The following is a 72089-nucleotide window of genomic DNA, read 5'->3' as shown; positions in this document are numbered from 1 at the left end:
CCTACGAGAGATATGGAATCATCCAGAAGTGCAGTCTGTCCTGCAGAGACGACAATGCCACTGGAAATTTATTGCTCCCAGAGCCCCCTGGCAAGGTGGGTTCTACGAACGTATGATAGGGACTATCAAGAAATGTTTAAGGAAGACCTTGCTCAACCCCCGCAAGCACAAATAGATGAGTACACTGTGAGTCTCAACACAGGCTATATACACAAGCCAACGCGATACACAGTCTTTCCACAAACTGCTTAACCCACAGATAGGATCTCAACATTGCCAGACCTTGGTAAAACCCACGTAGTCCCAGCGTCTCCAGAACCACCTTGTAATATCGATAATCCTTCTTGGTGCTGGAAATCTAATCCTCTGGACATCAGCAATATCCCAAAAAACCGGTGCCAAGAATAATTACTGGTTCGAACGTAACAATACTTCAGGACAAGGGCAAATAGAGGCTTTCCTTCGAGCTCTTGAAGGTGTCATACTGTCTCTTTGAATGTCCTGACCCAAATACCGGCACACACCACGTTAGTCAAGCACCCAGAGGCCGTGACGTCATTCCATCTTAGCCAGTCAGAGCCATTGGCCTCTCGCGCCAAAACTAGGCTCTTCTCCCATTGGTTCCGGCACAAGTCGCTGATTTTAAAGTGGTGACTGGTACCACCCGCTTGTGAGACAATGTCCTGTTGTTTCATAGGGGGTTGGTGCGTTTTGTGGTGAGGCCAACCAACGGTTATGTGAGGAGAGAGGAGAGTCATTGTTTCCACCCATCACTACCATACTACAGCTAAAATTACTCCACTGGTTGGGTCGTATCCTACTCCTGGTAACAGAGTCCTGCATTATCCATTGTAGGTGACCCAGGTGACCCCAAGTCACAACTGTTGACCCCATTGTACTTCTGGCAATATACCAAGTGATTTGATCCCAAACTCGGGCAACTCTGGATTCCAAATAACAGAGTTGCCTCCTGCAAACACCCGTGCTTGCCATGCAATCAATAAGTTTTTGCGCTGAGAGAGCACTCTCTCACACTTGTTCGTGAAGAACTCTTTCAACTCCAAAGAAAATGTTTTGAGAGACGAATGTCGTCTATGCCTTCACATGCTCACTTTGGGAATGACAGCCCCAACGATCTCAGTAAATAGGCTAGACAGTATAACTATGGTGGTGCAATTTAGTATTTTGTGGGCGAGATAGAGTATATTATTCCCCATTATTATCAAGATAAATTTCAATGAACTTAAGTGTAAACTTTCCAGCAGACTTTTCCTATATTTTTTTAAACGGTATGATAAAGACTTGGCATTTTCAGATTTTAGTGTGAGATGAAGCTTGAAATTACAATAATCATAAATGCAAATTTCCTGTAGATTTACAGGAAAGTTTACAATGTAAACTTTCTTCCCGTAGACTTTTCCTGCAAAATTTAAATGATACGACGTAGATATATAATTTCCATAACTTTAAATGTAAACATCCCAGCCCATAGATTTAAATTGAGATCTTAGGGTTTAGACTGAAATAGACTTCCTAGGCCATAAACTTTTAGGTAATTTTCCTGGGCCATAAGCCTTAATGTAAACTTCCTAGGTCATAGACTTGAGTAAAAACGTATTGTGCCATTGACTTAAATGTACATCTTAGGCCATAGACTTTAGTACAAACTTCCTACACTTAATGTACTTAAATGGATTTCCTTGAGCATAGAATGTAAACTCCCTAGGCCATAGATTTCAATGTAACCTTCCTAGGCTATAGACTTTAATGCAAATTCTAGCTCATAGACTTTAATGCCAAGTCTTCCAGTAGACTTAAAATGTAGTCCTCATAGCCTAGGCCATTTATTTAGTCCTATTTAAGCCTAGGCCATAGACTTAAATAGAAGTCCCCACAGAGTTCCCAAGTTTCCTATATGTCACGGACTCGTCACTGCCATCTGCGAATGACCTGGTAGTTCCAGCGCCATCTATGAGTCTGTACCCAAACTCCCCGAGAATGGGACGCCACGTGGACAATGCAATCGGGTGGTGGCTGTCTAATGCCTGCAAATGGCTCAAAATTCCTGCCTTCGTCAGCCAGAGGGATCGCTGTGGATGATCTTTGGTGAGGTGGCGACTAGAGATCAGCACCATCTGTTGTGCTACTGAGCACAATGTCGACGTCCCCAGTGCAAAAGTGGTATTTCTTGATTTCGCCAGTACCTTTAAGTGATGCCGTGTTTGTCCACAGAGGTGACATGGGGCAGCAGTGGTGCTGAGGAGAGGCAGTTTACCTTGGGCAGCCTACGTTCTTCCCCCTTAGTCTAGCCAGATGACTATGTAGGCCACCGCCGCCCATCTGTAGCAGAGTGTGTTATCTGCTAGTGCAGTTGTATTGGAATAGATCGGTGTATCTCGGGACTGGCTAAGGGAAGAAATGCGCGACAGTAAGATGTTGGTGGAGAAGTGCTGCTAACTGGACGTTACAGGCTTCTGCCGGGGGTTCGCCATCCCTGTATTAATTGTGATGTGGCCCCAATCAGCGTGTGGCTGAAGTTCTGGCCGAGAGAGTGGTCGAGGGGGCAAAGGCACCTTATGTTGGAAATAACCAACAGTTTTATACATTTTTGTATTTTATACAACCTTTGTATTAACCACAAGTAGTTACTAAAATCACTAACTTGTAGATTTGATCATTATCATGATTTATTTAGACATATTGCCAGATTCTTCCTAGTCAGAGTGACGACGTGAGGAACGACAGGTAGTAACATGAATTCTCTCCACATTTAGTTGGATTTATAACAGGAGTCCAGTTTATCATTTCCTTTACTAAAAATAGTTACTTACTAATAAGTTTAATTTCGTAGTATACTACTACTTACTGGAACTCCCTTATTTAGTTGATATCAAACATTCTAGAGGAAATTACTTTGATGTAAATGATTTTACTTTAAGGGGCCATGGTACCCGAAAATCCGATGAAAAATGGAATATTTACGAAAAATTACGAAAAATACTACAACGTTTTGGCAACACTGTGGTCCAAACCGTTTAATGATATCTTGAAAAATAACGTAATTAGAGTCAAATTTCCCGCTGCAACTTTCGTGAATCTGGTCTTCGCGGCGTGAGTGCGCCGCGGGGTATTGTATCTTACGTTGTAGATGTCTTATTTTTCGTAATAGCGTTGAAAATAACATGTTATGCATAAAATGAATATAAACTCACTCAATGGCAACAGTATCGTGTGAGAGAGAGGGTGGTGCCACTCAGTGACTGTGTCTCTCTCTTGGAGAGAGGATGTATGCTGACGTGCTTTCACAATATCTCCCAGAACATGCTATTTGTACTGCAATATGACTTACCAAACGAACAAGAGAAAAGCATTGAAAGCTAGATGCACGCGAGCTCTCCATACGAGCTGGCCGCAATGCGTAAATCACGCAGTCACGAGTGACCGCGAGTAGAGTAACTTGTCGCGCGCGCTACGCAACTCCAACTTTTACAACTAGATCTGCCTTCACAGCCTTTATTTATTATTCAATTTACATGAAACTTGCACATTATATGTAGAGTTTATGCCTCTAAAAACACATGTAGTTTTTCTTATCTACGTAGATTTATTGATTTTATAAATAATGATACACTTCATTTTGTTGCATACGTTTTTGGGAAACTTTTAAAAATCTGTATTATTGCACTAAATACATCTGGGATAAAGATCATACTACCAAATCTTTATTTTATAGTAAGGTCATAGCGAGTGTCGTAAAATGATTTTGGTTCACAATTGTGGGCTGTGAAAGCAATTGAACATTGTTGAATTTTTTTTTTTTTTTTTTTTCTCCTTCTCTATTTAGGCTGAGATGCTGAAACTTGGCCTAGGTGCAGCACCTTTCACATGTATCAGGATAATAAATTATGAATACCCTACAACAACTCTCATAATTCCGGGGAGAAACCCCCTTAAATTTTCTCGATTGGCTGCACAACTTTAATAAGTCAATTTATGTTACGAGAAATTCTATTTTATCACAGAAGAATTTAATGTGATATTAATACTCGTCATTACCTCTTCCTTCCTTAGTCAATAGCGATATATACATATACATTTACGCTCGAGATGTCTATAGAGAGCCGCGCATGCGCAATAAGGAAGAGGAGGAAGATAGGAGAGCGTCAGACGACACAAGAGGACGAGAGAGCACGACGTGGACGCCATTGACAGGGTGTAGCAGAGCTACGTTTTGATCCCATTTATTTCGCTCCAACGACCAGTAGAGCGGTGCCACGTTATCTGGCACAATAGCCGTGTCCCAGACTAGCATATGAGCAATTCCAAAGTCAACGCCTTTCAAGCAGCAGCTGGAGGACGAAGAATTGCTCAAGTCTCCACATCAACGGACACGCGGCTCGGCAGCTAGGTTTACCTTTTTGTTATTATGTGGCCACAATTAACATTTAGGCTAGTTGTCGTTAGGCCGTAGAACAAACAAACAAATCCCGTACGTGTCTTGAGTAATTTTACAATCTAAATAGATGATTATTTGCATTATTTCTCTCTAGAAGGAATTTACAGTGCTTGAATATAAATTGCACAGATATTGGCTGAAATTTCTTAGTTATTCTCATGATTTAGGATTTAGCCGGATTTATTTGTAGTTACTTATTATGTAGATGATTTCTACAATGTAATTACCTTTCAGTACCAAGGCGACACCAACCGAGGTGCTAGGCTTCTCACCGTTCCGTGCAACAATTTACCCTATGCAACACGTCGTCGGTGGAGCATAGCAACTGATTACACCTCACTAGATTTACAGCTAAGCTGTCCCTTTTTTTGTCTGTAGCAATAACTCTGTAATTACAGTAGTGATTTCCTAAGGAGATCAATTACACTAACCCATTGATTTACTGATACTGTTCAACATTTCAGTAGTATATTGAGGAGCATTTACCTCCAATTAATATTATAATCAACCTTATTTATTTTCATATTTTATTTACTCTGGTGAAGAACCAGCACCAGAATAATGCTAGGGATGTATTAATCTTTTAGCATGTAACCCCCCAATTTTGTGTAAGTTAATTTGACTCCATTTATATAAGATATACAGTTTCACTAAGATCCATAGGACACTAGTTCTTGGGATCAGTTTTTCCAATGCTTTATTTTGTTTTCCACTTTTTCTCAAAAAGTGGTGGTCCTTCATAGCTATTGAAGTATATATTTAATTATTAGTTATTGGAGTCAGATGGCACTGTCGGTGGGCTGGCCCATGTATAAGATTAAACTCGCCAGGGTTTCCTCAGTACGGTGGAAGAAGGTACTGGGCAGTAGAAGAAACACTGGAATGACAAACTCTGCACGTGAGCACGTTCGATATCCTGAGTGAAAGGATATCCTTGTATGTAGGTGTAGAAATAGCCTATCTGTTCTTTTATATATATTTAAGGTGATGGTGACATTTCAATACATTGGTAAAGGAAACAGTGTTTTGTTCATCCCCCCCCCCCCCACTTTCTTTATTTTGCACTATATAACCACTTTCTTGAAAGCGTACTACCAACTTGGGGACGGATACGACACATAGGTTCCTCCAACAAGAACCCGGTTACTGGTCCTAAGTGGCCGTAACACTATCCAAGATATTCGTCTCTGAGTTTACAATTAGTTTACTAATAGTGGAAACCTCAGTGACCCTACAATAAAGCAGTCTGTCATCCATCACCCGAGCACCACCACTGCCTCCATCGCAAGCTAAGCACTAGTGTTAAGCTGATGCCTCTAGTTTCTCATTTAATTGTTTGTAATTGTTCAGTTTCCACACTGCAATTCACCTGTTAGATGTCTCGAAAGGTATTTAACTTTAGGTATCCTAACCTAGCCTGAACTTGATTGTAGGCAGGTTAAAGAATAATTATTAGCAATTAAAATCGCATTTGCAAACATTCCTCTGGGCGGTGTGTGTTTACGGGGAATAAATCTTGTAAGCACTTTCTCCAGCAGGGCAGCTCGAGGAAGAGAGACAAAGACAGGAAGAGGCAGACAAAGAAAGGGAAAGAGACGGAGGAAGATATGATGCTCAAACTACACTTCAGGACGAAACGAAACGTAGTCGTTTCTTTATTTACTGGTGTTTCGTTTGGTCATTATATCTTCAGCCACGTTATTGTGGCACATCGTTTGCATAGGGAAGCAGAGAGAGATGATGGAGGTAAGAGTGTGAGTAATTATTCCCAGGTGCACCCCATGATAATTCCCTTCCCGCCAAACACACACCGACGTTGGTTCAACGTTCGAAAAAGTTTTAACACCTCCTAACCAGTTATAACAACCAATATAGCAAGTTGTAACAACGTTCTAATATGTTTTAAACACGTTAAGCCAAGATGTAGCAACTTTATTACAAGTTATAAGAAGCGGAAAATAGAGACAGTTTCGGTTTGTGTTTCCAGGGTTATAACTTTTGCATTCCTTCATCTCCCATACAAAAGTATGGGAGATGTATTGTAAAACACTTATATTCGTTGAATAGGAAAAATGCAATGAATGATTCATATTCTAGGTAGGAACTTAAGAAGTGTATATTAGTCTACATAATATACACTACATAATATTAGATAATTAGTAAACATTGGGCTAACTTTCCCTTTCCCTTAAAGATGCATTCATTGTCTCACAATAATTTATTTTTCTAAAGTTTCTCAACTGACTATAGAAAAGGTTTTGCATCTGGTTTTGTCATAACCAAAAACTGGAATAGATATTTAAATCTTTTCGTTCGTTATATTACAGAGGGTTTTTAGTATTGTTATTTGTCACCATATATGAAATCCAATTAGTAACAAGTGTTAATATTTTGTTTGTGAATAATTTTATGCAAATAGCAAAGGACCTGTAATATATTTTATTTTTATGAAGAGTTCTGTAATATTTGTCTCAACTGTTTGATTTCACAGAAACTTCCCTATGTTTATGATATGGCCCAGCCAATAATCATTAGCAGTTGCAAGAAAATCGAGCAGTATCTGCCCTATCTACTTGTGGAACAATCATTGACACAAATTATTGACACCATTTTACTCAAAATTGTCAGTGTGCGTCTTTTAAAATTCAGATTTTTTATATATACTAAGCAATTATAATTTTATTTTTAATTTTAAAATAAAATATAATTTGTTGAGTTACCTTGTGAGGATATGCTTCCTAATGGCACAAATTTTTGCCTGCTCTTATTGTTTATGGTTGCTTGCATGTGTGCTTGCATGGCACAACTTCGTTATTTTTCTTCCACTGAGTGTCAAGTTTGGTCTGAAGAGTCTAAAGAGGTCATCAAGTTTGACCTGGGTCATATAGTCCTGTTGCAATTGAGTAAACAGATGATCGGTATAGGCCTGGTGTACCTTTACACAGGAGGAGTAAGTTTTGGTGGATACTAGTAGTGAAATATGTGACTAGAACCATCCCAAACCTGAGGAGAACCTCAAGGATTGAACTCGGTCATAGTCAAAAGTGGTGTGGGAGTCCGTAGAATAGGACGGGTTGCATCAGGGGGACGTTGTGGGTCACAGAGGGTAAAATGGGGGATGTTGTGGGTCATGTAGGTAAGAGGAGAGGATAAGTATGTGGGCATATGTACATCATCTCAAAGGTTTCTGCGGCTTCCCCAGATGTTTTTGGCGCGTGGCTGACGCGTGGCGTCCGGCCAGGCGTTACTTGAGAGTGTCATGTTGGGTAGGGGTTGGAAGCTAAGTGGTTGGTATGCGGTCATGTAGGGAAGAGTGAGGTAGTAGTGAAATATGTGACTAGAACCATCCCAAACCTGAGGAGAACCTCAAGGATTGAACTCGGTCATAGTCAAAAGTGGTTTGGGAGTCCGTAGAATGGGACGGGTTGCGTCAGGGGGACGTTGTGGGTCACAGGGGTAAACTGTAAGGGATGTTGTGGGTCATGTAGGTAAGAGGAGAGGATAAGTATGTGGGCATATGTACATCATCTCAAAGGTTTCTGGGGCTTCCCCAGATGTTTTTGATGCGTGGTGTCCGGCCAGGCGTTACTTGAGAGTGTCATGTTGGGTAGGGGTTGGAAGCTAAGTGGTTGGTATGCGGTCATGTAGGGAAGAGTGAGAGGAAAACAGACGGGATGCAAAATGCGCGGACGGGATCCCAAAACGTGCGAACATGATCCCAAAACGCACGGACGGGATGCAAAATGCGCGGAAGGGATGCAAAATGCGCGGACGGGATCCCAAAACGTGCGGACGTGATCCCAAAACGCGTGGCCGGGATGCAAAAGGGGAGACCAAAGATTGGGACGGGGTGCGTCAGGGGGGGACGTTGTGGGTCATGTAGGTATAATGTTTGCCATACATGGGCAGGAAGTGTCGAGGAGGGGTGAGAGAGCGAGAGAACAGACTCTCTTAAGATGTGAATGAGAGGAGGAGGTAGCAGTTGGCAGAGATGGTCTGTTTTATGTAACAATGCACGTGTGTGTATAGGTGACAGACCAGGAGGTGTTGGAGCTGCACCAGGGCGGATGTGGTCCATTAACCTTAATCGCTTTCCAAAGTCTACAGAGGGGTGTGGGAGATGTTCACCCCAGCAGGGCTCTCCCACCACTGCAGTTTCGTTAAGGAGGGGTGTTGTTCTTACTTCCGCCAGCAGATCCTCACCTGCCAATATATATATATATATATATATATATATATATATATATATATATATATATATATATATATATATATATATATATATATATATATATATATATATATATATATATATATATATATATATATATATATATATATATATATATATATATATATATATATATTGGCAGGTGAGGATCTGCTGGCGGAAGTAAGAACAACACCCCTCCTTAACGAAACTGCAGTGGTGGGAGAGCCCTGCTGGGGTGAACATCTCCCACACCCCTCTGTAGACTTTGGAAAGCGATTAAGGTTAATGGACCACATCCGCCCTGGTGCAGCTCCAACACCTCCTGGTCTGTCACCTATACACACACGTGCATTGTTACATAAGCCGTTATAGCCGAGAAGCCGTTATTGACTAGGACCTGCCTTACCCTACAGTCAATGACTAGGTAATCCTAGTCAATAACGGCTTCTCCAATGGTTTCGTCGAAGACATCATAAGAAGGAAAGTGAAAAGCCATGCAACCTCTGAAGAGACAACTAACACAACACCTATACCCCCTATTAGACTATTTTACAGGAACTTCTTTTCCACAGCTCATAAAACGGAGGAAAGGGTCCTGAAAGATATTGTTAATAGAAACGTTATCCCTACAGACAAAAATCAGAGGATACAACTGACGATTTACTATAAAACCAGAAAAACGGCCAGCCTACTCATGAGAAACTCTCCAGACACAAAACAGAACGCTTTAAAAGAGACTAACGTCGTCTATGCCTTCAAATGCCCACTTGGGGACTGTAAGCTCCAAAAAACCCAGTATATAGGCAAGACAACAACATCTCTTTCTAGGCGTTTAACGATGCATAAGCAACAGGGCTCCATTAAGGAACATATAATCTCTTCCCACAACCAAACCATCGCCAGAGAAATCCTAGTAAACAACACAGAAATCATCGATAGATACAGCGATAGCAGGCGGCTTGACGTTTGCGAGGCACTACACATCAAGAAGTCAACACCAGCAATCAACAGCCAATTATTGCACAACTATATTCTACCCACCTCAAGACTCCGCTCCAATATAGAAGCATCAAGAAATATGGACCAATAGGCTTTCTACAAACACTTCTATTCAATATCCATTGTTTCGTGTTCTGTCTTGTGCTGATGAAATTAATACCCTATTAATACTCTTGTTCTGTCTTGTGTTGATGAAATTAATACCCTATTAATACCACATTTTGTTCTGTCTTGTGTTAATGCCACATCACCCCTTCCACCTCACTCAAATGTAGATATAAAATCGGAGATACGTAAGTTCTATTCAGTTGTGTATTTGTGAACTAAAGTGTTTGAAAATGTAATAAGTTTTACGAAACGCGCCTGTGTCGCGTCAGACTAGAAATAAAAATGAATTTTTGAGAATTGATTTTTGATTTACCTCCAACAGTGAAGCGTAATGTACGAAAGATTGAGAAAATTCGTGTTAGAATTATTAATCTTACTTTTTCGGTCATATTTAATAATATATGTCTACAGGAAAGACTGCTACCAAAATATACTAATATATATATATAAATATATATATATATATATATATATATATATATATATATATATATATATATATATATATATATATATATATATATATATATATATATATATATATATATATATATATATATATATATATATATATATATATATAAAACCTAGAAGGGGTACCACCTCTGGTGCAAATGTAGGGACCCATAGCCTCAGAGAAGAAAATAAAGAGTACTCAGAGAAGACCTTTTGGATCCTCACTGAACACTTTGATATTTTCTTCTCCTACCACCCCTATTCTTTTGTTAAGTGTGTATATTTATCTAACTTTATTTGAAAATGTCATTACACAAAAAAAGTTACAATATTGATTACATACAGGGTACAAGGCTGCTTGTCATAAGTTGAATAGCTCCTCCAGCTCCTCAGATGGCGGGCAGGAACCATGGATGCAGTGAGCATTTCCTCTCTGGACTGCCACACTAAGGCGCTGAAAAAGAAAACTGGCAGCTCTGGGGTCTCTAGTTGTTTCGATTAGCTTAGACCCCAACTCCTTTAAAAAGCTAGCAGCACTTTTACCCCAGGCACCAAGCGTCTCTGAGGCAATGGGGACAAAATTGTAGTGGTGCTCAAGGTCTCTGTATTTACGTGACTTGGCCGCTTCCCGGTGATTGGCAGCTCCTCCTGCTTGTGTAGCACTGAAGTAAACATAGGTATTGGCTAAAGTTGAAACGCAAGTGTAGTCCCACACCAACTGTCTACCATTCTTCCAGGGGGTTCACCGTAATTCCGTCTGGGCGACCGACAGGCTCATCAGAGTTGCGGGACATTAGGTAACGGGGCTCTCTCTCTGCTGGACAACCGGCTGTGGTAAGGCTTCTCTTAATAATGTCATTAACCTCGCCGTGTCTTGCATGCCATCCTCCGGTCCTTTGGCAAAGAAGGCCATGCCGTCCATATCTGTCGGCCTCTGCCTCGCCGCAAATACACCTGTATTCGGTGTGGATTGGGGCAGCTAGGCGAAGAGCCACGGCAATTCGGAGGGCCTGCGGTGTGAGACGGGTGCCGGTTGCTGACATTGGGGTTGCTAATAGGAAATCACCTGCATGGGGAGCTGCTACAGCTCTAAGTCGGGCAGTGTCATGTGGTGTCGTCACAGCTTCTAGCAAAGTTGCAGCTTCTTGGTCGGCAATGGGGCGATCCCAGCTGGATTGCTTATGGGCTTCAGAAGGCGGTGGTTGGGGTGCTGGTCCTGCGAGAGAGACCCATTTGGTTGTGCAGTCTGTGAAGCTGGGATCATGCACCCCTGCCTGTTGAACTAGGTGCTCAGGTAGGATTTCCTTCACCAGGTTGTCAGACCCCACTGAAGAGGACAGGAATGCTGGTACAGCAATTTGTGTTGCTGTGCGCACACCAAGGCCCCCGAGTCTGACAGGAAGGGAGGCCTGTTTCCACTGTGAGTCGCTGAGGGAAAGATTGAGGGCTTTTTCTAGTGTTGATTTCAGCAAGCTGTCATACTCTTCTAATTTAATATTGTTGAAAGATGGCGAACATCTTAGAAAGTAGGTCAGCCTGGGAAGGGACAAGCATCTGGTGATGAGGTAAAGTGCATCATGAGCATCGATGTCTTCAATCCTCTCGTTCATCCTCTTCAGGTCAGTGATCTTCTTACCAAGGACCACGTCGATGGCATTCCTTCCAAGAGGAGCACCTAGGAGTGTGCTGTCCTCAGGGTTGGTTGTATGAATGTCAGGCAAAACAACCTTTATTTGCTCTATTATGTGCTGGTTGGTGGAGGTTATTTCGCACTTGGAAGGGTTCAGGGTGAGGCCTAGGCTTGCTCCTTGCTCCTGGATTATTCTTATGTCGTCCAAGAGTGAGGCTGGGGAGCCGGCTAGAGTACCATCATCCAAAAACCAAATGTTGAGCTCACTGGACAGGTTATCGGTGACTTCCTTGATAACTAGGCAGAACAGAAAAGGAGCAAGGGGGTCACCTTGTTGGACACCTTGTTGGTCACCTTGTTGGACACCTTGTTGGACACCTTGTAATATATATATATATATATATATATTATTAAATGTGACCGAAAAAGTAAGATTAATAATTCTAACACGAATTTTCTTGATCTTTCGTACGTTTCGTTTTACTGTTGGTGGTAATTCAAAAATCAATTCTCCAAAATTCATTTTTATTTCTAGTCTGACGCGACACTTGAGCGCGTTTCGTAAAACTTATTACATTTTCAAAGACTTTAGTTTACACATACACAACTGAATAGAACTTACACATCTTCGATTTGTTTATATCTACATTTGAGTGAGGTGGATGGGGTGAGGTGGTATTAATAGGGTATTAAATTCCTAAACACAAGACAGAACACGAAACAATGGGTATTGAATGGAAGGGATTGTAGAAAGCCTATTGGTCCATATTTCTTGATGCTTCTATATTGGAACGGAGTCTTGAGGTGGGTAGAATATAGTTGTGCATTAATTGGCTGTTGATTGCTGGTGTTGACTTCTTGATGTGTAGTGCCTCGCAGACGTCAAGCCGCCTGCTATCGCTGTATCTATCGATGATTTCTGTGTTGTTTACTAGAATTTCTCTGGCGATAATTTGGTTGTGGGAAGAGATTATATGTTCCTTAAAGGAGCCCTGTAATTCCTATAATTCCTTATAGGATTATCTGCAAATGAAAACTCACACCCTAGAAGTGACTCGAACCCATACTGCCAGGAGCAACACAGTTTGTGTGTACAGGACACCTTAATCCACTCGACCATCACGACCGGACAATAATGAGGTGATAGCCGAAGCTATTTGAACCACCCCACTATATATATACATATTTATAGAAAGAGAGAGAGAGTTAGTACATATAACACCTAAAGTCACTAATTCACACAGCGTTTCGGGCAAAGTGTGGAGAGAAAAACCTCTGTGACTAAGTATTAACACTAACTGAGATTAACGTATAAATTGTTTTGAAATAAGGAAAAAAGGGGGGTAGGGTGAACATGGCAGAAATCAGCAATTTTACAAGTTGGTCAACAAACAGTATTGTTTGAAAATAGCAAGACATAGGTTGACTTTTAACCCTTGTGGTGCTCAGGGCTAATTAGCATTTGCCACCCACAGGTGCATACCAAAATAAATTTAAAAATTATTTTTTCTTCTTAATCTGTTAATTTGTGGTCTCTCTTCATGGGAAAAATAATAAAAAAATCGTAAGTGGCATATGCTGCCCGCTATAGGGCAGGGAAGTCTGGCAAAAAACAGGCGCTGACTCAGCATGCGTCCCAGATGGTCTGTTGCTCCTACCTGTCAGGCAGGAGTGTCCCACAAAGAGATAATTACCTAATTATTTCAATGTCTCTGATTTTTTATATTTTTTTTGCTGTAATATTATTCAATTGTGTGTAGTGTGATATATTTATATAATAAAATGAGTGAATCATCGCTGTACTCAAAAATATGGTGAGCATATTGTTGATTCAATTATTATGTTCATCAAACAGTGAACAAATACTTTGTCGGTTATTACACTATATACACAGGTTATATATAAGTATCTGCATGTTTTGTTCACCATAACGAACCACTAAGTTGGTATTATGAGTCAAAAAGCAACGAGGAGTGACCGCCATACACCAGCCAGCCACTCGCTGCCACTCACTCCCTCAACACTTCACTCGCCCTCATTCTCCACCCACAATACTGTTTTTGCTTTAATTCACTATATACAAACGTAATATATAAGTATCTATATTCATGTTCACCATAACGAACCACTAAGTTGGCATGCTGAGTGGCAGTGGCAGCCCGCCACTTGCTGCCATCCCTCCTTCCCTCACCTCACCTGACTCCGCACCATTCTCCTCCCACCATACTCTTTTTGTTTTTATATACAGACATTATATAAAAGTATCTGCATGTTTTGTTAACCATAGCGAACAACTAAGCTGGTATAGTGACTCCAGACAGTAAATCGTGGTCACACAGTCAGCAGACAATGCTACCTCCCTACCCACCAAGATTACTCCTACCACTATACCGCTAATTATCACAACAATCCTGCTATTATCAGAATCCTGGTAATTTTTACAGTCAGGGGACTTCTGTAATAATATCAAAGCTAAAAAATAGCATGAACATGTATATTATGGCACTTTTAGGCGATGCTGTGGTCACAAGCTGAACAGCAGTGCTGTGAGCTCATGCTGCATGCGCCAGGCTTGGTGGCTCACTCAATACTGAGGCCCTTACACCCGGGAATTTGGCCCACGATTTAAAACAAAATGGCGTCTGTTTACAAGAGCCCTGATGAAGGTGAGGTGAACCCCGTGTATCCGCAGGCCGTTTAAATCTTGCGTAGTACTCCAATACATCATATGATAGGATACACAATTTATAGCAAGTTGCGCAACCCATCATATGATGTGTTGCACAACATAAGGGTTAAAGGGTAAGGTAGGTTACATGGAGTTTATTAGGTAGTACTTAGTTTTTCTCTTAAACTGGTTGAGAGAGGTACAGCCTTTGACATTATTGGGGAGGTAATTCCTCATTCTGGGTCCTTTGATTTGTAGAAAATTTCTAGTTTGGTTAAGCCACGCTCTTGGAATATCAAATAGGAATTTGATTCTAGTGAGGTGCCCATTGGTTCTGTTACAACCTTTCTGAAACTGTTAAGGTCAGGATTGACATTACAGTTTTGTATCTTAATTATATAGAGTACACATGAGAGGATGTGCAGTGATTTAATATCTATCATGATCAAAGATTTGAGTAAGGGTACCGAGTGCTGTCTGGGGCCAGAGTTAGATATTGTTCTAATAGCAGCTTTATGTTGAGTAATTAGAGGACGTAGATGATTTTGGGTAGTAGAACTCCAAGCACAAATACCATAATTTAGATAGGGATAGATGAGAGAGTAATAGAGCAATACTACTGCAAAAAGGATTGATATAGGGTCCAAAACAAGTCTCACGATGCTTATGGGATTCACTATACCACCTAAAAGGATAGGTATTGGGCCACCTACCACCTTTTGGAGAAGTATGGGGTCCACTACAAGCGGCAGGATGTGTATGGGGTCTACTACCACCCACAAGATCGGTATGGAGTTCACTACTACCCACATAATGGGCATGGGATCCATTACCACCCACAGGATGGGTTTCGGGTCCACTACAACCAACATGATGGGTATGGGGTCCACTACCACCCACAAGATAGGTATGGGGTCCACTACCACCCACAGGATGGTATGGGGTCCACTACCACCCACAGGATGGTATGGGGTCCACTACCACCAACATGATGGGAATGGGGTCCACTACCACCCACAAGATAGGTATGGGGTCCACTACCACCCACAGAATGGTATGGGGTCCACTACCACCAACATGATGGGGTCCACTACCACCCACAAGATGGGTATGGGGTTCACTACCACCCACAAGATGGGTATTGGGTCCATTACTACCCTCAAGATGGGTATGGGGCAACTACCACCCACAAGATGGGTATGGGGTCCACTACCACCCACAGGATGGTATGGGGTCCACTACCACCAACATGATGGGAATGGGGTCCACTACCACCCACAAGATAGGTATGGGGTCCACTACCACCCACAGAATGGTATGGGGTCCACTACCACCAACATGATGGGGTCCCCTACCACCCACAAGATGCGTATGGGGTCCAATACTACCCACAAGATGGGTATGGGGCAACTACCACCCACAAGATGGGTATGGGGTCCTTTACCACTCACGAGATGAGTATGGGGTCTACTACCACCCACATGATGGGCATGGGTCCACTACCACCCACAAGATGGGGTTGGGGTCCATTACCACCCACAAGATGGGTATGGGTCAACTACCACCCACAAGATTGGTATAGGCTCCACTACCACCATCGTATGCGTGGTAGTGGACCCCATACCCATCTTGTAGGTGGTAGTGGACCCCATACCTATCCTGCGGGTGGTAGTGGGCCCCATACCGATCTTGTGGGTGGTAGTGGACCTCATACTCATCCTGAAAGTGGTAGGGGACCCAATATTCATTCTGTGGGTGGTAATGGACCCCATACCCATCCTGTGGGTGGTAGTGATTCCATACCCATCCTGTAGGCTGTAGTGGACCCCATACCCATCCTGTGGGCGGGAATGGATTCTATAACCATCCTGTGGACGGTAATGGACCTTATAAGAATTCTGTAAGTGGTTGTAGACCCCATACAAATTCTGCGGGTTGTAGTGGACCACATACCTATCCAAAAGGTAATAGTGGACCCCATACCTGTCCAAAAGATGGTAGATGGCCCAATACCTATCTTTTTAGGTGGCATAGTGGATCCAATAACTATCGTGAGATTTGTTTTGGACCCTATATCAATCCTGTTTGCAGTAGAATTACTCTATTACTCTCTCATCTATCCTTATCTCAATGATGGTATTTGTGCTTGGGGTTCTACTACCCAAAATCATTTACATCCTCTAATTACTCAACACAAAGCTGCTATTAGAACAATATCTAACTCTGGCCTCAGACTGCACTCGGTACCCTTACTCAAATCTTTGAACATGTTGGATATTAAGTCACTGCACATCCTCTCATGTGTACTCTATATACTTTAGACTCAAAACTGTAATGTCATTCCTGAACTTTACAGTTTCCTAGAAGGTTGTAACAGAACCAAAGGGAAACATACCAGAAACAAATTCCTATTTGATATTCCAAGAGCGCGCCTTAACCAAACTAGAAATGTTCTACAAATTAAGGGACCCAGAATGTGGAATGACCTCCCCAATAATGTCAAAGGCTGTACCTCTCTCAACCAGTTTAAGATTCAGATTCAGATTCTGTATTTAGGTAAAGGTACATACATTGCTGATGAATTACAAATATAATGTTTGATTTAAAGAAAGAGCTAGTACATAAAATACCTAAAGTCACTAGTACGCATAGCGTGTCGGGCAAGATGAGGGATGGGGAGGGGACACTTAGACTGAAAGTTAATACTAATCGAGAATAAAGTATACATTGTGTTGAAAAATAATAAATAAAAAGGGTGGGGGGGGGGGGGAGGGTGAACATGGCAGAAAATAGCAAATATACAATTTGGTCAACAAACAGCTTTGTTTAAAAATAGTAAGACATTGTTTAAAATAGTAAGACATTGTTTAAAATAGTAAGACATTGTTTAAAATAGTAGGACATTGGTTGACATTTAGAGGTAAGGTAGATTACATGGTGTTAATTAGGTAAAACTTAGTTTTAATCTTAATAAACTGGTTGGGATAGGTACTGTCTCTGACATGATTGGGAAGGTCATTCCACATTCTGGGTACCTTGATATGTAAAGCATTTCTAGTTTGATTAATTCGTGCTCAGAAAAGAGAAAAACGTAAGTATTATTCCTAATAAACTCCATGTAACCTACCTTACCCCCTGAATGTCAACCTATGTCTTGCTATTTTCAAACAATACTGTTTGTTGACCAAGTTGTATAATTGCTGATTTCTACCATGTTCCCCCCTCCTCCCTTTTTCCTTATTTCAACACAATTTATTCTTTAATCTCAGTTAGTATTAATGTTTAGTCTCAGGGGATTTTCTCCCCACACCTTGCTCGAAACGCTGTGAGTATTAGTTACTTTAGGTATTATATGTTCTAACTCTATCAATAAATCCAACTTTATGTTTGTAACTCATCTTCTATGTATGTTTTTTTACCTGAATAAACATTTTGATTTCGATTTTGATTTGATTTTAGTGTACCCCATAAACATTCCGATGTAACATCGTTTTCTTTTGACGTTCCTACAATCTATTCTATTTTTTTCCAAAGATTTTCAAAGCATACACTGTTGTATATAATGTTGATTTGGGAAGCACCATTATTATATGTAATAACTATTTATTTATTTATTTATTTATTTATATACAAGAAGGTACATTGGGATTGTGAGGATACAAAGCATAGTGATTACATTTTTGTAAAGCCACTAGTACGTGCACGTTTCGGGCAGGTCCTTAATCTAAAAGAAAATTTTAAGTAGGTAAATACTAGCAAAATTTATAAATTGATAACAGGTACATTGCAAGAATAAAAAAATGAGATGAGAGAGATTTGAATGTATATTAAAGCACATAGGTAGCTCAGATGGATTGCACTGACAGCGTGAAAGGTAATAAATAAATAAATAAATCTTTATTTAGGTAAGGTACATACATACAAGAGATTTTACAAAGATTGATCGATTTATAGATAGAGCTAGTACATACAATGCCTAAAGCCACTATTACGCAAAGCATTTCGGGCATGAAAAACATTAATGACTAAAGCTTAATACTAATTGGGTATAAAGAATAAAATGTGTTGAGAATAAATAAAAATAAAGATAAAAAAGGGGGGAACATGGCTGAAAAAGCAGCACAAATACAATTAGGTCGACAAACAGCGTTTTTTTTTTAACAGACTTGGGTTGACAATAGAGGGGTAAGGCAGGTTACAGGGAATTTATTAGGTAGTGCTTCGTTTTTATCTTAAACTGGTTGAGAGAGGTACAGTCTTTAACATGGTTGGGAAGGTCATTCCACATTCTGGGTCCCTTGATCTGTAGAGCATTTCTAGTTTGATTATGTCATACCTTTGGAATATCAAAACTGTATTTATTCCTGGTGTGGTGCTCATGGGTTCTGTTACAACCTTCAATGAAGCTTTTGAGGTCAGGATTGGCATTACAGTTCAGCGTTTTATATATGTATAATACACATGAGAGAATGTGCAGTGACTTAATATCTAACATATTCAGAGATTTGAGTAGGGGTACCGAGTGATGTTTGGGGCCAGAGTTGGATATTGTCCTAATGGCAGCTTTGTGTTGAGTAATTAGAGGACGTAAATGATTTTGGGTAGTAGAACCCCAAGCACAAATACCATAGTTGAGATATGGATAGATGAGGGAGTAATAGAGAGTCACCAGGGCAGGGCGGGGTACATAATATCTGATTTTAGAAAGAATGCCAACAGTTTTTGAAACTTTTTTTGATATATTTAGAATGTGTCCCTGGAAATTCAGCATGTGATCAATGAGAACGCCAAGGAATTTGCCATCTAATTTGTTACAAATCTGGGTATTGTTTATTTTGAGATTTATTTGATTAGAGGATTTATTGCCAAACAGAATATAGAAAGTTTTGTCAATGTTAAGGGTTAGTTTGTTGGCAGTTAGCCAAAGATGGACTTTATTTAGCTCAGTATTTACTGTGGCATTTAGATCAAGGGGGTCAGGACTGGAGTAAATGAAGGTTGTGTCGTCAGCAAATAGAATTGGTTTGAGGTTTTGGGAGGCATTTGGAAGGTCATTGATGTAGATGAGAAAGAGGAGAGGGCCAAGTATGCTGCCCTGAGGAACACCAATGTTGATGGGTAGAGTGGGAGAAATAAAATTATTCACAGAAACATACTGGAGCCTGTCAGTACGGTAAGATTTGAGGTATTGCAGGGGAGTGTCCTCTGATTCCATAATTATGTAGTTTAAGAAGAAGGTTTTGGTGGTTGACAGTGTCAAAAGCTTTATGCAGGCCCACAAATAACCCAACAGGGAACTCATTTTTTTTCAAGAGCTGCATGGATCAAGTTAATCATACTAATATGGGCATCGTTAGTGCTTTTTTTGGGTCTGAAGCCATATTGACAAGAGCTAAGTATATTGTGTTTGGCTAGATAAGAGTAAAGCTGCTTGTAGATTAGTTTTTTTTTTAGATTTTGTTTTTTTTTTGACAAGTTAGGCAGGATTGATATAGGTCTGTAGTTGTTAACATCTGTGAGATCACGATATTTGTGGACAGGGGTAACTCTCGTTTTTTTTAGAATATCTGGAAAGGTTTGGAGTTCAAGAGACTTGTTGAAGAGCAGTGCAATAGCAGGGACTAAAGACCTGGAGGCTTTTTTGTAAATTAAAGTTGGTATCTCCTCAAGGGCACTAGACTTGGTTTTAAGGGAAAGGATTATCTCATTGACGTCAGTGTAATTAATAGGCTTTAGGTACAGAGACTGTGGATAGTTACCTGTAAGATAGTCCTTAACGTCAGTACTGGAAGATGGAATATCATTTGCAAGGGATGACCCAATGGAAGAGAAGAACCTATTGAACTCAATAGCAGAATCAGAGGCTGAAAGCTGATCATCGTTATTGGACAGGAGTGTTGGGTTGTTATTTAAAATCTTCTTTGATCCAAATATTTGTGAAATTGTGCTCCAAGTTTTTTTAATGTTGATCTTTATTTGGGTAAATTTATCTTCGTAGTATTTAGTTTTGGCTCGTCTAATTATTTTAGATAGCAATAACGAGTAATTCTTTGAGAATTCTTTGGAGATGGTTCCTAACCTATACTTCTTCTCATGGTCATGTTTTTTATCAATGGATTTAAGTATTCCCTTTGTAAGTCAAGGATTGTGAAGCCTTTTGGTTGTGACTTGCTTTGTAAGCATAGGACAGTGGGTGTTATAAAGTCTGATAGTTTTTTGAAGAAAAGATTGCACTGCTAGGTTGATGTCCCCTATGTTACCTAACTCGGACTCCCAGTTGACATTATCAGCAGCAGTTATAAAATTGTCTATAGCAGTTTCATTGTGCAGCCTAAAGCTTAACTCCCTTGCCTCTAGAGGTGGTTTGTTAATGTTAGTTAGGAGAAATGTGCGGTAATGGTCTGTAGTGCTATCGGTGATTATACCTGAAGTAAGCGGAGAGGTTATGTTGGTCCAGATGTGATCTAGAGTCGGGCAGTACTATCAGTGATTCTAGTAGGTCTAGTGATTAAGGGTATGAGGAAGCAGATTTAATTTACAAAGATTAATTGGCACAATACAGTATATTGCTAGCACATATAAGACAGCAATGATCACAATGGTAAAGTTCATTGGATTAAGTACATAAAGATTGGGAGATTGGGGTAACACTAGACACAGAGCAATTTTAAAGCACAGAATAGGAAACTATGAAGATGAAATTAGGTAATTAATTATAAGAATTAGTAGTAATATTAATCTTAATAAGTAATAATAAATTTAATAAACTAATAATGCTTATTATAATTATAAATCCCATACCCATCTTGTGGGCAGTAGTGGACCCAATATACTCATCATGTTGGTGATAGTCGACCCCATGTCCATCCTGTGGGCGGTATTGAACGCCATACCCATCCTGTGGGTGGTAGTGACCCCATGCCCACCCTGTAGGCAGTAGTGGACCCCATACCGATCCTGTGGGCGGTAGTGCAACCCATACCAATCCTGTGGGCAGTAGTGGACCCCCATGCCCATCTGGTGGGTGAAAGTGACCACATACCCATCCTTTGGCTGGTAGTGGCCCCCCCATACCCATCCTGTGAGTGGTTGTCGAACCAATACCCATCATGTGAGCGGTAGTGGACCCCATATTCTTTTTGTGGGCAGTAGTGGCGCATATACCCATTCTGTGGATGATAGTGGTCCCAAAGCCATCCTGTCGGCGGTAGTGGACCCCATACCTATCTTGTGGGCGGTACGTGACCCCATAAGCATATTGTGGGTGGTATTGGACCTATGCCCATCCCGTAGGCGGTACTGGACCCTATACCCATCCTGTGTACGGCAGTGGAGGCCATACCCATCCTTTGGGCGGTAGTTGATACCATACTTATCATGTGGGTTGCAGTGGGCGCCATACCCATCCTGTGGGCGGTAATGGACCCAATACCCACCCTGATGGCGGTAGTGGACTCTTTACACGTCCTATGGGTGGTAGTTAACCCCATACCCATCCTGTGGACTGTAGTAGACGATATACTCATCCTGTCGGCGGTAGTTAAGTATATACCCATTCCGTGGACGATACTGAACCTTATTCTCATGCTGTGGGCGGCAATGGAGGCCATACCCATCCTGCGTGCGATAGGAGACACAATTTTCATCCTGTGGGTGATTGAGGACCCCATACCCATCCTGTGGTCGGTATAGCGGACGCCAAACATATCCTTTGGCCTGAAGTGGAACATATACCCATCCAGTGGGCAGTAGTCGACCCTGTACCCATCCAATAGGCGGTAGTGGACCCCATACCCATCCTGTGGATGATAGTGGTCTCCATTCCCTTTCTATGGGCAGTTGTTGGGCCCAGACCCATCCTTCAAATAGTATGGACTTAACTAGTATGGACTAGTACCCACTTAACAGGTGGTAGTGGACCCTATACCTATCCTATTCAGGAGGCCTGGTCGACGACCGGGCCGCGGGGACGCTAAGCCCCGGAAGCCCCTCAAGGTGGGGTACAGTAGGTAGTAGACACTATACCATCCTGTTTGTAGTAGTTTACTCCATAGCTATTCCAATGTAATATCGTTTTCTGTGGACGTACCAACCATACAATCCTAAAGATTTTTATAGCATAAACTAATGTATATAAGGTTGATTGGCGAAGCCCTTTTATTTGATGTAATAAATTACAGTGCTTATTATAATTGACTAAGAACAACTAATATTTCTCAAAACAAAACTACGAGCCTTCAGTAGCACGGAGCTGATCTGTAATATTCTAAGAGCATGGACAATAGTAGGTCAATTTCACAACCCATGAGGGACCTGAAAACTTCAATTTTCATCATAATTGAACCAAACACGACTATTCTACTGTCTACGGCGATGGACGGGTACTGTGAGACGTAAATTGGTACGTGAGGAAGAGTTTGGGCCTTGAAAAAAATATAACTGGGAAAATACCACATATGTACTAATTCATAAGCGAAATATTGACTATAAGCACTAAGTCATATATGTGCTGTCTTGTGCGAGAGCGGGTTGCATCATAACACTCCCCCTCCCCTTATTTTTGAGAGGTATTCCAGCAACCTGTCCTCTTAAAAAGAACGTCAACATTTGCCGTTTGACTCTACGGCTGTTTTTGGACGTTATTTTGTGTAAAACTACGTCTATTTTCGCTTCCATGGACTATCTCTTGTTATACAATGAAATACCACACTCTTATTATTCTATAACTCACTGACTATGCTCTGATATTTGTTCTTCAAGTAAAAATATATATATTTTTGCCTTAATTAGGCCATAATCCAGAAAATTTCAGCCTATCGATCTTTATATTTAGGAAAACATCTAATAAATTTGGAAATGAATTTTTCGTTCGCCGACAGTTGCCTGTTACTATTTAACCCTCTATGCTTTAATGTCGCTGGTCATTGTGACTTTCCCAGGATTTATATATGTTTTGTAGTAGCATTTAGTCAGACTACAGTAATTTAACTCATGGGAAACCTCTATAGTTGTCGTAAATTAATAATAATCATTTATCAAATAATAAATTAGCAAACATATGCAACATTTTATGTTACGACTTTTCGGGTAGGCCGTTCTGTTTGTTTACAACCCCAATGGTACAAAATACACAATACTTTTAATATATAAGTGACTAAGTATGCTCTAATATATGGTCCTCATTGAAAATTATCGTTTTTTTTTTTGTTAATTTGTCCATAATGAATAAGATTCCTTACTGTTGATCTTTATATTAAGAAAAACATCTAAACAAATTGGTATTGTGTTTTCGTTCAGATAAAGTTTCCAGATACTATTTCCTAGTTATCAATTAATGTAGGTGGTTATTTTAATTCGCGGCTACCAGGGGCTTTCTCCCATTATACAATATAAATGTACTCACTAACTATTCTCTGGTATCTGTTCTTCAAGTAAAATTACCTATTTTTTTGTTTAATTAGTCCATAATTCATAAAATTCCTTCAGGTCGATCTTTATAATTAGAAAAACATCTAATCAATTTGGAATTTAATTTTTCGTTCACCTACAGTTACCTGCTATTATTTCATTGTTATATTTTATGTCGCTGGTCATTACAATTTTCCAAGAATTTAAACAGCTAAACAGCAAGTAGCATCTTGTTAGAGTACAGGAATTTACCTATGGAGAACCTCGATAGCTGCCGAATATTATTAATGATTATATATGTAATTTAAAATAATGAATTATATACCAATTCTTATGTTACGTCTTTGGCGGGTAGGCCGTTCTGCGGGTTTACAACCGAATTGTTTAAAAATCACACTATTTTAAATGTATGAGTCACTAGTATGCTCTGATATATGTTCTGCAATGAAAATAAAGATTGTTTTGTTGTTAATTACTCCATAAATGTGTAATGTGTTAATTCAGTCTAAAATCTTTTTGCAACGTTTATATGCGATATACGTAGCTGGAAACTACCTAATATTTAAAAATAATAGTTACAACATTCTATTAATATATAATGTTGAAATAAATATCACACAAAGTCTGCATATCTGTTTTTAGATGTCTTATAAAAAAAAATCAAATAGTATTAATGATGTTTGTGAATCTTGAGTAAAAATTATGTTAATTATTATTAATCTAATTGTTATTATTTTAAGTAAAAGAATTGCAAGTATTCGCATAACCACGGGATCTCTGTTTGTGTATGAATGCACGGATTTGTTTTTGTTATGAGATGGACGCCTTAGAAAGCATGGTGTAGGCCACCTGTGGCTCGCATCCGATCCCACGATCGTCGTCGCCCCTAAATCAACACAACAGGTATTTAGTATTTACGATTATAATAAGTAATATTTCTTTTATAATAATATTGCAGCAGGTGGTGTAGTGGTAGGACACTCGCCTGGCGTTCCGCGAGCGCTATGTCATGGGTTCCTATCCTGGCCGGGGAGGATCTACTGGGCGCAAATCCTAAACTGTAGCCTCTGTTTAACGCAACAGTAAAATGTGTACTTGGATGAAAAAACGATTCTTCGCGGCGGGGATAGTATTCCAGGGACCTGCCCGAAACGCTACTCGTACTAGTGGCTGTACAAGAATGTAACAACTCTTGTATATATCTCAGGTTAGGGGCTAGGCATTTACACTCTTAGGTCAGCAAACTAGCTAGAAGGTTAGACTATTAGACTCCACTGGTCAATCGGGGCCCTGCATGACTCAGCTTATCCTAACCTAGCCCAGCTTAAACCATCTTAGCATAGTTCATTCTAGCTGTGCATAGTGCTTGCACAGCCTTGCTTATCCTAGTTTACCTCTTCCTAGCCTACCGTAGCCAAGCCTATCCCAGTATACCCTTACCTAGTCTTGCCTAGCCTAACCCTGCCTTGCTTTTAAACATGACCAGTCCTTCCTACCCTAGCCAAGCCCTGACCAGCTTAGCCAAGCCAATCCCTGCCAAGATTTAGCATAGCCTTGCCTTTTTATTAATATATAGAGGGTACCACCTCTGGTTGAGTATGTAGGAACCCTCCACTTATAGGGTTGAGGGTTCCATATATATATAGATAAATATATATATATATATATATATATATATATATATATATATATATATATATATATATATATATATATATATATATATATATATATATATATATATATATATATAATGCGGAAAATCCACAGAGAAATATGAAATGAGGTGAACGTTTCGGCTTTGTTAAAGCCTTTGTCAACACCAGACTGACCACGGGATCAGTTAGATCAGTTGCGTTAGGTCAGTCTGGTGTTGACATAGGCTTTAACAAAGCCGAAACGAACGTTCACCTCATTTCAAATTTCTCTGTGGATTTTCCGCATAAAATGATCAGTGTTTTGTGATCGTCAATTGCATATATATATATATATATATATATATATATATATATATATATATATATATATATATATATATATATATATATATATATATATATATATATATATATATATATATATACATATATACATATATACATATATACATATATACATATATACATATATATATATATATATATATATATATATATATATATATATAATATAAATAATGTGTGTAAACATGCCACGTGTGTGTAAATCACAAAAATTAACACTTGATGAAAAATGTGACAGTGTCAGACCACGGAGGAAGAATTGAAACAGGAATTTCCTTAAGTACTTTCATATATTAATACATCTTCAGAAGGAATAATTTTTTATATAAATTAAATTAAAAAAAATCATTCCTCCATGCTGCGTGTACTAGTGAAATGAAATGCTGCGTGTACTAGTGGCTTTACAAGATAGTTCTTATAAAGATAGCATTTTGTGGTTATTCTCTATATCTGGTTCACCTAACAGTAAATAAGTACCTGGGAGTTAGACAGCTGCTATGGGCTGCATCCTAGGGATGTGTGTGTGTGTTTGTATTCATGTTGAATTTTACAAAGTAGGAAGAGATGTTTGTAAAAAAAAAAAATCAAATATTTTTGAAAGTATAAGTAGATTTGATATTTTTCTTTAATTGTTTATGTCTGATGTCTCGCCTCCTTTATAAAATGGCATCATTCTTGCTTTTTTAAGGATATCAGGAAAAGTAAGGCACTCCAGAGATTTGTTGACTCCTTCCTAGTGTTGCCTAGCCCAGCCCAGCCTAGACAAGGCAGGCTGGGCATCCTAGCCTCACGCAGCTTAGCCCCCACCTACATGTAGCATCCCAGTCCATCCTAAGTGATCATTACCTTACTGGCTGTGTTTTCTCTTCAGCCCTGAATGTAATGTGGTGGAACATAAGCAGATACATATCAGGTCTTAGAGAATCTGTACTTCATACATTTCTTAATAATGTCTCACAAATATTTAAATAATTAAAAAAAATTGTATAATAACTTCATATTATTCTTGCAATTTATTTTTGCATTTTTTTTATACAAAATTTACATTTTAAAAGATTACCTCTATTTTTAGATTGATGACTTGAAGACTACAGTGCCATCCACAGCAAATCATGGTCTTAAAATATCTCCTAGCAATGACGAGACCAATTTTCACAGAGATCAAATTTTTGTTAAGCAGTAGTCACAGGTAAATATATATTATATATATAATATTATATATATAAGGGAGGGAGCCTCGTAGCCTGGTGGATAGCGCGCAGGACTCGTAATTCTGTGGCGCGGGTTCGATTCCCGCACGAGGCAGAAACAAATGGGCAAAGTTTCTTTCACCCTGAATGCCCCTGTTACCTAGCAGTAAATAGGTACCTGGGAGTTAGTCAGCTGTCACGAGCTGCTTGTTACGGCCCTCTCGGGACGCAACGGGGTTCTTGCTCTGATGTTGTTAGAGGAAGATATAGGTATCCGTTCCCAAGCCAGTAGTGGCTATCAAGGGATGAGATCCGTGACGCAAGTAACTTAAAAGGGAGTAGGGAAAGAAAGTTAAGAACTTAATATTATATAATGTCCACCATCACCATTTAAATATATAAAAGTAAAACGTACACAAGGGGGAGGGGTATTAACACTTTACAAAGGGGATCAACACTGTAGTCTTCTGCTGGAGACTATGGATCCTCGAAGCTAGGTGCTGAGTCCGCGGTGCTTTCTTCGTGGCCTCAAGACGTGTCCTCTGAGAACGCCGAGTCTACCCTGGCCACAGGTCAGCCACAACACAGGTCCACTGAGGGCACCGTCGTGGAGGCCGTCAACCACACGTCCAGCAGGTCTGCTGGCAGGTACTGAGCCACCAAGGCTGGTACGGCCACTCCACGAACGATAAAAGGGGTACGCCCTAGACAGGAGTCTCGTGTGATATCACCAATCACCCTCCTGTCCTCAATACCCCAGTGGATTATCGTCTCCAACCGTCGGTCCCGGGTAAATCCTTCCACTGCCACTCCACTGGCAGGCTTAACACACCACAGTGTTCTTCCGGGGGGACGACGTCACAACAGCTGCAGCAAACTTCACAGTATGGAGACTGGCTGCCTCGGGTAGACTCACTCCACCTTCAACACAGTGGTCCCAGGTCGGCTCTGTAAGCAGACACGTCATTAATAACCGGGACACTAATACTCCTCACTTACGGTGGCGGGCGCAAACACCTGACGTATCCAGTCCATAGATGGCGCTGTCGTCGGAGCACCACCTCACCAGAGGTCAGGAGCGGCGGTGTTGAGCGCTGAACCAGACTGGAAACTGGTCCTCGAGGCCAGTACACGCTGTCCTCACTAGGTGTCGTCGTTCGTTTGGCGGGGGTTTCGGGAGCTGACCCACAGATGGCGCGTTTGTCACTGCTCCAGGCTCGGACGCTGGGTCCGGGTTCGTAACACTGCTTCCTGGGGGTGGAGGCCTGGTCGAGGACCGGGCCGCGGGGACACTAAAAAGCCCCGAAATCATCTCAAGATAACCTCAAGATATATAAAATTAACTACTTCATTGCTCAAAGCACCTTTAGACATTCTGAGAGTTGTGCTATTTTATTAAAAAATTAATTAGGCTATATTTTAATGTTTTGTAATGTTTTCATTACTTTTTTTGTTTTGAAATATAAATTGTTGAGTTTTGAAACATTTTGACATTAACTATACCTGAATATTTATAAACAAAAAAATACCAGAACTATGTCCTTGACAATTGCACTAAGAAGTCTTTGCCAAAATCAGGTGCTCAGTGCAGTAGTTAAAAACTTAAAAGTTGTACCACCTCTGGTGCAAGATTAGGGACCCATAGCCTCAGAGAAGAAAATAGAGAGTACTCAGAGAAGGCCTTGAATAATAGGCAGGCTGTTTGTGTGTGTTTCGACGGTAAGCTTGCTGACACCAAATGTAGTTACCTAAGTGTAGTTACAGGATTAGAGCTACGCTCGTGGTGTCCCGTCTACCCAGCACTCTTTGTCACATAATGCTTTGAAACTACTGACGGTCTTGGCCGCCACCACCTTCTCACTTAACTTGTTCCAACCGTGTACCACTCTGTATGCGAAAGGAAATTTTTTTATATTTGTTTGGCATCTTTGTTTAGTTAGTTTAAATCTATGACCTTTTGTTCTTGAAGTTCCAGGTCTCGGGAAATCTTCCCTATCGATTTTATCAATTCCTGTTACTATTTTGTACATAGTGATTTTATCACCTCTTTTTGTTGTCTTCTAGTTTTGGCATATATAATGTCTCTGACCTCTCCACATAGCTCTTGCCCTTTAGTTCTGGGAGCCACTTAGTAGCATGTCTTTGCACCTTTTCCAGTTTGTTGATGTGCTTCTTAAGATATGGCCACCACACAACCGCTGCATATTCTAGCCTTGGCCGAACAAAACTCGTGAACAATTTCTTTAGTATTTCGCCATCCATGTATTTAAACGAAATTCTGAAGTTAGAAAGCGTGGCATAGGCTCCTCACACAACGTTCTTTATGTGGGCCTCAAGTGATAGTTTTCTATCTAGAATCAACCCTAGACCTCTTTCTTTTATCAGAATTATATAAAGATTTCTCACATAATTTGTAGGTTGTGTGGGATCTATGTTCTATTCCACATTCCATAACATGGCATTTATTCACATTAAATTTCATTTGCCAAGTGGTGCTCCATATATTTATTTTGTCCAGGTTTTCTTGAAGGGCATGACAATCATCTAAATTTCTTATCCATCCCATTATCTTAGCATCATCAGCAAACATGTTTATATAATTCTGTATTCCTACTGGTAGATCATTTATGTAGACAATGAACATTTCTGGTGCATGTACTGTGGTACTCCACTTGTGACACTTCTCCAGTCCGATTGCCTCTGATTACTGCCCTCATTTTTCTATCAGTCAGAAAATTTTTCATCCATGTTAGAAGCTTACCTGTCACCCATCCAAAATTTTCTAGTTTCCAGAACAACCTATTATGTGGAACGCTGTCGAAAGCCTTTTTTATGTCTAGATAGATGCAGTCGACCCAACTACCTTTTTCCTTTAAAATCTCTGTGGCTCAATCATAGAAACTGAGTAAATTCGATACACAGGATCTTCCAGATCGAAAACAATACTGTCTGTGTGATATTATATAATTTCTCTCCAGGTGTTCTACCCATTTAGTTTTTATTATTTTTTTTTCAATCTTTTCACTGTTACACTTGTCAATGATTCAGGTCTATAACTGAGAGGGGTGGGGTCTTCCCTGTTGCCACTTTTGTAGATTGGAACTATGTTAGCCTTTTTCCACATGTTTGCTATGACTCCTGTACACAGGGATGCCTGAAAGATCAGGTGAAGTGAAAGGCTGAGCTCAGATGCACATTCTCTCAGAACCAATGGTGAAACTCCATCTGGACCAACTGCTTTGTTCTTACTTAGCTCCTTTAGCATATTTTCCACTTCATCTCTAGACACCTCTATACGCTCTATGATGTTCTCAGAAATTCTTATTGTGTCTGGTTCTCTTAAGATTTCATTTTGTATAAACACACTTTGGAACTTTTGGTTTAATGTTTCACACATTTCATTATCATTTTCTGTGAATCTGTTTCCTATTTTCAACCTCTGGATATTATCCTTTACCTGCAATTTGTTGTTTATGAATTTGTAGAATAGGCCCAGTTCTGTTTTACATTTATCCATTATCCCTTTTTAAAAATTTCTTTCTGCCTCTCCCCTTACTGCTGTATAGTTGTTTCTCGCATCTTTGTATCGCTGGTATGATTGGGGGTTTGGCTTCTTTCTATGTTGATACCTGCTTGATGGGGTTCTGCTCTTCTACTCCCCAAGCCCGGCCCGAGGCCAGGCTCGACTTGTGAGAGTTTGGTCCACCAGGCTGTTGCTTGGAGCGGCCCGCAGGGCCACATACCCACCACAGCCCGGCTGATCCGGAACTTCTCTTAGAAAACAGTCCAGTTTTCTCCTGAAGATGTCCACGGTTGTTCCGGCAATATTTCTTATAATCGCTGGGAGGACGTTGAACAACCGCGGACCTCTGATGTTTATACAGTGCTCTCTGATTGTACCTATGGCACCTCTGCTCTTCACTGGTTCAATCTTGCATTTTTTTCCATATCGTTCACTCCAGTACGTTGTTATTTTACTGTGTAGATTTGGGACCTGGCCCTCCAGTATCTTCCATGTGTATATTATTTGGTATCTCTCTCGTCTCCTTTCTAGAGAGTACATTTGGAGAGCTTTGAGACGATCCCAATAATTTAGGTGTTTTATCTCGTCTATGCGTGCCGTATATGTTCTCTGTATTCCCTCTATTTCAGCAATCTCTCCTGCTCTGAAGGGGGAAGTGAATACTGAGCAGTACTCGAGACGGGACAACATAAGTGACTTGAAGAGTACAACCATTGTGATGGGATCCCTGGATTTGAAAGTTCTCATAATCCATCCGATCATTTTTCTGGCCGACGCAATATTTGCTTGGTTATGCTCCCTAAACATTAGATCGTCGGACATCATTATTCCCAAATCCATGACATGCTGTTTTTCTACTATGGGAAGATTCGATTGTGTTTTGTACCCTGTATTATGTTTCAGATCCTCATTTTTGCCATACCTGAAATTTATCACTGTTAAACATCATGTTATTTTCTGCTGCCCAATCGAAAACTTTGTTGACATCTGCTTGTAGTTTTTCAATGTCTTTCATTCCATTTTTGTGTCTTTTGGTCTGTGGCCCTCTCTCAATTTCTGTTGAACCAATCCTGTTTTCTGGCCCTGCATCTCTGTTTTGGTATGAATGTTTGTGTGCCTTCATTGTATATTTTGCAAAATTTGGCATACATTTAATTTACTTCCCTGTCTAGCAACAAGTCTGCCTAATTACTTATTAAAAAAAAATTGAAGTTCCCCATAGTGACCTCTCTCTCTTGAAATCAAGTTTATCAACTGTTTCAATGTCCCCATTTTCTGTGTGTGTGTGTTTGGAGGCTAAGCTTGCTGATACCATGTGTGTGTGTGTTTGGAGGCTAAGCTTGCTGATACCATGTGTGTGTGTGTGTGTGTGTTTGGAGGCTAAGCTTGCTGATACCATGTGTGTGTGTGTGTTTGGAGGCTAAGCTTGCTGATACCGTGTGTGTCTGTGTTTGGAGGCTAAGCTTGCTGATACCATGTATGTGTGTGTGTGTTTGGAGGCTAAGCTTGCTGATACCATGTGTGTGTTTGGAGGCTAAGCTTGCTGATACCATGTGTGTGTGTGTGTTTTGAGGCTAAGCTTGCTGATACCGTTTGTGTGTGTGTGTGTGTGTGTTTAGAGGCTAAGCTTGCTGATACCATGTGTGTATTTGGAGGCTAAGCTTGCTGATACCATGTGTGTGTGTGTGTTTGGAGGCTAAGCTTGCTGATACCATGTGTGTGTGTGTGTTTGGAGGCTAAGTTTGCTGATACCATGTGTGTGTGTGTGTTTGGAGGCTAAGTTTGCTAACACGTGTGTGTACTCACCTGTTTAAATAATAATAGGTGTGTGTACCACCTCTGGTGCAATTGTAGGGACCCACAGCCTTGAAGAAAATAGAGTATTCAGAGAAGACCTTGTGGATTCTCACTGAACACTAATCTTTTCTTCTCCTATCACCCCTCTTATTTTGTTTTATGCTGTATTCTATTATATATCATATAAATACATAGCCAAATGGCAATATTTATTATGTCTATACAAAAAGAAGACATCCACTTTATTTTTTTTCTCTCCTTTGTTTCTATGTGGATTTTGTTGTGACTAATGATTCTCCTCCTTCCCATCAACAGGTCTTCCTCACTGGGCTTGCTCGGCTTTTGTGTTACTGTGAGGGTGCCATCATCGTTTACCCTTCAAGACTGACTCATGCTGGCATTGCATTTGTGGACTTCCCTTCACAGTAAACAGTCCTTCTCCATATGGTGATTGTCCAGGGCAAGCAGGGTGTGACTGCCATCTTGGAGAAGCAGGGTCTTTTAATATGAAGAATCTTCCGTCTTCTCTACTTACGCCAGCTTTTGCCGGCCTTGCATTCTTGTTACTTCATGGCCCTTGGGCCTTTTTTATTTATTTTACATAATAAATTTTTTTATTAATACCCGTGTTTCACAAGAGATCCTTAACATTTTAAGCACCAATTGTATTGACTAATGTACGTCTTGTAACCTTTAAGACATAAATAGACAAGACATAGATAAATGAGTGAATAATACTGAGTGACTAGGTTAGGGCGAGGAACATAGTACAGTGTCTGGCTTTGGAAGAATGCCTACTGTTTTAGAAACCTTATTGCCATGATCATAATCGTATGGGTTAAAAAGCATTTGTTGTCACTCCTACACTGTGGCTTGTTGAGCTTGAAACCTTTGCTCCTTGTTCGTGTTACATCTGACCTTTTGAAGAAATTGTATGAATCAATATCCTCCAAATTGTTCAGTATTTTAAAGGTTTCGCTCTATTACTCTCTCATTTGCATATATCTAAGCATATAGATTAGAGATAGATTTAGATTAGATTTTTTAGTCAGGTAAAGGTACATACATTGCAGATGAGTTACAAAGGGAAAGACAATGACTAGAGTTCATTAGCTCTATTGGAAGAGAAACGTCTGCAAGACAAGTGTGGGCAAAAATTAAGGTAGCAGCGGCTCACAACGACCCCCAGGGTAAGGCTGAAGAACTAATTCACAAGTGGAGTGATGCAGCATCATCCTCCTCCCTCCCTGCAGAAGTAAGCAGGGAACAGCTCCTCCGACATAATGACAGAAGGATTAGGATAACAAGAGCACAATCTAGTGATGACGAGTATGGGGAACCAATTACAGCCAAGGAAGTAAAGGGGGCTATGAAAAGGGTAAAAGTACAGCACCTGGTGAAGATGGCGTCACCTACGACATACTCAATGCACTGTGTGAAGTGTCTGGCAATCCACTACTCCACCTGTTTAACAAGTCATTCCTATGTGGAGTGCTGCCCACACAATGGAAACATGCAATAATGGTCCCAATACCGAAACCCAATGACCCTGGCAATTATAGACCTATCAGTCTCATGTAATGCACTTGGAAGATGCTTGAAAGGATCATCCTAAACCGACTATTGCACAAAATAGGCAGGTTAGGGGAGGAGTCAATGGATTTGTTAAAGGACGGAGGACAGCAAACTATAGTTAATTACCTTGCTAATGATACAGCTAAGTACTCCCAATGAACTCGCACCTCGGCGCAAAATTTTAAAATTTAAAATACAATACCTAAAGCCACTAATACGAATAGCGTTTCGGGCAAGTATATACGAAGTAAAACCCAAACAAAGAACTGACTCCGTAGGACCCATAAAAGATGAGACTAACAATTTTAAGTTGTATCATAAAAGGGCGGCAAACACTCTCAATGAATACCTAACATCAGTGTTCTCACTAGAAAGCTTGAATGACATCCCATCACCAACACAAATGTTTGTCGGAGGTAAGGAGAATGAATTAAGAGAAATACCAATTACAAGCAACACAATCAGGAAGAGCATTGACAAACTTAAAGACTCAGAAGCCCAAAGTGTAAATGGATTTAAGTCCCAAGTCGTAAAGGAACTGGCAAATTAATTGGGTGGTTGTAGGTAGGAGCTGCCTCGTATGGGCCGGTGGGCCTTCTGCAGTTGCCTTTGTTCTTGTGTTCTTGTGTTCTTATGTTGAGTAGCAACATTTGCAAATTTGCAGATGATACAAAAATAGGTAGGGAAATTAACACGGAAGAAGACTCACTATCACTTCAAGTTGATCTAAATAGGGTTTTGAAATGGTCAAAAGATTGACAGATGCAGTTTAATGCTGATAAATGTAAAGTTTTGAGACTAGGTAATGATGATAGTTACAAGATACGAGCTAGATGGTGTTGAGATTGCGAAGTCGGATTGTGAAAGGGATCTGGGAGTTATGATTAGTAAGAATTTAAAACAAAAGGATCAATGCATGAATGCTCGTAATAAGGCAAATAGGACACTGGGATTTATTAATCGAAGTGTTAGTAACAAGACACCTGGTGTGGTTCTTCAGCTATATCTTGCTCTGGTTAGGCCCCATTTACATTATGCAGTTCAGTTTTGGTCGCCATATTATAGAATGAATATAAATTCACTTGAACGTGTCTAGAGTAGGGTGGCTAAGTTAATTCCCCAAAATAGAAATCTTTTATATGAAGAAAGATTAACAAAGCTTAAATTGCATTCACTGGAAAAGCGAAGAGTTAGGGGTGATATGATAGAGGTTTACAAGTGGATGAATGGACATAACAAAGGGGATATTAGTAGGGTATTAAAAGTATCAACACATGACAGAACACAAAACAATGGGTATAAATTGGATAAGTTTAGATTTAGGAAAGACTTGGGTAAATACTGGTTTGACAACAGGGTTGTTGATTTGTGGAACCAATTACCGCGTAACGTGGTGGAGGTGGGGTCCCTCGATTGTTTCAAGCATGGGTTGGACATGTATATGAGTGGGCTTGGGTGGTTATAAATAGGAGCTGCCTCGTATGGGCCAATAGGCCTTCTGCAATTACCTTTATTCTTATGCTCTTAATTCACTATGCTTGCCAGTGAAACTCCTTTTCAGAAAATCGCTGGACCATGGAATAGTTCCCCTAGTAATAGTTGAAGGTGATGTAGTGATCGAGTAATCCTTATACTCCATTATCTCATCATCATAATGGCATAACTAATTACACAAGCATTAATCCTATCCCTATTTACAGGTAACGGTTTTCCACCCTTCTATATCTTACTGTGAGGTGTCGTCACCGTACATAAGCAAGCGACTTGAGAATAGCACATTACGGGCTATTCATGCCCGTGCCACCTCTTGGGTGGCTTAATCTTTATAAATAAATCAGAATAGCACACACCACACGGGAGACATCTCCCGTCACGCAGGGTGCAGTCGCACCTCCACAGATCTCCAGTATCAGCTCTTGATATTGGTAATGGCTCAAAAGGGCCACCACTTACGGGGTATTCATGCCCGTGTCACCTCTTGGGTGGCTTAATCTTCATCAATCAATCGAATAGCACACAGTACAATCTCCAGTCAAGAATGTAGCAATCGGCGTGTACAGTTCTAATCGACCCAAGACGCTACAGCCTCGACACAGAGCAGACAGCAGACTACGACCGTTGTTCAGGTCCATGTAAACTACATCTACCCGAAGTCCTACGTCTGAATAGCCAGTTACCAGTTACAGGAGATACTTTTTCACCCACAGAGTTATTTACTCATGGAACCGCCTACCCACCGAAGCGGTACGTGGCAAAACGATGCTGATTTTCAAAATATACCTGGAAAAGATCATTCCTCCCTACACCTGGGGGTACCTTCGTTAAAGTAAAAAGGTATACAGAAATAACAAAGAAAATAGATATGAATACTATTACCTTCGATGTTAGTAGTAGTTGTGCAAGTGAGGAGAAAGAAAAAATATTACGGAGTTCATGGATGAAAGTAGATTGATAATATTATCTTGGAACGTTAATGGATTAAAAACTAGAGCGGTGGATGTACACTATTATACTCTTAGAGAGAATATTAACATAGCAGCACTCCAGGAAACTGGGGATAGGGATGGTAACAATCTGAACATGAAGATGAACATGTTGAACATGAAGATGTTCAACTGCTGGGCGAGCCCTCTCCTACTCATCTGAGGGGAGGGAGATTAGATTATGCTTGTTTGATAAATGCTGAGGGCATAGAGGAGAATTGTCTTACTGTGGATGAAATGCTAAGAGATTTTGCATTACAAATACAGCTTAAACTAGATAAAAAGCATGCCTGCCTTCAGAGGAAAAGCTTAAAGTTTAATAAGGGAGAATTAAAGGGTCTTGTTGGTCATATTAAGTCTTGGTATGATACTTATAAGCCAGTTTCGGCAGAAGCATTTTATTAAGATTTAATTAAGGAGGTAGATGTATTTAATGCAACATTGAACCGGAAAACATCTGGTATAGAAAAGCATCTCCCCATAAAAGTGTGCGGAGAAGAGAAAGGAAATTTGGAGTAAGTATTGGCAGGAGTTTGCAGAGAAAGTTAGGAGTAACAAACTTGAAGGAAATCTGGCAAGACATAAATGAAATAAGGGGTAAAAAGCATAATTTTGTTGCACATCCTGACCAGTAAGGAATTGCAAAAGGTCTCGTAAATAAATGGGCGGAAGCTGCCAAACTTAGTTCATTTAATTACCCGCTGTAACGAGAGAGTCGTTTAATTCTTGGAAAGATCTAAGAAAGGATTTTATACTTACAGCAGGTAACAGTGGTGATGTCACTTGCACAGGTATTACCAGAGAAGAACTAATAACGGCGATTAAAGTTGGGAAATCTACCGCCCCCTGGGGAGGATGGAGTAACTTATGAAATACTTAATGAACTTGCCATTATGACGAAAAGCCCGCTGTTAGACCTCTTTAATATTAGTTATAAAGAGGGCAGAATTCCCAGTAAATGAAAAAGAACTAGGATCATCCTTATCCCTAAAGCCAATGGAGAGTACAGACCTGTGTCTTTAACCTCGTGTTTTTGTAAAATGATGGAGAGGATCATTTTAAATAAACTTTTGTATATAATAGGTGATCAGCTGTCTAATAATTTTTCGGGTTCCTCAGAGGAAAAAGTACCTCTGACTGTATTATTAAATGTCTAGCTAATGGTAATGATTATTATAGAATTTTTATTGATTTATAAGGAGCTTTTGATAAAGCCATCAAAGAGGTTATTTTATATGAATTAGCTGGTCTTGGTGTTGAAGGGAGATTATTGCGCTGGATAGGGGATTATCTTCAGGAAAGGAAGGCTCAGGTGTGGTATCAAGGTTGTATGGTTCAAGGATCAAGGTCAAGAACTCTGCACACCTCAGGGAGGAGTGTTGAGTCTCACCCTGTTTAATGTACTAATGAATAAGATAGCATCTGAGAAATACTCAAATTGGGTAACTCCAATCATATGCCGATGATATTTTGTTTCAGGGCAAAGATATTTCAAAGGTTCAAACAGTGTTGGACAATTTCGGAAACCAGTGTCACCACATGGGACTAGTGGTTAATGAAGACAAAACTAAAGTTTGAATGTAGAAGTCGGAGGCCCATTACATTGGAAATAAACGGTAAAAATATGGAGAGTTAATATATATAAATATTTAGGCATAAATGTTGGATATACCCATGAGAGTTTGGAAACTGAGATGAACAGACTGTTGAGTCAATGTCGGAAGAGATTACAACCTCTGAAGGCCTTGGCATGCTGTGGAAAGGAGTGGGAGTCCAAGTGCTACGAATGATGTGTTTGAGTACTGTAAGATTTCTTATTGATTATGCTGCACCTGTCATTTCTTGTTTTGGTAAAGGTAGGATGGGCAAGTTGGAGAAGATACAAAATGAAGCCGTTGGGGGTCGTTGTGAGCCGCAGGCCGGGCTCTGCTCCCCTTAGCTACCTTAATTTTTGCCCACACTTGTCTTGCAGACGTTTCTCTTCCAATAGAGCTAGTGAACTCTAGTCATTGTCTTTCCCTTTGTAACTCATCTGCAATGTATGTACCTTTACCTGAATAAAAAATCTAATCTAAATCTATATCTAATCTATATGCTTAGATATATGCAAATGAGAGAGTAATAGAGCGAAACCTTTAAAATACTGAACAATTTGGAGGATATTGATTCATACAATTTCTTCAAAAGGTCAGATGTAACACGAACAAGGAGCAAAGGTTTTAAGCTCAACAAGCCACAGTGTAGGAGTGACAACAAATGCTTTTTAACCCATACGATTTTGATCATAGCAATAAGGTTTCTAAAACAGTAGGCATTCTTCCAAAGTCAGACACTGTACTATGTTCCTCGCCCTAACCTAGTCACTCAGTATTATTCACTCATTTATCTGTCTTGTCTATTTATGTCTTAAAGGTTACAAGACGTATATTAGTCAATACAATTGGTGCTTAAAATGTTAAGGATCTCTTGTGAAACACGGGTATTAATAAAAAAATTTATTATGTAAAATAAATAAAAAAGGCCCAAGGGCCATGAAGTAACAAGAATGCAAGGCTGGCACAAGCTGGCGTAAGTAGAGAAGACGGAAGATTCTTCATATTAAAAGACCCTGCTTCTCCAAGATGGCAGTCACACCCTGCTTGCCCTGGACAATCACCATATGGAGAAGGACTGTTTACTGTGAAGGGAAGTCCACAAATGCAATGCCAGCATGAGTCAGTCTTGAAGGGTAAACGATGATGGCACCCTCACAGTAACACAAAAGCCGAGCAAGCCCAGTGAGGAAGACCTGTTGATGGGAAAGGAGGAGAATCATTAGTCACAACAAAATCCACATAGAAACAAAGGAGAGAAAAAAAATAAAGTGGATGTCTTCTTTTTGTATAGACATAATAAATATTGCCATTTGGCTATGTATTTATATGATATATAAAAGAATACAGCATAAAACAAAATAAGAGGGGTGGTAGGAGAAGAAAAGATTAGTGTTCAGTGAGAATCCACAAGGTCTTCTCTGAATACTCTTTATTTTCTTCAAGGCTGTGGGTCCCTACAATTGCACCAGAGGTGGTACACACCCCTATTATTATTTAAACAGGTGAGTAAAAATAGGTGAGTACACATACGGTGTCAGCAAACTTAGCCTCCAAACACACACACACACATGGTATCAGCAAGCGTAGCCTCCAAACACACACACACATGGTATCAGCAAGCTTAGCCTCCAAACACACACACACACATGGTACCAGCAAGCTTAGCCTCCAAACACACACACACACATGGTATCAGCAAGCTTAGCCTCCAAATACAAACATGGTATCAGCAAGCTTAGCCTTTAAACACACACACACACACACACAAACGGTATCAGCAAGCTTAGCCTCCAAACACACACACACACACACACACACACACACACACACACACACACACACACACACACACACACACACACACACACACACACACACACACACACGATATCAGCAAGCTTAGCCTCCAAACACACACACACACACACACACACACATGGTATCAGCAAGCTTAGCCTCCAAACACACACACACATGGTATCAGCAAGCTTAGCCTCCAAATACACACATGGTATCAGCAAGCGTAGCCTCTAAACACACACACACGCACACGCTGAACTACAGGCCTGTGTCCTTAACTTGTATACCATGCAAGGTGATGGAGAAGATTGTGAGAAAAAACCTAGTAACACATCTGGAGAGAAGAGACTTCGTGACAACCCATCAACATGGGTTCAGGGAGGGTAAATCTTGCCTTACAGGCTTGATAGAATTCTATGATCAGGTGACAAAGATTAAGCAAGAAAGAGAAGGATGGGCGGACTGCATTTTTTTGGACTGTCGGAAAGCCTTTGACACAGTACCCTATAAAAGGTTGATGCATAAGCTGGAGAAACAGGCAGGAGTAACTAGTAGGGCGCTCCAGTGGATAAGGGAGTACCTAAGCAATAGGAAGCAGAGAGTTACAGTGAGGGGTGAGACCTCAGAATGGCGGGAAGTCACCAGTGGAGACCCACAGGCCTCTGTGCTTGGACCTATCCTGTTTCTGATATACGTAAATGATCTCCCAGAGGGTATAGACTCATTCCTCTCAATGTTTGCTGACGACGCCAAAATTATGAGAAGGATTAAGACAGAGGAGGACAGCTTGAGGCTTCAAGAAGACCTGGACAAGCTGCAGGAATGGTCGAACAAATGGATGTTAGAGTTTAACCCAAGCAAATGTAATGTAATGAAGATAGGAGTAGGAAGCAGGAGACCAGATACAAGGTATCACTTGGGAGATGAAATACTTCAAGAGTCCGAGAGAGAGAAAGACCTGGGGGTTGATATCACGCCAGACCTGTCCCCTGAAGCTCATATCAAGAGGATAACATCAGCAGCATGTGCCAGGTTTGCTAACATAAGAACCGCCTTTAGAAACTTGTGTAAGGAATCTTTCAGAACATTATATACCACATATGTCAGACCAATCCTGGAGTATGCGGCTCCAGCATGGAGTCCATATCTAGTCAAGCATAAGAGTAAACTGGAAAAGGTTCAAAGGTTTGCCACCAGACTAGTACCCGAGCTGAGAGGTATGAGCTACGAGGAGAGACTACGGGAATTGAACCTCACTTCGTTGGAAGACAGAAGAGTTAGGGGGGACATGATCACCACATTCAAGATTCTCAAGGGAATCGACAGGGTTGATAAAGATAGGCTATTTAACACAAGGGGCACACGCACTAGGGGACACAGGTGGAAACGGAGTGCCCAAATGAGCCACAGAGATATTAGAAAGAACTTTTTTAGTGTCAGAGTGGTTGACAAATGGAATGCATTAGGAAGCAATGTGGTGGAGGCTGACTCCATACACAGTTTCAAGTGTAGATATGATAGAGCCCAATAGGGTCAGGAACCTGTACACCTGTTGATTGACGGTTGAGAGGCGGGACCAAAGAGCCAGAGCTCAACCCCCGCAAGCACAACTAGGTGAGTACATGGTATCAGCAAGCTTAGCCTCTAAACACACACACACACACACATGGTATCAGCAAGCTTAGCCTCTAAACACACACACACACACATGGTATCAGCAAGCTTAGCCTCTAAACACACACACACAAATGGTATCAGCAAGCTTAGCCTCCAAACACACACACACATGGTATCAGCAAGCTTAGCCTCTAAACACACACACAAACGGTATCAGCAAGCTTAGCCTCTAAACACACACACACACAAATGGTATCAGCAAGCTTAGCCTCTAAACACACACACACACAAATGGTATCAGCAAGCTTAGCCTCCAAGCACACACACGGTATCAGCAAGCTTAGCCTCCAAACACACACACACACATGGTATCAGCAAGCTTAGCCTCCAAACACACACACACACATGGTATCAGCAAGCTTAGCCTCCAAACACACACACACACATGGTATCAGCAAGCTTAGCCTCCAAACACACGCACACATGGTATCAGCAAGCTTAGCCTCCAAACACACTCACACACATGGTATCAGCAAGCTTAGCCTCCAAACACACGCACACATGGTATCAGCAAGCTTAGCCTCCAAACACACACACACATGGTATCAGCAAGCTTAGCCTCCAAACACACACACACATGGTATCAGCAAGCTTAGCCTCCAAACACACTCACACACATGGTATCAGCAAGCTTAGCCTCCAAACACACACACACAGAAAATGGGAACATTGAAACAGTTGATAAACTTGATTTCAAGAGAGAGAGGTCACTATGGGGAACTTCAAAATTTTTTTAATAAGTAATTAGGCAGACTTGTTGATAGACAGGGAAGTAAATTAAATGTGTGCCAAATTTTGCAAAATATACAATGAAGGTACACAAACATTCATACCAAAACAGAGATGCAGGGCCAGAAAACAGGATTGGTTCAACAGAAATTGAGAGAGGGCCACAGACCAAAAGACACAAAAATGGAATGAAAGACATTGAAAAACTACAAGCAGATGTCAACAAAGTTTTCGATTGGGCAGCAGAAAATAACATGATGTTTAACAGTGATAAATTTCAGGTATGGCAAAAATGAGGATCTGAAACATAATACAGGGTACAAAACACAATCGAATCTTCCCATAGTAGAAAAACAGCATGTCAAGGATTTGGGAATAATGATGTCCGACGATCTAATGTTTAGGGAGCATAACCAAGCAAATATTGCGTCGGCCAGAAAAATGATCGGATGGATTATGAGAACTTTCAAATCCAGGGATCCCATCACAATGGTTGTACTCTTCAAGTCACTTATGTTGTCCCGTCTCGAGTACTGCTCAGTATTCACTTCCCCCTTCAGAGCAGGAGAGATTGCTGAAATAGAGGGAATACAGAGAACATATACGGCACGCATAGACGAGATAAAACACCTAAATTATTGGGATCGTCTCAAAGCTCTCCAAATGTACTCTCTAGAAAGGAGACGAGAGAGATACCAAATAATATACACATGGAAGATACTGGAGGGCCAGGTCCCAATTCTACACAGTAAAATAACAACGTACTGGAGTGAACGATATGGAATAAAATGCAAGATTGAACCAGTGAAGAGCAGAGGTGCCACAGGCAAAATCAGAGAGCACTGTATAAACATCAGAGGTCCGCGGTTGTTCAACGTCCTCCCAGCGACTATAAGAAATATTGCCGGAACAACCGTGGACATCTTCAGGAGAAAACTGGACTGTTTTCTAAGAGAAGTTCCGGATCAGCCGGGATGTGGTGGGTATGTGGCCCTGCGGGCCGCTCCAAGCAACAGCCTGGTGGACCAAACTCTCACAAGTCGAGCCTGGCCTCGGGCCGGGCTTGGGGAGTAGAAGAGCAGAACCCCATCAAGCAGGTATCAATATAGAAAGAAGCCAAACCCCCAATCATACCAGCGATACAAAGATGCGAGAAACAACTATACAGCAGTAAGGGAAGAGGCAGAAAGAATTTTTTAAAAAAGGATAATGGATAAATGTAAAACGGAACTGGGCCTATTCTACAAATTCATAAACAACAAATTGCAGGTAAAGGATAATATCCAGAGGTTGAAAATAGGAAACAGATTCACAGAAAATGATAATGCAATGTGTGAAACATTAAACCAAAAGTTCCAAAGTGTGTTTATACAAAATGAAATCTTAAGAGAACCAGACACAATAAGAATTTCAGAGAACATCATAGAGCGTATAGAGGTGTCTAGAGATGAAGTGGAAAATATGCTAAAGGAGCTAAGTAAGAACAAAGCAGTTGGTCCAGATGGAGTTTCACCATGGGTTCTGAGAGAATGGGCATCTGAGCTCAGCCTTCCACTTCACCTGATCTTTCAGGCATCCCTGTGTACAGGAGTCATAGCAAACATGTGGAAAAAGGCTAACATAGTTCCAATCTACAAAAGTGGCAACAGGGAAGACCCCACCTCTCTCAGTTATAGACCTGAATCATTGACAAGTGTAACAGTGAAAAGATTGAAAAAAAAATAATAAAAACTAAATGGGTAGAACACCTGGAGAGAAATTATATATCACACAGACAGTATTGTTTTCGATCTGGAAGATCCTGTGTATCGAATTTACTCAGTTTCTATGATTGAGCCACAGAGATTTTAAAGGAAAAAGGTAGTTGGGTTGACTGCATCTATCTAGACATAAAAAAGGCTTTCGACTGAGTTCCACATAAGAGGTTGTTCTGGAAACTAGAAAATTTTGGATGGGTGACAGGTAAGCTTCTAACATGGATGAAAAATTTTCTGACTGATAGAAAAATGAGGGCAGTAATCAGAGGCAATCGGACTGGAGAAGTGTCACAAGTGGAGTACCACAGTACATGCACCAGAAATGTTCATTGTCTACATAAATGATCTACCAGTTGGAATACAGAATTATATAAACATGTTTGCTGATGATGCTAAGATAATGGGATGGATAAGAAATTTAGATGATTGTCATGCCCTTCAAGAAGACCTGGACAAAATAAGTATATGGAGCACCACTTGGCAAATGAAATTTAATGTGAATAAATGCCATGTTATGGAATGTGGAATAGAACATAGATCCCACACAACCTACAAATTATGTGAGAAATCTTTATATAATTCTGATAAAAGAAAGAGGTCTAGGGTTGATTCTAGATAGAAAACTATCACTTGAGGCCCACATAAAGAACGTTGTGTGAGGAGCCTATGCTACGCTTTCTAACTTCAGAATTTCGTTTAAATACATGGATGGCGAAATACTAAAGAAATTGTTCACGAGTTTTGTTCGGCCAAGGCTAGAATATGCAGCGGTTGTGTGGTACCCATATCTTAAGAAGCACATCAACAAACTGGAAAAGGTGCAAAGACATGCTACTAAGTGGCTCCCAGAACTAAAGGGCAAGAGCTATGTGGAGAGGTCAGAGGCATTAAATATGCCAAAACTAGAAGACAACAAAAAGAGGTGATAAAATCACTATGTACAAAATAGTAACAGGAATTGATAAAATCGATAGGGAAGATTTCCCGAGACCTGGAACTAAAAGAACAAAAGGTCATAGATTTAAACTAACTAAACAAAGATGCCAAAGAAATATACAAAAATTTCCTTTCGCATACAGAGTGGTACACGGTTGGAACAAGTTAAGTGAGAAGGTGGTGGCGGCCAAGACCGTCAGTAGTTTCAAAGCATTATGTGACAAAGAGTGCTGGGTAGACGGGAGACCACGAGCGTAGCTCTAATCCTGTAACTACACTTAGGTAATTACATATGGTGTCAGCAAGCTTACCGTCGAAACACACACAAACAGCCTGCCTATTATTCAAGGCCTTCTCTGAGTACTCTCTATTTTCTTCTCTGAGGCTATGGGTCCCTAATCTTGCACCAGAGGTGGTACAACTTTTAAGTTTTTAACTATTGCACTGAGCACCTGATTTTGGCATAGACTTCTTAGTGCAATTGTCAAGGACATAGTTCTGGTATTTTTTTGTTTATAAATATTCAGGTATAGTTAATGTCAAAATGTTTCAAAACTCAATTTATATTTCAAAACAAAAAAAGTAATGAAAACATTACAAAACAATAAAATATAGCCTAATTAATTAATTAATAAAATAGCACAACTCTCAGAATGTCTAAAGGTGCTTTGAGCAATGAAGTAGTTAATTTTATATATATAATATTATATATATAATATATATTTACCTGTGACTACTGCTTAGCAAAAATTTGATCTCTGTGAAAATTGGTCTCGTCATTGCTATGAGATATTTTAAGACCATGATTTGCTGTGGATGGCACTGTAGTCTTCAAGTCATCAATCTAAAAATAGAGGTAATCTTTTAAAATGTAAATTTTGTATAAAAAAAATGCAAAAATAAATTGCAAGAATAATATGAAGTTATTATACAATTTTTTTTAATTATTTAAATATTTGTGAGACATTATTAAGAAATGTATGAAGTACAGATTCTCTAAGACCTAATATGTATCTGCTTATGTTCCACCACATTACATTCAGGGCTGAAGAGAAAACACAGCCATTAAGGTAATGATCACTTAAGATGGACTGGGATGCTACATGTAGGTTGTGGGACATTTGGGGCTTGACTCTATTTATTTAATTATTAATGTAATGAAATTCTATTACGAAGGACCACCCGCTTTTATAGTAAAGACGGAAACTAATAAAATATGATCATTAGAAAATTCCTAGATGAACCAGTAACTATGGATAAAATACTAGAGAATATGATCACTTATATAATTAATGGGCTGTATAATTTAACTGAATCAAAGCCTCAAACACCTACATTGGGGGGTTATTACTGGAACTTCATATATGTCCAGGAACTAGTGTGGTTCGTGCACCAGTTCATTATGCAATAATCTAATCCTATGACCAATTATAGAATCATTGTATTTGTCACCAATAAGAACATGGATTATGAACATGAGAAATTAATACTTATATTAAACACATGTTAATCCAGAAAACAGTGATCCGCAAGAATAATGTATTACAGATAATGTAATTTAAGGAATACGGAAAAGGGTCTTAGCTTGAAGACGTTTTCCAAGACATCGGTTATGACTCATCCTCGGAATCTCCTGAACTCATCATGGAACACTGGGAGATGATTAACACGGGAAATGACAGCTCGGGGAATTCTTCACACACACTGCAAATCAAATATATTCAGTAGCAACATATTAAGTAAGTAAGTAATTATCAAAAGAAGGCACCAAACCGGGAAGGCTATGTAGCACCATCAAATACGCAAAATAATCAGAGGGCGCTAAATATCACCAAGGATGCCAATACGAGAACAAAAACGCATAAGGCGAACGATATCAAAAGTATCCGAGTCACCAAGAATTCTATCGAGGGACAGGTGACCGCGAGGGGCGGTCGGAAAGCAAGACACACGCTCGTCCTGGAAGTCAGGACATTCAAGAAGGACATGCACGACCGTAAGAGGGACAATGCAACTAGGACAATAAGGAGCAGGGCGGCGCTCCATCAAGTGACCATGGGTTAAGCGAGTATGGCCAATACGCAACCTCGCTAGAGCTGTTTCCCACCGCCGGTTACGGTGGAAGGAGGACGGCCACGAGGAAACACAACATTTAAGAGTACGTAGCTTGTTACCAGTAACAGACAACCAAGAAGCCTGCCAACGGGTAAGGACTGAGGAATGGATAACCGGGTAAAAGTCGGAATACGGAATGCCTTTACGAGAGATGGGACAAGAGCGGACAGCTTCCTTAGCGGCAGCATCCGCACGCTCATTTAAAGACACGCCAATATGGCTGGGAACCCAACAAAACTCAACAGACTTAAATTTACTGTGAACGAGAAACAGCCAATGCTGGATCTCGACAACTACCGGATGAACTGGATTAAAGCACCCGAGAGCCATGAGGGCACTACGAGAGTCAACAACAACCACAAAGGAAGACTGACAACGAGAAAGCAGGAGACGAAGAGCATAGAGAATAGCATAAAGTTCCGCTGTAAAGATGCTAGTCTCCGGAGGCAAGCGACACATATAAGTGCGATCAGGAAAAACAACAGAGTAGCCAACACCGTCCGCTGACTTAGACCCATCGGTGAAGACAGAAACGGAGCGGGAGTGAGAAGAAAAGTGCTCGAGGAAAAGGCGTTTTAGAACTGTAGGAGGGGTAAAAGCTTTAGTGATACGAGTCAAGGATGTACAAAACCGCGGAAGAGGGACCCTCCACGGGGGCAAAGAAGGAACAACACGAGGAGAAACATCAGAAATACGAATGGAAAGAGAATCCTGCAGGCGAGATAACCGGACAGAAAGAGGGAGGTGGTGAAGAGGAACAGGAACCGCAGGAGGGGTAAAAGTTAAAGCACGACAGAGACGAGAGGAAGGATGTTGCAAGGACCGCGCAAGATAGCGAAGACAGTAGCGATCACGGCGGTCCTGGAGAGACAGGAAGCCAGTGTCAACATACAAGCTAAGGACAGGAGTCGAACGAAAGGCACCAGAACTGAGGCGCAACCCAGTATGGTGCAAAGCATCAAGACGGCGAAGAGTAGAAGGAGAAGCAGACGAGTAAGCAGGGCAACCATAATCGAGCTTAGACAGGACGAGAGAGGAATGTAAAGCAAGGAGAGTGCGCCTATCTGCCCCCCAAGAAGTATGGGACAAGACCCGAAGGAGGGTAAGGGACTTAGAGCACTCAACACGGAGGTAAGAGATATGGGGAGACCAAGACAAACGAGTGTCAAGGAATAACCCCAAAAGCTTCGCGGAATCTTTGTATTCAAGGGGATGACCATAAAGTGACAAAGAGGGACGAAGAACAACCCGTTTCCGCGTAAAAGTCATGGCACAAGTCTTAGAAGTAGAGAACTTGAAGCCATGACCTGTGGCCCAAGACGACACGGCATCAATCGCAAGTTGAAGCCGGCGTTGAAGGAGAGGCGAATCATCACCCTGACAACAAAGGGTAAGATCATCGACATAGAGAGCGGAGAAGACACCAGAAGGAAGAGAGGAAAGAAGACCATTGAGGGCAACCAGAAAAAGAGTAGTGCTCAGAACACTACCCTGGGGCACACCTTCGTATTGCTGAAAAGGGGGAGAGAGAGCGGTACCAAGGCGCACCCGAAAGGAACGACGAGAGAGGAAGCTGCGGAGAAAGAGAGGGAGATGACCACGAAGGCCAAAAGAATGAAGTTGAGATAGGATATGATAACGCCAAGTGGTGTCGTAAGCCTTTTCTAGGTCAAAAAGGACGGCAACAACGGAGGTCTTCGCAGCAAAAGCAGTACGTATATAGACCTCCAAGTTCACCAGGACATCTGTCGTGCTGCGGCACTTGCGGAAACCAAATTGAGAAGGGGAGAGGTGGTGATGGTGTTCCAGGAACCACATCAGACGAACGTTAACCATACGTTCAAAGAGTTTGCAGACACAACTTGTGAGAGCAATAGGGCGAAAGTCCTTAGGGGAAGTACCCAGAGACCCTGGTTTGCGAACAGGGAGGACAACGGCATCGAGCCAGTCCTCAGGGACTGACGACGACTCCCAGATCCGATTATACAGACTCAGTAAATACTGAGACGTGCTCGGAGGGAGATGGCGAAGCATCTCATAATGAATACCATCGGAGCCCGCCGCCGTAGAACCGCAGAGGGCCAGGGCAGAACGAAGTTCAGAGAGAGAGAAGGGATCATTATAGGGAAGCTGAAGATGAGTGCAGAAATCTAAAGGACGAGACTCAAGGACAGGTTTACGAAGAAGGAAAGATTGGGGAAGATGAAGACCAGAGCTAACAGAAGAAAAGTGGGAACCCAGTTCGGAAGCGACCTGCAACGGGTCCGCCACAAGAGTATCATGGAGGTGAAGGACCGGTGAAACATCGGGAACGAACTTGCCCGCTATCTTGCGGATACGCTTCCAGATCTGGGCCAGAGGGGTTTCGGACGTAATTGTCGAGACATAAGATGCCCAACATTCACGTTTAGCCGTACGGATGGCCCTACGGGCCACCGCACTCGCTTTCCGAAAGAAAAGAAAAGAATCGGTCGTCTGCCTACGGCGGTGCTTCTTCCAGGCTGCACGCTTACAGCGGACAGCCCGAGCACAGTCCGCATTCCACCAGGGAACGCACTTCCGTGGACCCCGAGAGGAAGAGCGAGGAATAGAGCGGAGGGCAGCGTCGAAGACAGTGTCATGAAAAAGGAGGAGAGCGCGAGAGAGGGGCAGAAGGGAGAGGTCAGAGAGAGTAGCACTGAGGGAAAACAGGGTCCAGTCCGCCTTAGCAAACTGCCACCTAGGGAAAGAGAGGGAAGGGCGAAAAGAGAAAAAGGAAACAAGGATGGGGAAATGATCACTTCCATGGAGGTCATCAAGAACCTGCCATGTGAAATCTAAGTAAAGAGAAGAAGAGCAGAGAGAAAGATCAAGACAAGAAAGGGTGCGAGTTCGAGAGTCCAAATGAGTGGGCCCACCAGAATTCAGAAGAGACAGGGAAGAAGAGAGGAGAAACGGCTCAAGGAGGCGACCCCGGGTATTCGTCAGAACGTCACCCCAAAGAGAATGACGACAATTGAAGTCACCCAGCAGGAGCACAGGCTCCGGCAAGGAGTCTAGGAGGTGTTTCAAATCAGGAAGAGAGAGCGGGACACTCGGGGGGAGATAAATGGAACAAACTGTGTACCATTTCCCCACAAAGATACGAGCAGCAGAACAATGGAGAGGCGAAGGAAAAAGTAAAGGAACAAAGGGAACATCAGCCCGAATCAAGAGAGCAGAAGAATTAGAAGCCCCAGCAATGGCTGGGGGGGGGGAGAGAAAGGAATAGCCACGAAAACGACCAGGACGAGCACCGAGCATCGGCTCCTGGAGACAGACACAAAGGGGCGAAAACCGCGAAACCAGAAGTTGGAGTTCGAGGAAATTGGCGTAATAACCTCGAACGTTCCATTGAAGAATGGACAACGACGAGAAGAGAAAGGACAAAAACAGAGAACAAGGAAGAAACAAAGGCGAAAGACCAACAGAGCACGTTAAAGAATATCAGGGTCGGGATCAGGGTCAGCAAAGTCAGGGTTAGGGGGCATGGGTAAACTGAGCAAAGACGGAGGGAAGGAAACGGGAGAACAGATCAGAGGTGGGCGGGCAGGGTCCGGAGGAGGAGGAGGAGGAGGAGGAGACAACGGAGAGGAGCAGTCAAGGACAGCAGCAGGAAGAGGGGGAGTAGAAAGAGAGGAGCGCACCCCAGCAAGAGCAGCAACCGAAAGGGAAGCAGGGGCCAAAGAAACCTCCATAGCAGGAACAGGGGGCGCAAGCACTGAAACGGGAGTGGAAGGAGCAACAGAGCCAGAAGGAGGAGCTGAGGAAGAAAGCGAAGCCTTCTTACCCGCCGGGGAAGAGGAAGGAGAGGAGCCAGGCTTACGCTTCTGACTTAAAGAGACCGGTGTCCCAGCAACTACGTACCGGGCAACGGACTCCAGTGTCTCAACAGGAGAAGCCGAACGAGAGCACACACGACGGCCGTTAGGAGAGCGATGGACATCCGCCCGCACCGACAGGCGGCGGGGAGAGCCGATAGATGGAGGAAGAGGATGGGAAGGAGGATCGGAGGGGGACGAGGAAGGAGACACAGAAGACACGACAGACCGGGTAGAAGGAAGGGGAACCCCAGACAGAGGACCAGGAGGAGGATCCTTCGGGAGAGAACCCAAAGGGACAGAGGAGGGGGCAGTGGGCGCATCAGGGTCCAAGGCCTGGAAACGGTTGTGAGTCTGAGGAAGGCGGGAAGGACGAGGAGAGGAAGAGCGCAACACGCGAGCATAAGAGATATTAGCATAAGGCGGGAGCCGGCGAACCTGGCGCCTCGCCTCAGGAAAAGATAAACGCTCCCGGTGCTTCAAGTTGAGGACGGCTGCCTCAAGCTTGTAATGGACACACGCACGGGAGAAGGTAGGATGGGCCTCACCGCAGTTGAGGCAACGAGCCTGGGGAGAAGCGCACTCCGACTTAGAGTGACCTTCGCCACCACACAAAGGACAGAGAGAGACAGTCCCGGAGCAGCGGAGGGCACCATGCCCAAACCTCCAGCACTTGTTGCAGAGCCGAGGAGAAGGAATGTACTCCTGGACAGAGCACCTGGCACCAGCAAGAATGACAGAGGGTGGAAGGGTCCTACCATCAAAGGTAATCTTCACAACCCGGAGGGGTTGACGGCGACTACCACGAGGGGGACGAGTAAACGTGTCCACCTGGAGAATAGAATGGCCCTGGGCAGCGAGGATATGTCGAATATCGTCGTGGCAGTCGCGTAGGTCCCGAACACCGGTCGCAACATGGGGCGGGAGCAAAATAGTGCCAACACTGGCATTCAACTGGACGTTCTTCGAGACCCGAACGGGGGTCTCGCCAAGGCAGGATAAGGCAGCCAAGCGGGAAGCAGCATCCTGAGAAGGAGCAGCAACGACACGCGTACCGAGACGAGTGGGGTTAAAAGTAATGGAGGCATCCACGGAATCAATGAGATGTCGATGAAGGGAGAAATCGTCAGGAGGCGCAGAATCAAGAGGGAGGAGATCAAAATATTTGGCCCACGAAGCGGGACCAAACAAGGCTTGATAGGTAGCAGAACTGGAAGGAATCGAGCGAGGGCGGCCGTGACGAGAACGGCGGTGAGAACCCCCAGAGAGAGAGGGGTTAAAAGGCGCAGTAGTAACAACTAGAGAAGGAGCCGCGCCAGGGGACGAGGTAGTCACCACTGGGGGCTTGGGGCTCGACTCAACCACAGAGGAGGGAGGGGAGCCAGGGGAAGGAGTCAGAGAGGCCAAAGGAGGAGCAAGGTCGGGGCCCAATGCAGCGGAGGCTACAGAGCCCGGTCTTCCAATACGGACCGACTCGGGGGCTTGGTCGCCCACCCCACGAGCCTGAAAAGGTAAGCCAGAAGCAGCCGAAACAGGGGTTATCATCTTGACGAAATTACGAATTCACTCACGAATGTGCCCCCACACCCACCATGGAGCCACAATTAGAGGCAGGACACCCAACAAGAAGCTATCGCCGATCTTGTCGGGGCCTCCTAGGGGTGCGTCGTGAGTATACGCCCCACAAACGCCACCTTAAGAAACCGACAGTCCGTCGAGATCGGGTTCAGGGACGAAGTGGGGATTGACAATAAAAGGTTCCCCTCGCTCTCGACGTCGGGTACTGCAGTTCTACGGGTGCAAGAGTATGCCTCCTCAAGCACCCGGGCGTCAAAGTAGAAGAAGTCCAAGGGAAGAACCAGAACGAGCAAAAGGTCGGCAGGAAACGGCAAGCAGATAGGAGAAGAGGGGGGAGAAAAACGAAACAGAAGGAAAAGGAAAAGATGCCCAGCAGAATTGGAGAGGACGGCAGCAGGAGCACAAGGCTAGAAAAGGACAGAGGACTGTCCCAAGGAGCATCACACTCCGGCAGCCGCCCACTAAGCCCCCAGACGGCGACAACGAGCTGAGCGGGGAGGGGGTAGCAATATATTAAGTTGTTAAACATCTATGTTCAAGAAAATTAAATTAGAGAATGGAGACAGATACCTGTGGTTTTTTATAGTCGCTCTGCGTGACGAGCTACCCAGCTATATCCTATCCTAAATGATGCAACAAACAGGAATAAGGGTACTTAGCTAATAGGGCACTGTGTAAGTTAAGGCTTGCCGAAGTTCGCGTCCTAGGTTCAGCCGTCGTAGTAACGAACACGTGGTGTCGAGCTTAGCCTAGATGTTGACGCGCTCCTCTGGCCAGTCACGTTGTGCTACACGAACAAATTAACAGGTTCCTGGCTGAATGTCAAGTTAATTCTCTTGACAATTCAACACGGCGTATAAAGTGACACTGACACCAGCTAAGTTGTTGTCTGCAACTGTTCTTCACACCTCACAGTGGCGACTTTCGTCTTCCGCTCTTGGTGGCGTCCACCCCGGCGGCTTGGGTAATGGCGTCTCTCTCTCCTCGCTCCGCGTCCCGCATTTGATACACAAATTATTAACTACGAATAATATCATCTCTCGCAGTTGTGATTGAAATGCTCGGATATGGACGGGTTTATTATTCAGAGGAGTTAAATATTATTATTCGCCCGTTTTAAGATGGTAAACAAGCAATGGAGAGGAATTAAAGTCTCTCCAGGGCATTCACGCGTGACGTTAAATTTATTACTAGATAACAGTTATAACTATAAACGCTCTATTTGGCATTAGTTGGGGATCAGTTTATCTGTAAATAATTATCACACAGAACACCGTTGTTTTATAGAGAATCAAACTCAATTCTCAGACACACTGGATATAGTTGTGTTTATTATAATGGAATCTGACGCAATACTGGCGTCTGGTGACGTAAGAATTCTAGCCTTATTGTACAGATGTAACTATTAGTACATGTGAACTCTACGTTTGGTTAATTTTAATTACTACAATGATTAGTAGATTTAGAAATAATTAATAATAATACAACAGTGTTGTATTAGTGTTGAAAATTTCCAACATAGGTGGGGGCTAAGCTGCTTGAGGCTAGGATGCTCAGCCTGCCTTGTCTAGGCTGGGCTGGGCTAGGCAACACTAGGAAGGAGTTAACAAATCTCTGGAGTGCCTTACTTTTCCTGATATCCTTAAAAAAGCAAGAATGATGCCAGGACTCACTTGTATATAGTCCTGGGGACCATTCAGGCTTGTTTGCATTTGTGTTCCTCACGTGTGCCCCAAAGAATGAGGTGATTTGATAAAATGCTATGCCCAAGATTACCATCCGAGTGCCGGCGGGGAAGTGGTTCAAATAGCTACGACTATCGCTTCCTTATGTCTGGTCGTGATGGTCAAGCGGATTAAGGCGTCTCTGTACATACCAGTTGCGTTGCTCCTGGCAGTATGGGTTCGAGTCACTTCTGGGGTGTGAGTTTTCAGTTGTATATAGTCCTGGGGACCATTCAGGCTTGTTTGCATTTGTGTTCCTCACGTGTGCCCCAAAGAATGAGGTGATTTGATAAAATGCTATGCCCAAGATTACCATCCGAGATCTGGCGGGGAAGTGGTTCAAATAGCTACGGCTATCACTTCCTTATGTCCGGTCGTGATGGTCAAGCGGATTAAGGCGTCCCTGTACATACCAGTTGCGTTGCTCCTGGCAGAATGGGTTCGAGTCACTTCTGGGGTGTGAGTTTTCAGTTATATATATATATATATATATATATATATATATATATATATATATATATATATATATATATATATATATATATATATATATATATATATATATATATATATATATATATATATATTTTTAAATATGACCGAAAAAGTAAGATTAATAATTCTAACACGAATTTTCTCAATCTTTCGTACATTACGCTTCACTGTTGGAGGTAAATCAAAAATTAATTCTCCAAAATTCATTTTTATTTCTAGTCTGACGCGACACGGGCGCGTTTCGTAAAACTTATTACATTTTCAAAGACTTTTGTTCACAAATATACAACTGAATAGAACTTACGTATCTCTGATTTTATATCTACATTTGAGTGAGGTGGGAGGGGTGATGTGGCATTAACACAAGACAGAACAAGAGGGGATATTAATAGGGTATTAAAAGTATCAACACAAGACAGAACACAAACAATGGGTATTGAATAGAAGTGTTTGTAGAAAGCCTATTGGTCCATATTTCTTGATGCTTCTATATTGGAGCGGAGTCTTGAGGTGGGTAGAATATAGTTGTGCAATAATTGGCTGTTGATTGCTGGTGTTGACTTCTTGATGTGTAGTGCCTCGCAAACGTCAAGCCGCCTGCTATCGCTGTATCTATCGATGATTTCTGTGTTGTTTACTAGGATTTCTCTGGCGATGGTTTGGTTGTGGGAAGAGATTATATGTTCCTTAATGGAGCCCTGTTGCTTATGCATCGTTAAACGCCTAGAAAGAGATGTTGTTGTCTTGCCTATATACTGGGTTTTTTGGAGCTTACAGTCCCCAAGTGGCCATTTGAAGGCATAGACAACGTTAGTCTCTTATAAAGCGTTCTGTTTTGTGTCTGGAGAGTTTCTCATGAGTAGGCTACTCATGAGAAACTCTCCAGACACAAAACAGAACGCTTTAAAAGAGACTAACGTTGTCTATGCCTTCAAATGCCCACTTGGGGACTGTAAGCTCCAAAAAACCCAGTATATAGGCAAGACAACAACATCTCTTTCTAGGCGTTTAACGATGCATAAGCAACAGGGCTCCATTAAGGAACATATAATCTCTTCCCACAACCAAACCATCGCCAGAGAAATCCTAGTAAACAACACAGAAATCATCGATAGATACAGCGATAGCAGGCTGCTTGACGTTTGCGAGGCACTACACATCAAGAAGTCAACACCAGCAATCAACAGCCAATTATTGCACAACTATATTCTACCCACCTCAAGACTCCGCTCCAATATAGAAGCATCAAGAAATATGGACCAATAGGCTTTCTACAAACACTTCTATTCAATACCCATTGTTTGTGTTCTGTCTTGTGTTGATACTTTTAATACCCTATTAATATCCCCTCTTGTTCTGTCTTGTGTTAATGCCACATCACCCCTCCCACCTCACTCAAATGTAGATATAAAATCAGAGATACGTAAGTTCTTTTCAGTTGTGTATTTGTGAACAAAAGTCTTTGAAAATGTAATAAGTTTTACGAAACGCGCCCGTGTCGCGTCAGACTAGAAATAAAAATGAATTTTGGAGAATTAATTTTTGATTTACCTCCAACAGTGAAGCGTAATGTGCGAAAGATTGAGAAAATTCGTGTTAGAATTATTAATCTTACTTTTTCGGTCATATTTAATAATATATGTCTACAGGAAAGACTGCTACCAAAATATACTAATATATATATATATATATATATATATATATATATATATATATATATATATATATATATATATATATATATATATATTAAATCGTCAGTTGTATCCTCTGATTTTTGTCTGTAGGGATAACGTTTCTATTAACAATATCTTTCAGGACCCTTTCCTCTGTTTTATGAGCTGTGGAAAAGAAGTTCCTGTAAAATAGTCTAATAGGGGGTATAGGTGTTGTGTTAGTTGTCTCTTCGGAGGTTGCATGGCTTTTCACTTTCCTTCTTATGATGTCTTCGATGAAACCATTGGAGAAGCCGTTATTGACTAGAACCTGCCTTACCCTACAGAGTTCTTCGTCGACTTGCTTCCATTCTGAGCTGTGGCTGAGAGCACGGTCGACGTATGCGTTAACAACACTCCTCTTGTACCTGTCAGGGCAGTCGCTGTTGGCATTTAGGCACATTCCTATGTTTGTTTCCTTTGTGTAGACTGCAGTGTGGAAACCTCCGCCCTTTTCCCTGACTGTTACATCTAGAAAAGGCAGCTTCCCATCCTTTTCCGTCTCGTAAGTGAAACGCAACACGGAACTCTGCTCAAATGCCTCCTTCAGCTCCTGCAGATGTCTGACATCAGGTACCTGTGTAAAAATGTCGTCAACATACCTGCAGTATATGGCCGGTTTCAAGTTCATGTCGACTAAGACTTTTTGCTCGATGGTACCCATGTAGAAGTTTGCAAACAGGACACCTAGGGGAGAACCCATAGCGACCCCATCTACTTGCTTATACATATGCCCATCCGGGCTCAAGAAGGGTGCCTCTTTAGTACAAGCTTGGAGTAGTTTCCTCAGAATACTTTCTGGCATGTCAAGAGGAGTACAGGCTGGATCACGATACACTCTGTCGGCTATCATTCCGATTGTCTCGTCCACAGGTACGTTGGTAAACAGCGATTCTACGTCCAACGAGGCTCTTATCCCTGTGGCCCGTGCGCCCCGCAGTAAGTCCACAAATTCCTTTGGAGACTTCAGGCTGAAGGCGCAAGGAACATAAGGAGTCAGCAGGCCGTTGAGTCGCTTTGCCAATCTGTACGTGGGTGTGGGTATCTGGCTAATGATTGGCCGAAGTGGGTTTCCAGGCTTGTGCGTCTTGACATTTCCATACGCATATCCAGGTTTATATTCCCCAATGATCTTTGGCAGGTGGAGTCCGGATTTCTTGGCGTTCACAGTTTCGATCAGTTTGTTGACCTTTGCTTTTAATTCGGCTGTAGTGTCCTTCGTTACCCTTTGGAACTTAGTTTGGTCAGAGAGTATGATGTTCATTTTCGCCAGATATTCGTCTTTTTTAAGAATGACATATATTGGCGACTTGTCACCTCTCCTGACAACTATCTCCTTGTTCTCACGAAGGCTTTTAGCTGCCGCTCTAAGCTCGGGGGACAGTATGGTGCTTCTGTAGTTGCCTCGATTCTTTCCTCCTTCTGCAATAAGTTCTGCTTGTAAGGTATCTTTGGTAGTGACCTTCTTTTGTGTCTCGAGGTCGAATATGTCGTCCAACAGAATTTCCAACTCCACTTTCCGGGCCATTTCACTCGGTCTGGACATAACATGACAGTTTATGCCCAGATTTAGGAGAGTGACTTGGTCCTCAGTGAGGTTAATTCCTGCAAGGTTCAGGAAGCCATCTCTTGGTCGTGGAATTGCCATAGGTCCTCCATATAATGTTGTTAGTTTCTTGATAATCCTTGTTTCAGTGCTGAGGTGATGTTGGTCTGTGAGGATGTCGAGGTGTTGTTCAATGCGGGTACGGATACTATGGTCGATGTTGCTATTTCTCCACTCGTTTGTAGCATGAAGTAGTTGCGTTTTTTTGTCTTTGATTTCATTCTCTGCCTTGTATATCTGATCACGAATCAGATCCTGGCGATATTTTATCGTGAAGGCTTGATTCCTTGCTGCTGGGTCGTGCACTTTAACATTAGTATATTTTGGTAGCAGTCTTTCCTGTAGACATATTTTATTAAATATGACCGAAAAAGTAAGATTAATAATTCTAACACGAATTTTCTCAATCTTTCGTACATTATGCTTCACTGTTGGAGGTAAATCAAAAATCACTTCTCCAAAATTCATTTTTATTTCTAGTCTGACGCGACACGGGCGCGTTTCGTAAAACTTATTACATTTTCAAAGACTTCACAAATACACAACTGATTAGAACTTGCATTTCCCTGATTTTATATCTACATTTGAGTGAGGTGGGAAGGGTGATGTGGCATTACATTTGAGTGAGGTGGGAAGGATGATGTGGCATTAGAGGATATTAATAGGGTATTAAAAGTATCAACACAAGATATATATATATATATATATATATATATATATATATATATATGTCGTACCTAGTAGCCAGAACACACTTCTCAGCCTACTATGCAAGGCCCGATTTGCCTAATAAGCCAAGTTTTCATGAATTAATTGTTTTTCGACTACCTAACCTACCTAACCTAACCTAACCTAACATTCTCGGCTACCTAACCCAACCTAACCTATATAGATAGGTTAGGTTAAGTTAGGTAGGGTTGGTTAGGTTCGGTCATATATCTACGTTAATTTTAACTCCAATAACAAAAAAAATGACCTCATACATAATGAAATGGGTAGCTTTATCATTTCATAAAATAAAAATTAGAGAAATTATATTAATTCAGGAAAACTTGGCTTATTAAGCAAATCGGGCCTTGCATAATAGGCTGAGAAGTGCATTCTGGCTACTAGGTACGACATATATATATATATATATATATATATATATATATATATATATATATATATATATATATATATATATATATATGGAACCCTCAACCCTATAAGTGGAGGGTTCCTACAAACTCAACCAGAGGTGGTACCCTCTATATATTAATAAAAAGGCAAAGCTATGCTAAATCTAGGCAGGGATTAGCTTGGCTAAGCTGGTCAGGGCTTGGCTAGGGTAGGAAGGACTGGTCATGTTTAAAAGCAAGGCAGGGTTAGGCTAGGCAAGACTAGGTAAGGGTATACTGGGATAGGCTTGGCTACGGTAGGCTAGGAAGACGTAAGCTAGGATAAGCAAGGCTGTGCAAGCACTATGCACAGCTAGAATGAACTATGCTAAGATGGTTTAAGCTGGGCTAGGTTAGGATAAGCTGAGTCATGCAGGGCCCCGATTGACCAGTGGAGTCTAATGGTCTAACCTTCTAGCTAGTTTGCTGACCTAAGAGTGTAAATGCCTAGCCCCTAACCTGAGATATATACAAGAGTTGTTACATTCTTGTACAGCCACTAGTACGCGTAGCGTTTCGGGCAGGTCCCTGGAATACGATCCCCGCCGCGAAGAATCGTTTTTTCATCCAAGTACACATTTTACTGTTGCGTTAAACAGAGGCCACAGTTAAGGAATTGCGCCTAGTAAATCCTCCCCGGCCAGGATACGAACCCATGACATAGCGCTCGCGGAACGCCAGGCGAGTGTCCTACCACTACACCACCTGCTGCAATATTATTATAAAAGAAATAATACTTATTATAATTGTAAATACTAAACACCTGTTGTGTTGATTTAGGGGCGACGACGATCGTGGGATCGGATGCGAGCCACAGGTGGCCTACACCATGCTTTCTAAGGCGTCCATCTCATAACAAAAACAAATCCGTGCATTCATACACAAACAGAGATCCTGTGGTTATGCGAATACTTGCAATTCTTTTACTTAAAATAATAACAATTAGAGTAATAATAATTAACATAATTTTTACTCAAGATTCATAAAAATCATTAATACTATTTTAAAAGAAAATTTATAAGACATCTAAAAACAGATATACAGACTTTGTGTGATATTTATTTCAACATTATATATTAATAGAATGTTGTAACTATTATTTTTAAATATTAGGTAGTTTCCAGCTACATATATCGCATATAAACGTTGCAAAAAGATTTTAGACTGAATTAACACATTACACATTTATGGAGTAATTAACAACAAAACAATCTTTATTTTCATTGCAGAACATATATCAGAGCATACTAGTGACTCATACATTTAAAATAGTGTGATTTTTAAACAATTCGGTTGTAAACCCGCAGAACCGCCTACCCACCAAAGACGTAACATAAGAAATAGTATATAATTCATTATTTTAAATTCCATATATAATCATTAATAATTTTCGGCAGCTATCGAGGTTCTCCATAGGTAAATTCCTGTACTCTAACAAGATGCTACTTGCTGTTTAGCTGTTTAAATTCTTGGAAAATTGTAATGACCAGCGACATAAAATATAACAATGAAATAGTAGCTGGTAACTGTAGGTGAACGAAAAATTAAATTCCAAATTGATTAGATGTTTTTCTAAATATAAAGATCGACCTGAAGGAATTTTATGAATTATGGACTAATTAAACAAAAAAATAGGTAATTTTACTTGAAGAACAGATACCAGAGAATAGTTAGTGAGTACATTTACATTGTATAATGGGAGAAAGCCCCTGGTAGCCGCGAATTAAAATAACTACCTACATTAATTGATAACTAGGAAATAGTATCTGGAAACTATCTGAACGAAAACACAATACCAATTTGTTTAGATGTCTTTCTTAAGATCAACAGTAAAGAATCTTATTCATTATGGACAAATTAACAACAGTAAAGAATCTTATTCATTATGGACAAATTAACAAAAAAAACGATAATTTTCATTGAGGACCATATATTAGAGCATACTTAGTCACTTATATATTAAAAGTATTGTGTATTTTGAACCATTGGGGTTGTAAACAAACAGAACGGCCTACCCGAAAAGTCGTAACACGAAATGTTGCATATGTTTGCTAATTTATTATTTGATAAATGATTATTATTAATTTACGACAACTATAGAGGTTTCCCATTAGTTAAATTACTGTAGTCTGACTAAATGCTACTACGAAACCTATATAAATCCTGGGAAAGTCACAATGACCAGCGACATTAAAGCATAGAGGGTTAAATAGTAACAGGCAACTGTCGGCGAACGAAAAATTCATTTCCAAATTTATTAGATGTTTTCCTAAATATAAAGATCGATAGGCTGGAATTTTCTGGATTATGGCCTAATTAAGGCAAAAATATATATATTTTTACTTGAAGAACAAATATCAGAGCATAGTCAGTGAGTTATAGAATAATAAGAGTGTGGTATTTCATTGTATAACAAGAGATAGTCCATGGAAGCGATAATAGACGTAGTTTTACACAAAATAACGTCCAAAAACAGCCGTAGAGTCAAACGGCAAATGTTGACGTTCTTTTTAAGAGGATAGGTTGGCTTGTTATCATTTGATAAATTTTTCTTCTATTTACCAACCTAAAATTTTCTGTTAGATTAAGGACCTGCCCGAAACGCTGCGCATAATAGTGGCTTTGCACTATGCTATGTATCCTCACAATCCCAATGTAACTTCTTTTATATATATAAATAAACAAATAAATAAATAGTTATTACAGTCTCCGTGGTGTAGTGGTAAGACACTCGCCTGGCGTTCCGCGAGCGCTTTGTCATGGGTTCGTATCCTGGCCGGGGAGGATTTACTGGGCGCAATTCCTTAACTGTAGCCTCTGTTTAACGCAACAGTAAAATGTGTACTTGGTTGTAACAACGATTCTTCGCGGCAGGGGATCGTATTCCAGGGACCTGCCCGAAACGCTACGCGTACTAGTGGCTGTACAAGAATGTAACAACTCTTGTATATATCTCAAAAAACAAAAAAACAAAAAAAAAACATATAAAAATGGTGCTTCCCAAATCATCATTATATAGAAGAGTTTATGCTTCGAAAAATCTTTGAAAAAGAAGAAAGAGAATGGATTGAAGGAACGTCCACAGAAAACGATATTACATTGGAATGGCTATGGGGTACACTAAAATCAAATCAAAATCGAAATAAAAATCGAAATGTTTATTCAGGTAAAAATACATACATAGAAGATGAGTTACAAACATAATGTTGGATTTATTGATAAAGTTAGTACATTTAATACCTAAAGTAACTAATACAGTGTTTCGGGCAAGGTGTGGGGAGAAAAAACCCTTAACCTAGAGATGAAAGTATAAATAGTGTTGAAATAAGGAAAAAAAAGGGGGGGGGGGGTGAGGGGGAACATGGCAGAAATCAGCAATTATACAACTTGGTCAACAAACAGTATTGTTTGACAATAGCAAGACATATGTTGACATTAAGGGAGTAAGGTAGGTTACATGGAGTTTATTAGGTACTACTTAGTTTTCCTCTTAAACTGGTTGAGAGAGGTACAGCCTTCGACATTATTGTGAGGTCATTCCACATTCTAGGTCCCTTGATTTGTAGAGCATTTCTAGTTTGGTTGAGCCCCGCTCGTGGAATATCAAATAGGCATTTGTTTCTGGCGTGGTATCCTTGGGTTCTGTTACAACCTTCTAGGAAACTGTTAAGGTCATAACTGACATTACAGTTCTGAGTCTTAAATATATAGAGTACGCATGAGAGGAAGTGCAGTGACTTAATATCTAACACATTCAAAGATCTTCAAATTTGATCTGTATCTAGTGTTACCCAATCTCCCAATTTTTATGCACTTAACCCAATCAACCTTATCATTTGTGTTCATTGTTGTCTTCTTTTGTGTTAGCCATATGCTGTATTGTGCCTACCATTTGTTGTCAACTACCATTCAAGCTGCTATTGTAATCAGTCTGAGCCACCTATGTGTTTTAATATACCTACAATTTTCTCTCATCCTTTATTTTTTTTTCTTGCCTTGTAACTGTTATCATTTTTTATAAATTTTGCAAGTATTTACCTACTTAATTTTTTTTTTTTTTTTTTTTTTTTAGATTTTAGGACCTGCCCGAAACACTGACGTACTAGTGGATTTACAAGAGTGTAATTACTATATTATGTATTCCTCACAATCCCAATGTACCTTCTTGTATATGTATAAATAAATAAATAAATAAATTTGAGTAAGGGTATCGAGTGCTGTCTGGGGCCAGGGTTAAATATTGTTCTAATAGCAGCTTTGTGTTGGGTAATTCGAGGACGTAAATGATTTTGGGTAGTAGAACCCCAAGCACAAATACTATAATTTGGACTAATATAACAGCTCCCCTTACATCTGGGGTAATTTATGACAGAACAACTGACCACTATCCTACTTTTCTCATAGCAAGCATTGACACATCACCACCAGAAACCAAGAAACTTTCATTCAGGCTACATAGTGAATCAGCTTTAGGCAATCTCTCTAATGCACTTCACAATATTAACTGGGAATCTGAATTTAATAATTCACAGGATATAAACTCATCAACTAACCTCTTTCTCTCCAAAACTCTAAGCCTCTACAACACTCACTGTCCCCTCCTTACCAAACAAGTAACTGATAAAAGAAAAAATAACCCGTGGCTCACAAGTGGCATAATTAAATCAATCAACAAAAAACATGAATACGAAAAGAAATTTAGGAGTGGCCTAGTTTCAAAGGAAGTAGTTAAAAGGTACTCATCAGTGCTTACCAGTATCATAAGAAAAGCAAAACTTTCATATTATAAGACTAGATTCAAAAAAGCAAAAGGCAACATGAAAAGCACATGGAATACCATCTCTAATATCCTGGGAACTAAACAACACTCCCACAACCAGATAACACTCTCTAAGGATGGCCTTACACCGTCATCTGACTTAGAAATGGCGAATGAATTTAATAGCTTCTTTTCATCGATTGGTGCTAACCTTGCAAGTAAAATCCCACAGACTCAGACACATATCACTCAGGCAGCTATCCAAACTCTCTTCTCCTCTCACCAGTCAGCCCGACAGATGTTGTGTCCATCATACACTCACTAAAAACCAAAGCTGGGAACATCAGTGAAATCCCATCCATTGTATACAAGAGCGCCTCCCATGCCCTTGCGCCACCTATAGCTCTGCTGTTCAACTAATCCCTTGAGTGTCATACCTTCCCTGATATCCTGAAAAAAGCAAGAGTAACGCCAGTTCACAAAGAAGGTATTTCGGCAGACATAAACAACTATAGACCAATATCGAACCTACCCATACTATCAAAAATATTTGAAAAAAAATTATCTACAAACAGCTCTACTCCTATCTCGTAAAATTCGACATTCTTAGCCCCTGTCAGTTTGGCTTCCGCTCTCAAAAGAGTACAACGATGCAATTATTAGTCTCCTTGATATAATTTACTCAGCCCTTGACAAAAATTAGTTTCCAATTGGACTCTTCATTGACCTGAGAAAGGCCTTTGATACTGTTAATCACGATTACCTCTTATGTGAACTCCATCATTATGGAATCCGAGGCCATGCACTGGACTGTATCCAATCCTATCTTAGTGATAGACACGAATGTGTAGCCATCAATAATATAATCTCTCCCATTCTACCAATAACCGTTGGAGTGCCACAGGGCAGCATCTTGGGACCTCTTCTATTTCTTATATACATCAATGATCTGCCTAATGTCTCTAACATTCTGAAACTTGTTTTGTTTGCTGATGATACTACCCTCATCTACTCCAACCCCAACCCACATACACTAAATGATGTTGTTAATAATGAACTAAAAAAAGTCCACTTATGGATGTCAACCAACAAACTAACACTTAACATAGAAAAGACCTACTACATCCTATTTGGAAGCAAATCTACAAATGCAATTCAGCTTCAGATAGACAATGTAAACATTAGCAATAAAAATGATGGAAAGTTTCTTGGCATATTCCTAGACAAGAGACTCAACTTCAGTACCCACATACAACACATAACTAAGAAAGTCTCTAAAACAGTTGGTATACTCTCCAAAATCAGATATTATGTACCTAACTCTGCTCTCATCTCTCTATATTATGCACTAATCTATCCCTATCTCAACTATGGTATCTGTGCATGGGGTTCAACCACTGCAAACCACCTCAAGTCCATCATCACCCAGCAAAAATCTGCTATCAGAATAATATTAATTTCTGCTTTCAGACAACACACAGCCCCCTTGTTTAACTCCCTAAACATGCTAAACATAATCTCACTCCATAAATTCTCTTGTGTCAACTATATTTACAAAACCCTGTTCTTAAATGCAAATCCTTGTCTGAAACTCTTCCTGGACAGATGTAATAGGACCCATTATCACCACACCAGAAATAAATATCTCTTTGATATCCCCAGAGTTAAACTTAATCTGTGTAAACACTCTATGCAAATAAAGGAACCCAGTTTATGGAACTCACTCCCTTCTGAATTGAAAAGCTGTCCAACTTTTACATCATTCAAAATCAATACTAAAAAGTACCTAATTTCATCTTCATAGTTTTTCACTTTTTGCCTTAAAATTGCACTGTATCTATTGCTACCCAATCTCCCAACCTTTATGTTCCCAATTTGAACATCTTTACCATTGTGATCATTGCTGTCTTCTTATATGTGCTGCCAATCTGCTGTATGGTGTTTATAAATCTTGTTTATCTGTATCTTTTGCTACCCAGTCTCCCAATCTTTATGTACCCAATCTGAACATCTTTACCATTGTGATCATTGCTGTCTTATATGTGCTGTCAATCTGCTGTATGGTGTCTATTAATCTTGTTTAAATTACAATACAATACAATACAATTTTATTAAGGTAAGGTACATACATACAATAAATTTTTACAAGGATTGGTTGACTTATAGGTAGAGCTAGAACATACAATGCCTAAAGCCACTATTACGCAAAGCGTTTCGGGCATGATAAACTTAAATGACAAGCTTAATACTAATTGAGCATAATGAGTAGAATGAAAACAAGAAATGAAAACATAGATGAAAAAGCAGCACAAATACAATTATGTCGACAAACAGCGCTCTTTAAAGAAAAACAGACATTGGTTGACAATAGAAGGGTAAGGTAGGTTACAGGGAATTTATTAGGTATAGCTTCGTTTTTAACTTAAACTGGTTGAGAGAGGTACAGTCTTTAACATGGTTGGGAAGGTCATTCCACATTCTGGGCCCCTTGATTTGTAGAGCATTTCTAGTTTGATTAAGTCGTACTCTAGGAATATCAAAACTGTATTTATTTCTGGTGTGGTGCTCATGGGTTCTGTTACAACCTTCTATGAAGCTTTTGAGATCAGGATTGGCATTATAGTTTAGCGTTTTATATATGGATAATACACATGAGAGAATGTGCAGTGACTTAATGTCTAACATATTCAGAGATTTGAGTAGGGGTACCGAGTGATGTCTGGGGCCAGAATTGGATATTGTCCTAATAGCAGCTTTGTGTTGAGTAATTAGAGGACGTAAGTGATTTTGGGTAGTAGAGCCCCAAGCACAAATACCATAGTTGAGATATGGATAGATAAGGGAGTAATAGAGAATCACCAGGGCAGGGCGTGGTACATAATGTCTGATCTTAGAAAGAATGCCCACAGTTTTTGAAACTTTTTTTGATATGTTTAGAATGTGTCCCTGGAAATCCAGCTTGTGGTCAATGAGAATGCCAAGGAATTTGCCATCTAATTTGTTACAAATTTGGTTATTGTTTATTTTGAGATTTATTTGATTAGAGGATTTATTGCCAAACAGAATATAGAAAGTTTTGTCAATGTTAAGGGTGAGTTTGTTGGCAGTTAGCCACAGATGGACTTTATTTAGCTCAGTATTTACTGTGGCATTTAGAGCAAGGGGATCAGGACTGGAGTAAATGAAGGTTGTGTCGTAAGCAAATAGAATTGGTTTGAGGTGTTGGGAGGCATTTGGAAGGTCATTAATGTAGATGAGAAAGAGGAGAGGGCCAAGTATGCTGCCCTGGGGAACACCAATGTTGATGGGTAGGGTGGGAGAAATTGTATTATTCACAGAAACATATTGGAGCCTGTCAGTAAGGTAGGATTTGAAATATTGTAGGAAGTGTCCTCTGACTCCATAATGATGTAATTTAAGAAGAAGGTTTTGGTGGTTGACAGTATCAAAAGCTTTACGCAGGTCCACAAACAACCCAACAGGGAACTCATTTTTATCAAGAGCTGCATGAATCGAGTTAAGCATACTAATAAATGCATCGTTAGTGCTTTTTTTGGGTCTGAAGCCATATTGGCAAGGGCTAAGTATATTGAGTTTGGCTAGATATGAGTAAAGCTGCTTATAGATTAGTTTTTCCAAAATTTTTGACAAGTTTGGCAGGATAGATATAGGTCTGTAGTTGTTAACATCTTTGAGATCACCACATTTGTGGACAGGCGTTACTCTCGCTTTTTTTAGAATATCTGGGAAGGTTTAGAGTTCAAGTGACTTGTTGAAGAGCAAAGCAATAGCAGGGGCTAAAGATCTGGAGGCTTTTTTGTAAATTACTAATCAAGTTGTCAATGTAATCAATCAAGAGCTTTAATATAACAATGTGCTTTAATATACTTACTAAGCTCTCTCATCTCATTTTTCTCTTGCAATGTATCTTTATCATTTATCAATTCTGATAGAAATTACCTACTTAAAATTATCTGCTAGATTAAGGACCTGTCCGAAACGCTGCGCGTACTAGTGGCTTTACAAGAATGTAAATACTGTACTATCCAATGTATTCTCACAAACCCAATGTACCTTCTTGTATATATATATATAAATAAATAAAAATAAATAAATAAATAAATATATAAATAATTGAGATAAGAATAGATGAGAGATTTATAGAGTAATACTGCTGCAAACAGGATGGATATAGGGCCCAAAACAAGTCACACGATGCTTATGGGATCCACTATACCACCTAAAAGGATAGGTATTGGGCCATCTAACACCTTTTGGACAGGTATGGGGTCCACGACCACCTTTTGGATAGGTATGGGGTCCACTACAACCCGCAGGATGTGTATGGGGTCCACTACCACCTTTTGGACAGGTATGGGGCCCACTACCACCTTTTGGATAGTGTGAGGGAATGAAGATTCCCTCAGCTAGTTTTCCTAGTTTTCTAGATTAGGCTAGTCGCTCTAGGGACTCTAGTCAAGAAGTTTTCAAACTTACATACACTTGTGGGGTGTTGGATGAAAGCTCATGTTATGGACTATCATGTAAGACTAGCTAGAAGTCTGTGATTACTCTGTAGAGGGACTTTCAGATTTTTTCCTGTTCCTGTGAAATAGGATGAGAGTTGAGAATGAAGTGGTGTGAGAGGATACTTGACTCAAACCATTAGAGGTGGTGGGGACAGTGGGGTGAACGTCGCCCCCCCCCCCCCCCCAACCATGTGAGGCATTGCGCCACTGTCTTTAGGCCTCCTCCTCCTTGTGACGTCACGGGACGCCGCAGGGCGAGGCGGCCGTCTATGATTAGTTTAGGCACCTCTGCTCTTAGCTGAGTTTTGGCGCAAATTGCTGTTATTGGTAGCGGCACGAGAGAGCAGTGCCGGCTTTGTACTGATTGGTCCAGATAAGGTAGGGGGGATAGATGGGCATTTGAGTTTTCCCCAGACCGCCATATAGTCAGTCTGAGCTGGGCGGCAAACTGAAATGGTGACTTTGGGTGGAGGTGGCAGCCTGCCACCTCCAGGTGGCAGGCTGGACAATATGACAGTATCAAAAGTATCAGACAATATGCAACTGAAAACTCACACCCCAGAAGTGACTCGAACCCATACTCCCAGGAGCAACGCAACTGGTATGTACAAGACGCTTCTGGGGTGTGAGTTTTCAGTTGCATATTGTCCTGGGGACCATTCAGGCTTGTTCGCATTTGTGTTCCTCACGTGTGCCCCAAAGAATGAGGTGATTTGGTAAAATGCTATGCCCAAGATTACTATCCGAGTGCCGGCGGTGGGGTGGTTCAAATAGCCTCGGCTATCACCTCATTTTGTCCGGTCGTGATGGTCAAGTGGATTAAGGCGTCTTGTACATACCAGTTGTGTTGCTCCTGGGAGTATGGGTTCGAGTCACTTCTGGGGTGTGAGTTTTCAGTTGCATATTGTCCTGGGGACCATTCAGGCTTGTTCGCATTTGTGTTCCTCACGTGTGCCCCAAAGAATGAGTTGATTTGGTAAAATGCTATGCCCAAGATTACTATCCGAGTGCCGGCGGTGGGGTGGTTCAAATAGCCTCGGCTATCACCTCATTTTGTCCGGTCGTGATGGTCAAGTGGATTAAGGCGTCTTGTACAAACCAGTTGCGTTGCTCCTGGGAGTATGGGTTCGAGTCACTTCTGGGGTGTGAGTTTTCAGTTGCATATTGTCCTGGGGACCATTCAGGCTTGTTCGCATTTGTGTTCCTCACGTGTGCCCCAAAGAATGAGGTGATTTGGTAAAATGCTATGCCCAAGATTACTATCCGAGTGCCGGCGGTGGGGTGGTTCAAATAGCCTTGGCTATCACCTCATTTTGTCCGGTCGTGATGGTCAAGTGGATTAAGGCGTCTTGTACATACCAGTTGTGTTGCTCCTGGGAGTATGGGTTCGAGTCACTTCTGGGGTGTGAGTTTTCAGTTGCATATTGTCCTGGGGACCATTCAGGCTTGTTCGCATTTGTGTTCCTCACGTGTGCCCCAAAGAATGAGGTGATTTGGTAAAATGCTATGCCCAAGATTACTATCCGAGTGCCGGCGGTGGGGTGGTTCAAATAGCCTCGGCTATCACCTCATTTTGTCCGGTCGTGATGGTCAAGTGGATTAAGGCGTCTTGTACATACCAGTTGCGTTGCTCCTGGGAGTATGGGTTCGAGTCACTTCTGGGGTGTGAGTTTTCAGTTGCATATTGTCCTGGGGACCATTCAGGCTTGTTCGCATTTGTGTTCCTCACGTGTGCCCCAAAGAATGAGGTGATTTGGTAAAATGCTATGCCCAAGATTACTATCCGAGTGCCGGCGGTGGGGTGGTTCAAATAGCCTCGGCTATCACCTCATTTTGTCCGGTCGTGATGGTCAAGTGGATTAAGGCGTCTTGTACATACCAGTTGCGTTGCTCCTGGGAGTATGGGTTCGAGTCACTTCTGGGGTGTGAGTTTTCAGTTGCATATTGTCCTGGGGACCATTCAGGCTTGTTCGCATATATATATATATATATATATATATATATATATATATATATATATATATATATATATATATATATATATATATATATATATATATATATATATATATATATATATATATATATATATATATATATATATATGGTCAAGTGGATTAAGGCGTCTTGTACATACCAGTTGCGTTGCTTCTGGGAGTATGGGTTCGAGTCACTTCTGGGGTGTGAGTTTTCAGTTATATATATATATATATATATATATATATATATATATATATAGTTGCGTTGCGGTGGGGTGGGTGATATATATATATATATATATATATATATATATATATATATATATATATATATATATATATATATAATCAAGTCTGAACGATTATATAGAATCGACAACTGGATCACTTATATGGTAAATCTCTACACTGACCGGTTACATACTCGAGTCAGTCTACACACTTATATATATATATATATATATATATATATATATATATATATATATATATATATATATATATATATATATATATATATATATATATATATATATATATATATATATACACATATATATACATATATATATATAAGTGTGTAGACTGACTCGAGTATGTAACCGGTCAGTGTAGAGATTTACCATATACAATACAACAATACAATTTTATTTAGGTAAGGTACATACATACAATAAATATTTACAAGGATTGTTTAACTTATAGGTATAGCTAGTACATGCAATGCCTAAAGCCACTATTACGCAAAGCGTTTCGGGCATTAATCAAGTCGGGCATATAAGTGATCCAGTTGTCGATTCTATATAATCGTTCAGACTTGATTAATGCCATAGTACCGCATGTTAATTATATCATTGCAGAGGTAGGCAGGCCAGTGTTGCAGGGATGTCAGTGGATACCCTGAGGTTTGTGTAGTTAGGGATACATTTATATGGTGATATAATTTTCATTGATTATGTGAATGCCATTTATATGTGTTCATTTGCATGTTTTTATGTACTGTTTTGTGTGGTGAGTCAGTAGATGAGATTGTTGACTGATTGCGTAATGATGTCATTAGCATGTGGGGTATGCTGACGGCATCATTATGCTGTAGGTTTGTGCAGTGTTGTTATCAGGTATACAATATTACTAACCTAGGAACTGTGTTTAGGCTTTAAGGGGCTTCTTTGATTATTCAGGGGAATTCACAGTACTTAATGAGAGCAGGCAATTGATTTGTTAATTGCCTAATTAAGAGAACTAGTGCTAGCTGTCTGCGTAGCGATGGTGCATTGTATTAACGTAAATTGCCTTGCTAAAGTAGCTGTGACGCTCACAGTAGTCCCTTGCACCGGTTGCAAGATAAGGGGGGCAGTAATATTGGTATACTCTTGTTGTTGCATAACCGTGTGTCATTACTGTGTGGGCACAGTAATTAACGAGTTGTAGTAGCAGCAACCATATGTGGGCTGTGCATTTATGTTGTTATGCATGCCGTAGTAAATGTGACCTATGTAACACTGGGGTTACTTTGTTTCCTTAAGTTGTGTTGAGGACTTAAGGATTCAGTGAGTTAATTAAAAGGGTAATTAACTGGATAAGGGG

The 72089-nt window shown here is 40.9% G+C and overlaps 2 long non-coding RNA genes across 2 annotated transcripts; one reads left to right on the top strand and one right to left on the bottom strand.

Annotated features, from left to right (window-relative positions):
* The first annotated feature begins 24709 nt into the window (after positions 1-24709).
* LOC138356166 (uncharacterized) lies at positions 24710-33012 on the top strand. Its single transcript, XR_011224231.1, has 3 exons — positions 24710-24841; positions 27014-27130; positions 32767-33012. It is a non-coding gene; the product is annotated as an uncharacterized lncRNA (long non-coding RNA).
* A 5977-nt stretch (positions 33013-38989) lies between these two features.
* Positions 38990-60119, bottom strand: LOC138356165 (uncharacterized). The gene is made up of 3 exons (XR_011224230.1): positions 59999-60119; positions 45731-45847; positions 38990-39297 (listed from the first exon to the last, which is right to left on the bottom strand). It is a non-coding gene; the product is annotated as an uncharacterized lncRNA (long non-coding RNA).
* Positions 60120-72089: the final 11970 nt, after the last annotated feature.

Source organism: Procambarus clarkii, chromosome 70 (assembly GCF_040958095.1).
Source record: "Procambarus clarkii isolate CNS0578487 chromosome 70, FALCON_Pclarkii_2.0, whole genome shotgun sequence".
Taxonomy (NCBI): Eukaryota; Metazoa; Arthropoda; class Malacostraca; order Decapoda; family Cambaridae; genus Procambarus; species Procambarus clarkii.
This window is presented reverse-complemented; position numbering and strand designations above follow the sequence as displayed.